The sequence below is a fragment of the Erythrolamprus reginae genome, chromosome Z (genome assembly GCF_031021105.1).
Source record: "Erythrolamprus reginae isolate rEryReg1 chromosome Z, rEryReg1.hap1, whole genome shotgun sequence".
Lineage (NCBI taxonomy): Eukaryota > Metazoa > Chordata > Lepidosauria > Squamata > Dipsadidae > Erythrolamprus > Erythrolamprus reginae.
The window spans coordinates 141163080-141235168 of record NC_091963.1 but is presented as its reverse complement, the minus strand read 5'-3'; the positions used below and the strand labels follow the sequence as shown (position 1 = coordinate 141235168).

General features: G+C 38.3%; 3 protein-coding genes across 3 annotated transcripts in view; all 3 read left to right on the top strand.

Moving 5' to 3' along the window:
• The window catches only part of LOC139153714 (vomeronasal type-2 receptor 26-like), a 10588-nt gene extending 7508 nt beyond the window's left edge, over window positions 1-3080 (top strand). Inside the window, exon 6 of the mRNA XM_070728018.1 lies at window positions 2185-3080. Coding sequence (XP_070584119.1) covers window positions 2185-3080 — 896 coding nt within the window. The remainder of the gene's footprint in view (window positions 1-2184) is intronic.
• A 10282-nt stretch (window positions 3081-13362) lies between these two features.
• On the top strand, window positions 13363-27933 carry LOC139154207 (vomeronasal type-2 receptor 26-like). The gene is made up of 6 exons (XM_070728638.1): window positions 13363-13415; window positions 14345-14636; window positions 19218-20081; window positions 21875-22102; window positions 25147-25273; window positions 27035-27933. Coding segments are annotated over exons 1-6 (2412 nt in total). The 5' UTR covers window positions 13363-13413.
• Window positions 27934-32883: 4950 nt separating this feature from the next.
• On the top strand, window positions 32884-63095 carry LOC139154206 (vomeronasal type-2 receptor 26-like). The gene is made up of 11 exons (XM_070728637.1): window positions 32884-33116; window positions 33665-34295; window positions 36775-37008; window positions 38926-39052; window positions 42238-42382; window positions 47546-47713; window positions 49062-49353; window positions 53528-54388; window positions 57664-57891; window positions 61053-61179; window positions 62194-63095. The coding sequence occupies exons 1-11, from the start codon at window positions 32884-32886 to the stop codon at window positions 63093-63095; spliced, it is 3948 nt and encodes a 1315-aa protein (XP_070584738.1).
• The last annotated feature ends 8994 nt before the right edge of the window (window positions 63096-72089 follow it).

Here is a 72089-nt window from a genome sequence, read left to right as displayed (position 1 = left end):
TCCTTAGTTCTAGGTTGAATCTCTCCTTGGTCAGCTTCCAGCCATTGTTCCTCGTCCGCCCCTCTTGTGCTCTGGAGAATAGAATGACCCCCTCCTCTCTGTGGCAACCCCTCATATACCTGTATACAGCTATCATGTCCCCTCTGGCCCTCCTTTTCTCTAGGCTATCCATGCCCAATTCCCGCAATCTCTCTTCGTAAGTGTTGGTTTCGAGTCCCCTAATCATTTTGGTTGCTCTTTTCTGCACCTTCTCCAGAGTTTCAATACCTCTTTTGAAGTGTGGTGACCAGAACTGGATGCAGTACTCCAGATGTGGTCTGGCCAGGGCGTAGTAGAGTGGTATTAATACTTCTCTGGTCTTGGAGTGTATCCCTCTGTTGATGCAACTTAGGATGGTGTTGGCTTTTTTGGCCGCTGCTGCACATTGCTGGCTCATGTTTAGTTGATTATCCACCAAGACTCCAAGATCTCTCTCGCAATCACTGCTGCCAAGTGTGGGCTTCTCCCAGGCTGTATGTGTGTCTAGTTTTTTTTTTACCAAGGTGAAGGACTTTGCTCTTGACAACATTGAACTTCATGTTGTTCGTGTGGGCCCATAGTGTTAATCTGTCTAGATCTTTCTGTATTTTGAGCCTATCCTCTAGGGTGTTGGCTACCCCTGCCAGCTTGGTGTCGTCTGTGAATTTGATTAGTTCTCCTTCTACTCCCACGTCCAGGTCATTGATGAAAATATTGAAGAGTACAGGGCCCAGGACGGAACCCTGTGCTATCCCACTGCCTACCTTCTTCCATGTGAATTTGGAACCATTGAGGACAACTCATTGCATACGGTTGGACAGCCAACTGTTTATCCATCTGCATGTGTTGTAACCAACCCCATTTTTTTCTAATTTGTGGATTAGGAGATTGTGGTCAACTTTACCAAAAGCTTTGCTGAAGTCCAAGTATATGAGGTCTACTGCGTTGTGTTGGTCCACTGATTTGGTTATGGTGTTGAAAAATGATGTGAGGTTGGTTTGGCATGATTTGTTTCTGACAAACCCATGCTGGCTTTTGGATATAATGTTGTCTGCTTCTAGGAAGTGGCAAAGTTATTTTTTAATTATTTTCTCCAGTGTTTTTCCAGGTATAGAAGTCAGGCTGATTGGTCTGTAGTTGCCTGGATCAGTCTTTTTACCTTTTTTTGTGGATGGGGACTACGTCAGCTCATTTCCAGTCTTCCGGAAGGTCTCCAGTGTCCAGGATTTTTGATAGATGAGGAGAAGTGGTTCTGCCAGTTCTTTTAGGACTCTGGGGTGAAGTCCATCGGGCCCTGGTGATTTGTACTCATTGAGCTCCCACAAGTAGTCCCTTATTGTGTTTTTGTCTATGTTGAGTTCAGTTCCGGGGCTATTTGTTGCAGACTTGCAGGTTGGTTGGTAGGTGGTCTCATTTTGTTAAGCAGATGTGCTTTGTCTCTGTTGTCTGTGATTTCCTTACCATCTTCATTTTTTAGTGTAGTGATAGTTTCCTTGATTTTCTTCTTATTGTTTATTGTTTAATCAAGGATCTTCTGGAGCAGCAGCACAACCACCATCCCTAAAATAGGATGGGAGACTGAACAAAAGTTATGAATTGTATGTGTCCATTTTTGAAAAATGATACACATTTAAATAGTAACTAGCTTGTTATTGTTCAGATTCATCTCTTGCCTTTCTCCAGCAATGCTCTAAATATCTCTTGAATCTTTTCAATTATCTCCAATTCTCCATAAGGCAAAGAGAATGCATGGTTCAATCAGATGATATTTTTAAAAATTATTATTAATTATTTATTAGATTTATATGCTGCCCCTCTCTGTAGACCTGCATGGGCCTAACCCTATTCAATTCTATTGAAACTCTCTGCTACCTCTATATTCCAGTAACAGTGAGGGCTCTGGCAGGGCCATGCAGCAGAACCAATGAAAAAATACCCCAACTTTCTTTGGAACCTCAATTAGCCCATTAATCTCAAGGTCACCAGGGCTCAATTACAAGGGAGGGAGGGAGAGAGAGGGGGGGGGGGCAGGAAGGAAGGAAGGAAGGAAGTTTGTTTTCAAATGCTCACTGTCCGGAAAGGAAATATCTCTGAAATGATGACCAATTTGGTAATGGATTGTTTTCTATAACATTAAACACACGACTGCAATAATTTATTTTCCAGATGCAGATGACTGTTTCCCATGTTCAGAAGATCAGTACCCAAACAAAGCTCATAAATTTTGCATTCCAAAACAGATCACATTTTTGTCTCATGAAGAGTCTCTGGGAATTAGCCTGACATCTATTACTTCCTTCTTTTCTTTCACCTCAGGTACAGTCCTGGCAATCTTCATTAAGCAACGGAACACCCCCATTGTAAAAGCCAACAATAGGAACCTCACCTACATTCTTCTCATTGCTCTTCTCCTCTCCTTCCTTTGCACTTTGCTCTTCATTGGACAACCTAACCAAGGAAAATGTCTCCTGCGACAAACTGCTTTTGGCATAATATTTTCTGTAGCCCTTTCTTGCATATTGGGAAAAACAACCATAGTGGTTCTTGCTTTCATGGCCACCAAGCCAGGTTCCAAAATGAGGAAATGGGTGGGGAAAAGGTTGGCCAACATTATAGTTCTTTCATGCTCTTTGACACAATTCTCCATTTGTGCAGTGTGGTTGGCAATTTCACCCCCATTCCCAGATTCAGACATGCATTCGATGGCTGAAAAAATTGTCCTAGAATGTAAAGAAGGTTCTACCACTATGTTCTATACTGTTCTTAGTTTTTTGGGATTCTTGACTGCTGTCAGCTTTTCAGTTGCCTTCTTAGCTAGGAAGTTACCTGATAGCTTTAATGAAGCCAAATTTATCACCTTCAGCATGTTGGTCTTTTGCAGTGTCTGGATATCCTTTGTTCCCACCTATCTGAGCTCTAAGGGAAAGTACATGGTAGCTGTGGAAATCTTTTCCATTTTGGCTTCTGCAGCTGGATTACTGGGTTGCATCTTTTTCCCCAAATGTTACATTATTGTTCTGAGGCCTGATTTGAACAGAAAGGAGCAGTTGATAAAGAAATGAAGCTGATTTATTTGGTGCACTGTAAGTTCTCTAAATTGTGTCAGAATCCTTATTGCCTGATTAAAGGGCTACTGACCATCTTGAAGAACATTGAAAATTAGTTCTTTAGTTTTTAAACCAAAAATATGCAGTTGTGAAACAGAGTATATTTTGAATGCAATTCTTATAGCATGTTTATAGATTGTATCTGCAATGACACAAATAATTGTTTGATTAACCATGGTTTATTGAGTCACCACGAGTCTTCAGAGAGGGATGGCATGCAAATCTAATAAATTATTATTATTATTATTATTATTATTATTATTATTATTATTATTATTATTAATTGATTCTGTTGTAAATCACCTCTAGAAGGGCGGCATATAAATCTAATAAACAAACAAACAAATAAACAAACAAACAAATAAATTCTGATTTACAAAGTATAGCCAATGAGTTCACATAACATGGTAAATTTATTTTAGTTAGTTAGTTCAATTTATAGGCCACCCTTCTCCAAGTGGACTCAGCAATACAAAAACACAATAATGAAATACAATTTAAAACCCCAATATTAAACATTCATACACCACACATTCATAGCTACTGGCCAGAGCAGCATGTAATGCTCAGTTGCCCCAGGCTTGCCAGCAAAGCCATGTTTTTAAGGCCATTATAGGACACACACAAAGAGAGAGAATCTGTCCTAATGATTGGCTGCGTAGGCGTGGCTAGGGAGTCATGTGATTGGGTGGGAGTGAGTGATATTAAGTTGGGCACACTACCCAGGTTTTGTGGCTCCCGGTATGTTTTTTCCTGTTGGAAACATGTGCAAATGGCTCTTTGAGTGTTGCCAATCTCTGGCCTACAGCATTACATTTTGAAGCATTACATTTTGAAGAGTTTTGAAGAGTACACAATTTCTTTCCTTTATTCTTCTGAATTGGCAGATACTTTGTTCTCCTGAATTGGCAGATACTCTCCAAGTAATTTGTTGACTTACACAATTAAAGTGGTCTAGATCCTCTATGTAATCATCAGTTCTAACCTAGGATCTTTTGCTTCATCAAAATATAGAGTTGCAGATTCCATGACCTTGTAAAAAAAAAAATTTCTCCCTGACTTCCATTTTTTCAAATATGGGTTTGGGAAAGAAAATATTATGAGTAGTCCTTGCTCACTGATGGTAATTGGGAAGAGGGACTGTATTGCTAAATTCTTGATGTCCTGTCACAACAGATCCAGCAGTCTCAGTTCCATTGTTAGAGAAATTCTATGCAATCACAGGAAGCTGCGGTCGTGTTGTGATCATGTGATCACCATTGCCAACCTACTCGAAATGAGAATTATCATCAGACTTCATGTACCTCTAACATGTACCATAAACAAAAAAATTAACCTCCCCATCTCAATAAGAAAATTACAAACAAGAAAAAAATCTCTCTGGAGGAAAAACAAAAAAGGACAAGTTTCCAACTTCAAAAGCCGATATACAAGCATTTGCAATCAAATAAAAGCAGAATGCCTGAACTACTACAGCAAACAAGAGGAAAACCTCCTATGCACCAAATCTAATAGAGCTTTCTACAACTTTGTCAACAATAAACTCAAAGACTCTAGACCTATCTCACCTCTCAAAGGACCCAACAACAAAGAATATCACGATGATTCATCCAAAGACAACCTCCTCAACTCTTTCTTTGGCTCTGTCTTTGTTAACAGCAATGCCTCATCCCCCAATTTCACCAATCGCACCTCAAACTCCCTCAAGGACCTAACCCAAGTAGACTTCACTGAAGTCTGAGTTGAAAAAGCATTATCCAGATTCCTAAGAGGTCAGTAAGGGGCGAGTACAAGTGTACTAGAGTGCCTTCCGTCCCCTGTCCTATTGCTCTCCTATATCTCCTATACCTTTCTTCTATTCCTATATCTCTTCTTCTTTCATTGATATGTTCTATTACTATATCTTCTTTTCTATTCTTTCTTAGATATATTTTACTATGAGTATCTCCTCTATAAACTTCATCATGTATTTTACTATGTGTGTGTGTGTGTGTGTGTGTGTGTATATATACATATATATATATATATATATATATATATATATATATATATATATATATATATATATATATATGACGGTCTTGGTATATTCGGGTTTCTTCCCGTGTAGGATTTGGAAATTTCTGGCGACGTTTCGATGAGGTCTCACTCATCATCTTCAGGCTGGTGTTTCTGTCCTTTTTCTCAGGCGAAGACTGCGAGACCTGAGCTGCATTCCTTCTATAAATACTGGTGGCTGGGTGTGGTTTGATGGCTCAGTAATTGCCTGCTGTGTAGAAACTTCCTGGTGAGTCAGAGGGGTAACAATTGGGGTCGTTGATGTAGCTGAGGTATGCTGGTTAGTTAATGGTTGTAGATTAGGCGTGATGTCCTGTGTAGTTAGAACTTGTAGGCTGCTTGATTGCTTTACAATGTGTGTCCTGAGTCTGGTTTCTGTGGCTGGGATATGTTTGAGGGCTGGTTTCCAGATGTCTGGTAAGCGAGAGGTATCATCCCGCTTGTTCATATTTTGGGGATGTTTTTCTATCTCGATCGCTTCCATGATTATTCTTTTGCTGTAGTGTTCTGTTTTGGAAATTAATTTGGTACTGTCAAAATCAATTTCATGTCCTGTGGTTTTGAAGTGTTGGAAAAGGGAGGAGGTTTTTTCTTTTTTCTTTAATGCATTCTTATGTTCTGCAACACGTGCATTAACTCTCCTGTTTGTTTGTCCAATATATGTGGCTGGGCAGATTTTACATGGTATTTGATAAACTCCCTGGTTTTCAAGTTGGATATTGTCTTTTGGGTTTCTTAGGATGTTGGCTATTTTTTTATCTGTACCAAAGGCTGTCTTTATGTTGTGTCTGCGGAGAATTTTACTGATTTTATCTGTGGTGCCCTTGATGTAAGGGAGGAGGGCGATGCCATTGTCCTGTTCTGTGTCTTGGTTCTTGGGGGGTGTCTCTTTTTGGATTAAGTTGTTGATTGCCTCTCTTTGGAATCCATTGGAAATTAATACATTTGTGAGACTGTGTAATTCAGGTTCCAGGTGGTCTTTGTCGGCTAGGCGTTGGGTTCTGGAAATGAGGGTCTTGGCTACGGAATTGATCTGTGCGGGGTGGTGGTGGGATTTTGCGTTCAAGTAGCGGTTGGTGTGTGTCTTCTTCTGGTAGACGGTGTGTCCTAGGGAGCCATTGGGTTTTTTGTAGATTAGGACATCCAGGAAGGGAAGTTTGTTGTTGGTTTCTATTTCCATGGTGAATTGTATTTTGGGGTGTAGGCTGTTGAGATGTGTGAGAAAGCTGTCCAGTTTTTCTTTCCCATGTGGCCAAATTACGAAGGTGTCATCTACATATCTAAGCCAGAGTTTGGGTTTGTATTCAGATTTGTCCAAGGCATTGGTTTCAAAATATTCCATGTATAAGTTTGCGATGACGGGGGACAGGGGTGATCCCATGGGGGCTCCTTCTATCTGTTTGTATCTTTGTCCATTGTGGATGAAGTATGTATTCATCAGGCAATGGTTGGTCAGATCTAAGATGTGCTTCGGGGGGTTGTATTTGTTTTGGATGGCTGTCAGGGCTTCTTTGATAGGCACTTGGGTGAAGAGAGATATGACATCAAAGCTTACGAGAAGGTCACTGGGTTGTAGGTTTTGTTCCTTTATGATTTCTATGAAGTGGAATGAGTTTTGTACATGAGACATGATGGATTCTGCATAGGGCTGGAGTTGTTTGGCGAGAAATTTGGCAAGATTCTGTAGGGGTGAGCCTATGGAGCTGACTATGGGTCTGAGTGGTGTTCCTTCTTTGTGTATCTTGGGGAGGCCATAGAGCTTGGGGCATCTGGATGATTTTTCTCTGGGGATGATTCTTTGCTGGATTTCTTGACTGATGGGAGAAGCTTTTATTTTGGATTTGGTGGTTTTTTCCAGGTAGGTGGTAGGATCTGTGCTTAGAGGTTTGTAGGCGGGGTCTTGGAGTAGGTTGGATAGCTTGTCTTGGTAGTCAGATGTGTTCATCACCACAGTGGCATTGCCTTTGTCTGCTGGGAGGATGATTATGTTATTGTCTTTCCTCAAGTTGGTGAGTGCTTTTTGTTCATCTTTATGTAAGTTGCTTCTGGGTGGAATGCTGGAGCAGAGGACATTGGTGACTTCGAGTCTGATTTTGTTGGCTTCATCTTGGTTGGTAAAATCTGCCCAGCCACATATATTGGACAAACAAACAGGAGAGTTAATGCACGTGTTGCAGAACATAAGAATGCATTAAAGAAAAAAGAAAAAACCTCCTCCCTTTTCCAACACTTCAAAACCACAGGACATGAAATTGATTTTGACAGTACCAAATTAATTTCCAAAACAGAACACTACAGCAAAAGAATAATCATGGAAGCGATCGAGATAGAAAAACATCCCCAAAATATGAACAAGCGGGATGATACCTCTCGCTTACCAGACATCTGGAAACCAGCCCTCAAACATATCCCAGCCACAGAAACCAGACTCAGGACACACATTGTAAAGCAATCAAGCAGCCTACAAGTTCTAACTACACAGGACATCACGCCTAATCTACAACCATTAACTAACCAGCATACCTCAGCTACATCAACGACCCCAATTGTTACCCCTCTGACTCACCAGGAAGTTTCTACACAGCAGGCAATTACTGAGCCATCAAACCACACCCAGCCACCAGTATTTATAGAAGGAATGCAGCTCAGGTCTCGCAGTCTTCGCCTGAGAAAAAGGACAGAAACACCAGCCTGAAGATGATGAGTGAGACCTCATCGAAACGTCGCCAGAAATTTCCAAATCCTACACGGGAAGAAACCCGAATATACCAAGACCGTCATACCTGTACCCGTGAAAATCTACGAAAACAAATATATATATATATATATATACCCACTAAAAACCTCATTGGACAAAATAAATAAATAAAAATAAATAAATAAACCTCCTACTGACTTCCCTATTGATTTTGCTTTTTGGAAGTGAAGGTTATGTCTGTGGAACATTACACATTTTAATTGGCATGGGGACAGGCCTAGGGCCAGGTTGCCTATGGAATCATCTTTCAGCCACTATATTAGCCTGTCTCATCAGGTGAGGCAGTGAAGGTGTATTGCAGAACTCATTAGCCAAAGAGTAGTAGCATTTAGAATTCTATACCACTTCATAGTGTATTACAGTACTCTGAGTGAATTCCTTTAAAAACAAACCTTTATTAAATTTGCCATTAAACACACACACACATATAATTAAAGAAAAGAAAAATGAGAGAACAAAAAGAACAAATAGATGCAAGCAGCAAACTAACAACATATAACATATGACTAAATAAATAAAAACTGCAACAACATATACAAACTGGTAAGCTCATTCTTCTTCAACAGCGTCTTACCACTATTATTTTATCTATATCCCATATTTTTCAGAGTATAAGACACATTGCAGTATAAGACGCACTTAGTTTTTGGAAAGGAAAATAGGGAAAACAATCTGCTTACCAGGTATTCATGTGGCTAGTGTTCTTAGTCTGGTCAGCTTCAGCACATTATTTTATCCTCTGGTTAGAGCTTTAAAAAACACTTTATTCAGAGAGAGTAACAATGAAAGAACTTGCAAGCCAGTAAGACCTGAGAATATCATTAGCACATGGAGCTAGTAGAGCAATGGAAAAAGCCTGCAAAGACTTAGGACTTGGAAAACATTATTCACAGAGAGAAACAATGAAAGAGCTTGCAAGCTGGTAAGAGGTGGGAACATTGTTAGCATCTGGTTAGGGCTGGAAAGAAATATTCAGAGCAAGTAAAGCAATAAAAAAAACCTACAAAGACAGGGTTTGGAAAATATTCTCTGCAGAGAGTAACAATGAAAGAGCTTGCAAGGCAGTAAGAGCTAGGAATGTGGTTAACACCTGGTTAGGGTTGGAAAGAAACTTATTCCACCAAGTTAGAACAATGGAAAAAACCCTGCAAAGGCTTGGGGCTTAAAAAACATTCTTCATAGAAAAAAACAATGGGGGCCCTGTCCCTCTGGAATCAGCTCCCCCTGGAGATTCACACTGCCCCCACCCTCCTTGCCTTCCGAAAGAGTTTTAAAACACATCTTTGCCGCCAGGCCTGGGGACATTAGACTGTCCCCCTGACCAACGAATGTCATTAGTGTGATTATTGAATGAATGCAAATGAATGTTTTATAGTTAGAATTTTTAAGAATATACTTTTTAGTATATTAATTGGATAAACTGTATTGTTATGTTTTGGTATATGCTGTGAGCCGCCCCGAGTCCACGGAGAAGGGTGGCATACAAGTCCAATAAATAAATAAATAAATAAATAAATAAACAAACAAACAAATAAATAAATAAATAGTCAGCAAGGTAAGAACTGGGAAGATCATTAGCCGCTAGTTAAGGCTGCAAGAAAGCTATTTAGAGTACAGGACACACCCAAATTATCAGCTTCTTTTAGGGAGGAAAAAGATGCATCTTATATTCCTAAAAATTCGGTACATTTCTAAATACAGTAGAGTCTCAGTTATCTGAGATAAATGGGTGGGCTGATAGTAGGATAGCCGAAATGTCAGATAATCCAGACTTTACTGTACCGCTTCCCTTCTCGGCTTTCTCTCCATAGCTGTAGGTTTTGCCTCCCAAGGACAATTCCATTTGTCTGTCCATTACTCTGGGTGGAGGAAATTATTGACCCCCTCAGAGAGGGTCCACAACTTGGGCATCCTTCTCTATCCATAACTTACATTAGAGAACCATCTTTCAGCTGTGGAGAGGGGGGCATTTGCCCAGGTTCGCTTGGTGCACCAGTTGTGGCCCTACCTGGACCGGGAGTCACTGCTACCTCTGAAGAGTGTTTGGAAACTTCAGATCATGCAGAATGCAGCTGCGAGAACAATCATGGGCTTCCCCAGGTATGCCCATGTTACACCAACACTCCGCAGTCTGCATTGGCTGCCAATCAGTTTCTGGTCATAATTCAAAGTGTTGGTTATGACCTATAAAGCCCTTCATGGCATCGGACCAGAATATCTCCAGGATCATCTTCTCCCACATGAATCCCAGTGACCGGTTAAGTCCAATATTCCCTCTAATTGTTTTTTTGGGTGTGGGCAGAAAAGTATAGTGTCTGAGCAGCAGTCCCTTCGGGACTGGGCAGCATAAACAAACAAACAAACAAACAAATAAATAAATAAATAAATAAATAAATGAGGGAGGGAGGGAAAAAATCCCTTCTTTTTTATTAAAAGAAATTAATAATAAAACAAAACCAAAATCTATTACTATTAAAACTAAAACAACCAGCAAAACCAAAAACACAACTATTAATAAATGCTTTAAAATCTTCATTTCTTAAATATTTATCATAGTATTATAGTAATCTAGTAATACTATGAAAATCTAGCTGAACACCAATACATCAATTAATATATTTCCATAAATTATACTTTTTTATAATTTCATTCAATATTTCGAAGCTCAATTAATTTTCAGGCACTTAGCATTTACTATTATTAACTTTCATCAACCTTCCATATTTCCAAGTGTATTTTAAATTCATAATGCAAACTCATATAATCATACAGTACATATCATAAACCCCTTATTTATCATATGTATCTTCCATTAATTTTACCTATGTAATTCTATATAGTTCTAAAATTCTAATCCAATTTTTTAAATCAATAGATCCTAATATTAAACAACACCTAAATATATATTTTACCAATATTCCATAGTCAATCCATATTTAATAATCAATCATCCCTCCTCAAATTTCTACCACTGTTCTCATTTCTGGGTCTCTCTCCTGTCTCTCTCCCTTTTCTGTCTCATTTATTTCTCATTTCTCCCTCTTCCTCCCTTGTTTGTGTGTGTGTGTGAACTCTTGAACCATTTCAAAAAACAGGTGAGGGCTGGGTTTTTTTTCTCTGTTATTATTTGGTGCTTTTTACCATATGCTTTAAATCAAGAGTCACTTCTCTCTCTGTTTCTCTCTTTCCTGTCATTCTCTGCCTCAATCATTTTCTCATTTCTCTTTTTTCCTCCCCATTTTTCTATCATTTCTCTCTCTCTTTTCCTTCCACTCTTCTCTCTCTCTTGATTTTTTTCTCTCTCACTCTCTCTCTCTTGCTTTCTTCCTCTCTCTCACTCTCTTCCTTCCTCTCTCCTCTCTCTCTTTCTGTCTTTGTTTCTTCCTCTCTTCTCTCTTTCTTTCTCTCTCTCTCTTCTTTCTCTATCCCCTCTTGCTCTCTCTCTCTTTTTCTCACTTTCTCTTTCCCTTTCTCCTTTCTATCTCGCTCTGTCTGTTGTTCTCTTTCTCTCTCTCTCTCTTGTTCTCTCTTGTTTTTTTCTCTCTCTCCCTCTTGCTTTCTTTCTCTCTCTTGTTCTCTCTCTCTTGCTATCTCTCTTTCTCTCCCCCCTTTCTCTCTCTCTGTCTTCCTCACTTTCTCTCTCCCTTTCTTTCTTTCTTTCTTTCTATCTCACTCTGATTGTTGCACTCTCTCTCTGTCTCTCTGTCTCTGTCTCTCTGTCTCTTGTTCTCTCTTTCTCTCTCTTCCTTTCTTCTCTGTGGAGGCTGGTGTGGGTTTTTCTTAGTTTGAATGTTTCGGGCAGGCTGGCAGGGAGATGGGGAGCACGTGCACCTGACATTCCAAACAACCTTCGCCGGCCTCCACTGTGAGAAGGTTTTCTCTGAGCGCTCACCGCCACTGCTGCTGCCTCCACCACTGTGGGAGGAGCTGCACCCCAATGCGGGAGGCGGCAGAGGAGAAAGCCAGAGAGAGGGGTGGATTGGGTGTGGGGAGGGCAGTGGGGAGAATCCAGGGGTGCAAGGGAGCTCGAGGCCCTGGGGGGGGCAGCCGTGGTGCCAGCCTCCACACTTTTGTTGCTCCCCACCCCCAACTCCAATGCCCTGGAAAAGGGTGCATGGGGGTTGATTTTTTGGCACACGGCTGTGTGGCCACGCAGCCGCACACCTGAGAGGTAACATTGGTTAGGTCCCACAGTGTTGGCCTTCTCCAGGTCCCATCGACAAAACAATGTCATCTGGAAGGACCCAGGGGAAGACCTTCTCTGTGGTGGCCCCAATCCTCTGGAACCAACTTTCCCTGGAGATTAGGATTGCCCCCACCTTCCTTGCCTTTCACAAACTCCTTAAAACCCACCTCTGTCATCAGGCATGGGGAAATTGATTCCCCTGTGCCATTCTGTTTTATGTATGGTTTATATGAGATGTATGATTGCTTTTTATATTAAGGTTAAATTGTTTTAATCATTGGATTTGTACTGTTTTATGTTGTGATCCGCTCTGAGGCTCCGGAGAGGGGTGGCATACAAATCTAATAAATAATAATAAATAAAATAATAATTCCATTACCATCGTAACTTCAAATGATCATTTAGAGAATAAATGAGATAAGCTATAAACAATTAAATATTGATTGATGTTCCAGCTGTTAAAATATCAAAAGATAAATGGATGCAATTGCTGCTCTGTGTTTTCATCAAATTTGCTAAATTATAGCACATGCCTCTTGATTATGAATTAATAATTATATGCAGTAAATGAATATAGAGATACAAGCCATACTTTTTATTCCGGTTTATAAAAAGTGTTGAAAAAGTAGGCCTACCTTATTAAAAAATCTTTCTTTCCTCACTTTCTAACCTGGAATCAATTTGGGATTAAATTTTAATAGTATTTACAAACTTTTCTGGGGAAATTACAGACATGACTGTCTTGCTATTTCAGGGGGGGGGGGAGTTATTTTCCTTTCAGTCTCTCTGGAAGGAGTTGTGGTTATCCCTCCTATAATTACTCTTTAATTAATAAATGTCACTTTATTAATTAAATTCCTTCTGAAATCTCTATGGAGCTTCAGGGAACACAGCATAACAATGAAATATGATTGAAGGGAGCAAATAACATTTTATGTCCATTCAAGCATGGAATTCAAAAGACAGGTATTCCAAATTCCAATCAAGCAAGTAAAAGAACATATATGGAGGCAATTACATATTAATAAGGCTTTCACTTTTCTGAAGGAAATTCAGATTTCTTGTACAATATGTTACTGTTCATGTCACTGATGATATTACTGCCAGATGTGGTATGCCATATTCCTGCTACTGCTAGTTGTGTGGTGGGCAACCCTAATCTTCTTAAACATAATTATTATCATACAGGAGATCTCATCATTGCTGGCATTATTTCTCAGTTCTACATGATTTCTGATGCAGTGAATTTTAGAAGGCATCCATCCGAAGAACTAGTTGATGAGCTCATGTATACTGCTATTAAGCGTAACATATAATACAATAGATACCTTTCTTTACTATGATGACTTGAATGTTTAACTATATTTAAAGAGGGAACATTCAAGTGATGGAAATCCTATCTTCCAATTGTTTTATAGTAATAATTACCAGATAATAATTGCATTATAGCATAGTATCATCTTTATCAACCATGCCAATTTTAGTCAATATTTCATACTGGTTGATCCAAGTTTCTTATATGTATTTAGATGCCTATAATATCAAGTGACTAAATAAAATGTGCAGTCATTCTTTTTGTTTCTAGAAATGGTATGCTATGCTATGATTCACTTTTTAATGCTACACTTTAAAATGTGTTTAATACAGTATATACTGTAGTATGAATCACCATGTGTTCCTGATCACTCTTTGTAATTAATCAGACATCAATATGTAGGATTTGAATTATTTTCATGGATATTAAGAAAAATGTAATGCATTTTGAGTTCAACTCTTAGAAGTTCCTTTAGACGGTACAGTGGATAAAGTATATGTTGAACCCTTTTGAAGTACAATTTTCTCCAGGATTGGTTATCTGCTTTCTGCAGTAGTTGAATGATCCTGCCAAAGAGCATGGTTACTTTAAAGAGTTTCAACTAATTATTACAATTATGCTCTTGCATCTTGTAGAGTTTAACTTTTAACAGAAAAAAAGTGAAGAAGATGTAGAAAGCAAGATTAGAAATAATAAGACAAGCAAAATGAATGAGTATTCCATCTGGTCATTCTTCCTTTTTCAAGTGAAAGATGTTTCTTCTTTCTCATATAAAAATATATTCCATACTTTAGGCTAGTTTTAAAATATATTTGAAAGCAGAAAACCTAATTCTCCATGCTGCCAGAAGATTACATTAGTTTTCATTCTAAAATTTCATGCATTCATAATTCTTGTTGCAGGTTTTTTCTTCAAAACTACCAACACACCCTGGCTTTGATTTTTGCTGTAAAGGAGATCAATGAAAACCCTCAACTCTTATCTAACATGACCCTGGGCATTCGTATTGCTAACAGCAATTTCATGGCAAAATGGACCTATTTTGCTTCACTGGAACTACTGTCCACACAGGGCAAATTCATCCCTAATTATAAGTGTGATATCCAGGAGAAGACAATGTCTGTTATTGCAGGACCTAATGCAAACATCTGCCCATTTATGTCGAATATTCTGTATATATACAAGATGCCACAAGTAAGAATTACTTATAAACAAATATATTTTCCACAATATCTATAAAAAAATAATTTTCCACAATATCTAATATCCATAGTTGGTTAGCTTTTTATTAAGTTTCTAATATTTTTTTTATTTGAGATTTTCATCTGAGTAAAATAAAACTGCCTAAAACGGTAGGGATTAGTTATATGACATGTGCCTAAATCTGATATTTGATCAATACAAATTCAAGTAGAGAGAAGTTCCCTGAGGCTCTGGCATGAAATGAAAGCTTGGAAATCCAAATATGTGGTCCCAGTGACTAACCCAATTTGGACCTCGATCAATATTATATATTGCTACTGCTTCACTTCCTTGGACCTCAAATAGTTTGAGCTGTGATAAAATAATGCACAATATATCTGCACTGATATTCAATGTAATCGATACAAGACCTAATTGTTGGAATTTATACTTAGAACCTTTCTTTCCATTACATAGAAGTTATTTTTGTCTTTGCCACCAATAATATTTTTTGTATTTTTTTTTTCAAAAATTGTCATCATTTATGACAGTGCATTGGATATAGCTAGCTTTGTACTTGGTTTGATTATTATTATTAAAGAGTCACTTGAAAGAGTAAAAGCCACCCTGAGTCATTTGGGATTGGGCAGCATACAAGTCAGATTAAATAAATAAATAAATAAATAAATAAATAAATAAACAAACAAACAAACAAACAAACAAACAAACAAATAAATAAATAAATAAATAAAAGAAGAAAGTCAGAGGACTTTCAGAAAGAGATGTTTCTTCTATTGTTGTGTTTTATAGAGAGGTGACAATTGGATTGATGGTTAATAGAGAAAGAAGTAAAGAAGAAAATTGCAAACTTTATGAATTTATAGTTTTATAGTAGGTGTTGGTTGATATTAGAACAACTGACTATTGAGACCAGAGTGACTTGAGGGGGTAAGAATGATGGAATTAATTGCCTAGGAACATCATGGCCAATTAGATTGGGGGTATTGTTTAATGTTTAATTCTTGTTTGTCATCGTTTGTCATTTCCCCCGCCCCTCCATCTTCCTCCATCTTCCTAATTACAATGTAAGATCATAGAAAACTTGCACCCCCTAGTGGGAAGATTGTAGAAGACAGCAGACTTTAGTACTCTTGTGATTTTATGGAAGATCTATAGAGGACATTATACCTGGATTGATTGATTGATTGACTGATTATTGACCAGTGATTAAGATCTGATTTTATATCCATCAATACTAATCATTATGAATTTTAGATTGCATATTTTATATATTTGTTACATATTTTATTAGTGCTTTAATCATTGCTAATTTAATCCTTTTTTAATTAAATTATTGGGTGGGTTAACTAATGGATAACTCTGGTGGATGTAATAATGTGTATAGGATGAATGCTTGGGATGGTTGGGATGGTTGGGGTGGGTGGGGTTATGGTATGGATGAGGTGAATGGAAATGATATGAATGATACATTTGGCCCACCTGATGCTAGAGAGGCAGGAGGGGAGGGGGCACCTATCTCTGGGGTGGCAGAGGGTCAGAAAATTCTGGTGTTGTTGGGGAGAGGCAGATATGGTGGGAGCCACGGAGCTAGCCATTCCAGAGGAAGGAGAGATTGCTGCTTAATAGCAATCCCATCTTCTGGCTCCGGAAGCTCAAACCTGGGTACTGGTGACGAGTGTAATCCTAGCCCTGGACTCAGGCTGCTGCTCCTCAATGCCAGGTCGGTGGTAAATAAAGCTCTCCTCATCCAGGATTTGATCCTGGATGAGGAGGCCAACCTGGCATGTGTGACTGAAACGTGGCTGGGCCCAGAGGTAGGAGTTCCTCTCTCTGAAATCTGCCCAGCCGGGTTTCAGATATGGCATCAGCCTTGACCCCAAGGAAGGGGGGGAGGAGTGGCCAGGGAGAGCCTTTGTCTATATAGACTTGTTGCTCCAGGGATTGCGGGTTGTGAATCCCTCCTAGTGAATTTGGACTTAGGGGTTCAGGTGGGCTTGTTGCTCACGTACCTGCCTCCCAGCTGCCTGTCAACAGCCCTGCTTGTGCTGCTCAAGGAGGTAGCTGGGCTGGCAGTAGGATTCCCCAGACTTATTGTCTTGGGGGACTTTAACCTGCCGTCGCTCAGCGAAACCTCTGGGCTAGCGCAGGAGTTCATGGCCACTATGACAGCCATGGACCTGACTCAAGTAGTACAGGATCCGACTCACAAGGGGTGGGCATGCACCCAACATGGTATTCCTCTCTGAGCAATTGAGTAATGGTCTGAGACTAAGGGGCTTAGAAGTGTTGCCTTTGCCATGGTCAGACCATTTTCTATTGCGTCTTGACTTCCTGGCTCCAATCCTTTCCCGCAGGGAGGCGGAACCGATTAGGCAGTTCCACCCCAGACGCCTGATGGACCCAGAGGGCTTTCAGAGGGCGCTTGGGGTTATTCCAAATGCACTCATCCACAGTTCGGTGGAGTCTCTTGCTGAGGCCTGGAACAAGGCTGCAGCGGAGGCTCTTGACTGGATTGCACCATTGCAACCTCTCCATGGAACTATACCCTGTAGAGCTCCATGGTTCAACGAGGAGCTCCATGAGCTGAAATGCCAGAAGAGATGTCTAGAGAAGCGATGGAGGAAGAGTAAGTCTGAATCCGATCGAACACTTGTAAGAGCTTGTATTAAGACTTACAGAGTGGCGTTCAAGGCGGCAAGATGCGCTTATCATGCCGCCTTGATTGCATCAGCGGAATCCTGCCCAGCTGCTCTGTTCAGGGTAACCCGCTCCCTTCTTAACCAGGGGGGAGTTGGGGAGCCCTTGCAGAGGTGAAAAGACTCAGAGCGGCTGTAATAAAAACAGAGTTGGGAGGAACCTTGGAGGTCTTCTTGCCCAGCCCCCTACTTGGGCAGGAGACCCTACATTACTTCAGACAAATGGTTATCCAACTTCTTTAAAACTTCCAGTATTAGAATATTCATTACTTTTGGGGGCAAGCCATTCCACTGATCAGTTGTTCTAACTATCAGGAAATTTTTTCTTAGTTCTAAGTTGCTTCTTTCCTTGATTAGTTTCCACCCATTCCTTCTTATCTTACTCTCAGCTGCTTTGAAGAATAGCCTGAGTCCCTCTTCTTTGTGGCAACCTGAGAGATATTGGAACACTGCTATCATGTCTCCCCTAGTCCTTCTTTTCATTAAACTAGACATACCCAGTTCCTGCAACCATTCTTCATATGTTTTAGCCTCCAGGCCCCTAATCATCTTTGTTGCACTTCTCTGCACTCTTTCTAGAGTCTCATCATCCTTTTTACATTGTGGTGACCAAAATTGAATGCAGTATTCCAAGTGCGGCCTTACCAAGGCATTATGTAGTGGTATTAACACTTCACATGGTCTTGATTCTATCCTTCTGTTAATGCAGCCTAGAATTGTGTTGGCTTTTTTGACAGCTGCTGCACACTGCTAGCTCATATATTCTCTTTTATTTTCACATGAGTGTAGGAGAGTGCTGTCAATCAAGCCAGTGATCATAGTGCATGTGTGACAAGTATACGTTGACAAGTATACTAGCAATCACATTCATAACTTCTCTACAAAACTTTCTTCCAAGACAGCTCTACAAAGAGCACATAGCAGTAGTCTGACTATAAAACTGTGAATCAATGTCTTGAAGTTGTCACCTGCATTCTCCACTCCTGTTCTAAAGGATGGGGCAAGGAGGCAGGACTTCCTAGTACTCCTGCCACTGTCTCTTATATGGAAAGCAATGTATCACATTATATTATTTCAAATCATATCATATGTCATGTGTCTAATCATATATCACAGCAGATCATCACATGGAAGGTGGGAAGAAGATTTTATGAATTAAAATAAATCTAGGAAGACTGTAGAGAAGAGCAACAAAAAATTTAGCCTCCAGGGGACTGGAGGTTAAAAGTTATTAAGAACAGTTGCAGAAATCGGGTATGTCTAGTTTAATGATAAGAAGGACTAGGGGTGACATAATAGCAGTGCTCCAATAACTAAGAGGATGCCATAAAGAAGGGAAGGTGTCAACCTATCTTCCAAAGCACCTGAAAGCAGAGCAACAAGCAATGGGTGAGAACTAATCAAGGAGAGAAACATTTAGAAACAACAGGGATAACTTTATTAACAGTTAGAACAATTAATCCATAGAATGATTTGCATTGAGAAGTTGTGGGTGCTCCAACACTCAAAGATTTTAAGAAGAGATTGGATATTAATTTGTCTGAACTGGAATAAGGTTTCCTGCTTGAGGAAAGGTTGGATTGGGAAACATCTAAAGTCCCCTCCAACTTCTGTTATTTTGTTACCTGTTGAAGTTCAGGAATTACTGAATCAATATATCAAAAAATAGCTGGCATTCAAATGCCATTCATTCTTTCCTTCCTTCATTCCTTCCTTCCTTCGTTCACTCACTCACTCACTCACTCACTCACTCACTCATCTGTACTTATTAAAAGAAACAAAACTAAAAACTTTTTTGGACTATATTGCTCTTGAAGTTTGTGTCCAACATAGTCATAGACCCTAAAAGCCAACTATTTTAAATTATTTTTCTTAGCTCATATATGGATCTTCTCCAATGATAGACAGCAATGAACACACAGTTTTCTTTCACCGTTTTTTCCCAAATGAAGAGCTTCAGACCAAAGGGATTCTTCAGCTATTGTTGCATTTCAAGTGGATATGGTTAGGCCTGATTTCCCAACGTGACGAGAGTGGGCAGAGATTTGCATGGAATGCCCTTACAATGTTTGCCCAGAGAGGTATTTGCTTTGACTTCATGGAAGAGTTGCCCAAAGAAACTTTTTTAAATGATATTGAGGCTGTATTTAAAGATTTCATTGCCTTATACAATGTTGTCATGAACAGTACTGCCAATGTTGTGATCCTCTACTGTGAAAACCAGGTCCTTGCTGCTTTCAGAATATTTCCCTATCTTTCAGAATATGAGGATATACTGATAAGAAGAAAAGACAAAGTTTGGATCATGCCAGCCCAAATGGAGTTCACATCACTGCCTTTTCAAAAAATACGACCTTTGGACTTTATTCATGGCGCCATATCTTTTGCAGTTTCTTCCAAAGAGGTGACTGAGTTCAAACCATTCTTGCAGATGAGAAGCCCTATTTCAGAAGAAGAGGACCATATAACAAAATTGTTCTGGGAACAGGCATTTGAATGTTCTTTCTTTAAAGATAAGTTAGATGGTAAGGACTCTGGAGTGCTATGCACTGGAAAAGAAAGCCTGGAGACGCTCCCTAATTCTATGTTTGAGATCACCATGACTGGCCAGAGTTACAGCATTTATAATGCAATTTATGCTGTGGCACATGCTTTGAAAACCATGCTTTTATCCAAGTACAAACACAGAGCAAGGGCAGACCATGGAAGCCTGATGATTCTTAAGGAAGAAGCGTGGCAGGTAATAATAGAAAAAATTACAATGCTACATTGATCAAGTTTCCCTGATGAAATCATGTGATTTTCTGACCGTAAAACTGTACATTTCAGGTTAAGTATTCACATAGTTTAGAAATTACACAAATCTTTGCGCCGGTACATGTTTTATGACAGCAGTGTGGAGGAGCCATGTAAGAAGGATCCAATTTGAAAATGCATCACCATTTCATAATTCAGTCTGAAGCTTTGTCAAGCCATTTCACATTGGTGAAAATATGTTTATTAATATTATAATTCACCTACACCGTAGTACCCCCAACTTTTAAAAAGTAGTATTGTATATTTAAGGGTAATGCAGTGGCTCAGTGGCTCAGACACTGGGCTTGTTTATCAGAAGGGTTGACAGTTCAATGGTTCGAATCCCTAGCATGGCATAATGGAGTGAGATCCCTTTACTTGTCCCTGATTCTGTCAACATAGTAGTTCAAAGGCATGTAAAGAATGCAAGTAGAAAAATAGGGACCACCTTTGGTGGAAAGGTAACAGCGTTCTGTTTATTTATTATTTATTTTTATTTATTAATTGGATTTCTATGCTGCCCCTCTCTGAGGACTCGGGGCGGCTCACAACATATAATACACAGTATACAAAATCTTGAATCCAATTAATTAATTAAGAATCTACCCCCCCACCCCCCCAAAAAAAGCATAAAAAAACAATCATTCCATTCACTCAACATTCTCTCAACACATCCATTGGCCAGGGGGCAAAGATCTAATGTCCCCAGGCCTGGTGGCATAAATGAGCCTTCAGACTCTTATGGAAGCGAGGAGGGTGGTGGCAGTATGAATCTCTGAGGGGAGTGGATTCCAGAGGGCTGGGCCGCCCACAGAGAAGGCTCTCCCTTTTGGCCCCATCAAAGGACATTGTCTAATTGACAGAACCTGGAGAAGGCCGACTCTGTGGGACCTAACCGGTCGCTGGGATTCATGTGGCAGAAAGCAGTCTTGCAGGTATTCTGGTCCCATGCAACGTAGGGCTTTTTAGGTTATAACCAACACTTTGAATTGAGTCCAGAAACCAATTGGCAGTCAATGCAGACTGTGGAGTGTTGGAGAGATATGCATGTGTCTTGGCAAGCCCAGGACTGCTCGCATGGCTGCATTTTGCACAATTTATAGTTTCTGAACGCTTTTCAAAGGTAGCCCCATGTAGAGAGTATTGCAGTAGTCAAACCTCAAGGTGATAAGGGCATGAGTGACCGTGAGCAAAGAACTCCCTTTCAAAGTAGGGCCGCAACTGGTGCACCTGGCGAACCTAGGCAAATGCCCCCCTTGCCACAGCCGAAAGATGATGTTCTAAAGTCAGCTGTGGATTGAAGAGGACGCCCTTGGGAAGCAGTACCCGCAGCCACTCCGTCTTGTCAGGATTAAGTTTGAGCCTGTTCGCACCCATCCGGACTCTATAACTGGGTGTCATCAGCATACTGATGACAACTCACCCTGTGTCCTCATATGATCTCACCCATGTATGAGGGCAACCTTTACCTTTAGCTTGTACATTTAGTGTAGGGATATTTATTTTTCCAGATCAATTGTAGTTAGTTAGTTAGTTAGTTAGTTAGTTAGTTAGTTAGTTAGTTGGTTGGTTGGTTGGTTGGTTGGTTGGTTGGTTGGTTGGTTGGTTAGTTAGTTAGTTAGTATAGTGACCTAATTCAACATATTACCCTGGACAGTATAGACAATTAAAACACAAAGCTGAAGAATCAATATAATTCAGACACAAAACATTTGTGTTTGATTTGTTTCCATTTAGCTCCATCCTTATCTGAGAACAGTCTTATTTAACAACAGTGTTGGGGAAAAAGTTTTATTTAATGAAAAGGGGGAATTAAGAACTGGATTTGATATCATCAACTGGATCACATTCCCAAACCAAACTTTCCTTAAAATCAAAGTTGGAAAGATAGATCCACTGGCTTCCCCTGAAGAGCCTTTCATGATTTCTGAAGAAAACATCATCTGGCCGATCACATTCAACCAGGTATTTCCTCTTGACATTTCAGGTTATCTAGAATCCTCCTCCATTCTACTTTCAAAAGTCACTTTTAATATTTAAGTAACTTCATGTTAGTAATAAAATTAAGGCGATTATATTTGTTGAGAAATGAACAAAGCCTAGATTATATAGAGCTTCCATTATTAAACTTGTACTGTCTTTTCTGAAATCTATGTGTATTTCTGAATGTATGCAATTACCAGCTTCATTTTTCAGGTTGTCCTACATCCCGAAACCATCTTTGAGTTATAAAAGCTGGACATTATTTAATAATAAACAAGCTAAATGTTCAGACACTGTGCTGGTTGAAATATTATATTCCTGATCATTGTTCCAAGTTTATTTTTCTTCCTCCATTAAGGGTAGTAAATCATGATGTTATAATTTTTTTATATTCTAACTGTAAATTATTCAAGACATATTTTGAAATCCCATCCATTTTCTAAGTTTAACTTGCAGCTTTGACACCATTAAAACATGGTTTATTCCATAATTTCATTTCTCATCCAAGAACTGAATGTTTTCAAATGTTTTCAAGTTAAAAAATCAAGGAAGTCTAGTTGCCTTTTGAAAAGCACTTTTGGGACAGCCATGAACTGGATGATTGAAAATATCCACATAGTTTTAGCATTCCAAATAATGTAGCCATAGAAATTAGAACTCCGAGGCAGGCAAATATCTCAAAGAACAGCTTTATTGGGTATGCTATATTGGCACAACTGATGAAAGCTGACTTTCCTGTGGTTTTCCCCTGCTCTCCCTCCAAGTCACTGGTCATGCTATCCAATCTAGGTATTGGAAGGTTGCTTGGTTACTTCACTCATCCTCTGGTCAGCCACCTATGTGAATGTCCTTTGGTTCCTACAGGAGAATTGTATTGTTTGACTACAAACCTTATTTATTTATTTATTTATTTATTTACTTACTTACTTACTTACTTACTTACTTATTTGTCTGTTTGTTTGTCTGCTTGTCTGTCTGTTTGTTTGTTTGTTTATTGATTGATGATTTGATTTGATTTGATTATTTTATTTATTTATTATTTAGATTTGTATACCGCCCCTCTCTGCAGACTCGGGGCGGCTCTCAACAAAGTGAAACAATTTACAACAAATCTAAATTACAGTTTAAAAATATTTTAAAAACCCAATTTTCTAAACAAACATACATACAGATATACCATTCATAAATTGTATATGCCCGGGGGAGATGTCTCAGTTCCCCCATGCCTGATGACAAAGGTGGGTCTTAAGGAGCTTACGAAAGGCAAGGAGAGTAGGGGCAGTTCTAATCTCCGGGGGGAGTTGGTTCCAGAGGGTCAGGGCCGCCACAGAGATTTGATTTGATTTGATTTGATTTGATTTGAATGCCGCCCCTCTCCGAGGACTCGGAGCAGCTTCCAACAAACAATATAGACTACAAATCCAATATTAAAACACATTAAGAAAACCTTAATAAAACAACCACACAACTCAGCAAACCATGCATAAAACGGGACAGCCAGGGGAATCAATTTCCCCATGCCTGGTGACATAGGTGGGTTTTTAAGAGTTTGCAGAAGGCAAGGAGGGTGGGGGCAGTCCTAATCTCTGGGGGGAGCTGATTCCAGAGGGCCATGGCTGCCACAGAGAAGGCTCTTCCCTTGGATCCCACCAAATGACATTATTTTGTCAACAGAACCCAGAGAAGGGCGACTCCCTGGGACCTAACTGGTCGCTGGGATTCGTTTAGCAGAAGGTGGTCTTGAAGGTATTCTGGTTCGATGCCATGTAGGGCTTTATAGGTCATAACCAACACTTTGAATTGTGACCGGAAACTGATCGGCAACCAATGCAGATAACGGAGTGATCTAGTTGTGGAGTGACATGGGCATACCTGGGGAAGCCCATGACTGCTCTCGTAGCCATGTTCTGTACGATCTGAAGTTTCTGAACATTTTTCAAAGGTAGCCCCATGTAGAGAGCATTACAGTACTCAAGCCTCAAGGTGATGAGGGCATGAGTGACTGTGAGCAGTGACTTCTGGTCCAAATAGGGCCACAACTGGTGCACCAGGCAAACCTGGGCAAACGCCCCCCTCGCCACAGCTGAAAGATGGTGTTCTAATGTCAGCTGTGGATTGAGGAGGATGCTCAAGTTGCAGACCCTCTCCAAGGGGGTCAATAATTCACCCCCAGGGTAATGGACGGACAGATGGAATTGTCCTTGGGAGGCAAAACCCACAGCCACTCTGTCTTGCCGGGATTGAGTTTGAGCCTGTTGACACCCATCCAGACCCTAACAGCCTCCAGGCACCAACACATCACTTCCACTGCTTCACTGACTGGACATGGGGTGGAGATGTACAACTCGGATTCATCGGCATACTGATGATACCTCAGCCAATGCCCTTGGATGATCTCGCCCAGCAGTTTCATGTAGATATTGAATAGCCAGAGATCATCCATCAGCGCGACCAAACCCTAACAGCCTCCAGGCACCGGCACATCACTTCCACTGCTTCACTGACTGGACATGGGGTGGAGATGTACAACTCGGTTTCATCGGCATACTGATGATACCTCAGCCAATGCCCTTGGATGATCTCGTCTAGCGGTTTCATGTAGATATTGAATAGCCAGAGATCATCCATCAGCGCAACCAAAGCAGTTTAACTATTTCATCCCTCCCTATAGTGAGTGATAAACCTGAAGCTGCCAAAATGGCCTCAGCCATATTTATAATCTGATATTTACTGATCAGATTGATCAAAATGGAATTTGAGGGAAGTCCAGTTTGAAAAAATTTAAGCCTTCAGAAAACCTGATCATATCATATACCGTATTTTATAGGAAGTGCATAGTTCCAATGTGGAGAATTGTATTATGGTGACATTAATTAAATGTTCCTATCTAATAATATATTGAATTTGTATCCCATATCTAGAATTTCTCAAAAAGTAATGCAGACTTATCAGAATATGATATACACTGAAATACAAATGTATAAAATGCAATTATTGAACTCCCTCCTGGTTTTATTTCTGAATAGGCACTACCAGTTTCTGTATGCAATGAAAATTGTTATCCAGGCTATCTCAAGAAAAAAATAGATGAGAAGCCATTTTGCTGCTATGATTGTCTTCCTTGTGCAGAAGGGAAAATTTCAAACAGATTAGGTAAGATGTGTCATGTATGTAATTGAGAAGTCTTATTGATTCTCACCAGCAGTATTGTGGACCTATCTGTGTTTAATCTGCAGTGTTGAACTGTATTGTTCTCAAATGTAATCCATTTTTCAAAATTCAGAATATTGGCTTCATTGAAGCAAGGCAACCTCTGTATTAGATTTTCCCCAAAAAACATTTTTCCTTTCATCTAAATCTGAATTGCGTAATTGTTTACGTTCTTCTAAGACATCAACCTCTGAGGTCACTAGAGCTGAATCCCTACAGCTGAAAGCAATGCAATATCCATCCATAGTATTATATTGCAAGCTGGTTTCTGAGGAAACTGAACAGAAGTAGCTATTCAAATGGTCAGCGATCTCCTTATTCCCCTCAATGTATATATTATCCCCCATACTAAGCTTTGTGATGCTGCAGTTTTTCTTCTTCCTATAACTAATATATCTGAAGAAGGTTTTATCCTCCTTTTTTATAGATTTGGCAAATTTCTTCCTCTTTTGAGGCTTTAGCAGCATATATTATCTGTTCTGCCTCCTTCTGTCTCATTTTATACATCCCTCTGTCAGCTATACTTCTAGACTCTTTATACCTCCTGTAGGCAGAGTTTTTTTCATTGACTATAGCCCTTACATCATTATTAAACCATAGCGATTTCTTCTTCTTTTTACCTTTAGTTATTTCCTTACATACAGTCTAGTGGCTTTTATGATGGCCTTTTTTAATACAGTCCACTGGGTGCTGACTCCTGCTGCTTTATACCTCCCCTTTAATTCATATTTCAATATTCCCCCATTTCATTGAAATTTGTTTTTCTGTAATCCAATACTTTGGTTGTAGTATAGGATTGCTCACAATCAGTTTTTACATCAAACCACAAACCTTGGTGGTCACTGCAATCTAGGTTTTCTCTCACCTTAACCTCTGAAACCCAATTCCCATTCGTAAAAACTAAATCTAGAATACTCTCCCCTCTAGTCAGTGTCTTAACCAGCCGTGCCAGAACTGTTCCTGTAAAGACCTCTACTATATTCTTACTTTTGCATGCAAGGGCACTAGTGTTATTCCAGTCAATGTTGGGCATGTTGAAATCACCCATGACCACTGCCATTTGGGTAATTTCATCCATCTTGTTGTCATAATCCTCAGATTGCCCTGGAAGCCTATAGATCACCCCAATTCTAATGACAGAGCCCTCTTTAGTTTGCATGCAAACCCAGAGAGTCTCCAGCTCATTACATGTATTTTGAATTAGTTGCTTTTAGACTTTCCTTAACATAAATGGCTACTCCACCTCTCCTTTCTATTCTATCTTTCCTATACTATGTATATCCTGGTATGGATATTTCCCATTCACTGGAGTCCTAAAACCATGTCTCAGTTATGACAACCAGATCCAAAGTATCTCTAGATATTATGGCCATTAACTCACAAAGCTTGTTGCTCAAGCTTCAAGCATTCGTGCACATTACTCACAGAACATTATTATCATTATTTGTTTGCCCCTTATCTTCAACAACTACATCTATTTCATTTACAGCTGACTTTTTATAAACTTCAACAAACTGATTTATCCTCATTGGTTGGGGACAGAAATCATCCACATCGATTACATCTATGTCCCATTTACCTAGTTTAAATGCCTGTCCAAAAAAATTCTGAACTCCTCTTCATTTCATAACTCCTATGAAATATTAATGTTTATGAAATATTATAAAATATTAATGTCATAAATATTAATGTTTTCTTTTGCAGATTCAGATGATTGTTTCCAATGTCCAGAAGATCAATACCCAAATGAAGCTCACAATCTTTGTATTGAAAAACAGATAACTTTCTTGTCTTATGAAGAACCCTTGGGAATCACTCTGGCCACTGCAGCTGTCTTATTTTTTCTAACTTCGACGTTGGTGCTGAGGATCTTCATTAAACAGTGGGCAACCCCCATAGTCAAAGCCAACAACAGGAACCTCACCTATATTCTTCTAATTGCTCTTCAGCTATCTTTCCTCTGCACTTTTCTTTTCATTGGACAGCCTAATCCAGTGAAATGTCTCATGCGACAAACTGCTTTTGGCATCATCTTCTCTGTGGCCATTTCTTGCATTTTGGGTAAAACAACCGTAGTGGTTCTTGCTTTCATGGTCACCAAACCAGGATCCCAAATAAAGAAATGGGTGGGGAAAAGACTAGCCAATTCCATTGTCCTTTCTTGCTCCCTGGTACAAGTCATAATTTGTGTTGTGTGGTTGGCAATTTCTCCCCCATTTCCAGATTCTAATATTCACTCAATAGCTGAAGAAATTGTACTAGAATGTAATGAAGGATCAGCCGTCATGTTTTATACTATCCTTGGCTTTATGGGGTTCTTAACTGGCATAAGTTTCTCAGTAGCCTTCCTAGCTAGAAACTTACCTGACAGCTTTAATGAAGCCAAATTCATCACCTTCAGCATGTTAGTGTTTTGCAGTGTTTGGATAACATTTTTCCCCGCCTATTTGAGCACCAAGGGGAAGTACCTGGTAGTGGTGGAGATCTTTTCTATTTTGGCTTCAGCAATGGGATTGCTTGGCTGTATCTTTTTCCCAAAGTGCTATATTATTCTTCTGAGACCTGATTTAAATAGAAAGGACAGACTTATTAAAAAAACCTGACTTATGTTTCTGAATCTTATATATTCTCCTCACTATTTCATTTCATTTTTCTACTAGACTTTGCAGTCTGGGAAAACTGAGCCAGATTTTTTTTCAAGTTTGGGAATATTGAGCCAGATTATACACAAATTGAGTATTTGTCTAATGTTGGACTGTGCCTAGGTTTATACGCATATCAACCAATAAAGTACAATTTCTTCCCACAACAATTTTGCCCAATTTTGCTTGCCAGTTGTACCAAAATCCAATTCAGAGGTCTTAAGAAGCTAAGATAGTTTCCAATTTTCTTTTGGAGAAATATTGAGTCAATTGTCGGTTAACTATCCACGTCTACAAGAATGTAGAATGCCCCTGTAGATATGATACGGTCAAACATGCCTGGTTAAGGCAACCCACGCCTTTGATTAGTTTAAGGAAATAATAATTTGTTCAAGTTTCTGTTTACATAAGGTAATTAAAACCTATGCTTGTCTAAGGTAAAAACTAACTAGATACTCTACTGTTTATTTAGCAATCATACCTTGACAGAATTTTGTCTATGTATCACATATGAACCATTTACATTGTAACTAGGTTAAATGAAAAAATAATACTTTATATTTGTATACACAAGAAACTTGTTATAAGTAATAAACTTGAAAGTCCAGAGACAAAGCTTCTGAATTTGAGAAAGCTTCTGAATATGAGGCAGCTCTGCTCATTCCAGAGAGATATTTCTAACCTGGACAAAGTATTGTTCAAGAAATCATGTCTTTGTGTCTATGATTTCTACAGTAAACAGTATAGATTCACTGTCAGATCACTCTAGGTGGGGTTTTTCCATCAGAATATATGTACAGGTGGTAAAGACTAGGAGTGTAAAACCCGAGGCCCAGGGGGACTGAATCTCATCCACAGATGCTTAGATCTGGCCATAGGGCCACTCTGGGAATAACGAAGTACTGGTCTCATTTTCATTAGTATTTCTACCCATAAAAATGGAGCACAGAAAAGCTCCTAAGCTCCATTTTCATTAGCAGAGGATGTCAGGACATTTAATTTTCATCTCAGCTGAAAATTAAGCTCAGGCGGGCCTGAGCTCCATTTATGCTGGCAGAGGATTGCAGGAAGCTGTTGCATCGAAAAATAGAACTTGGGAGACTGTTTTCATGGCAGAGTGCTCAGGCCACCACTTGAATGACATTAAGTTGCCCACACCCTGTCTGCCCACACAAAGCCCAGTCCCCCAAGGTCAGACACAACCCTGATGCAGCCTTCAATGAAATCAGGTTTGACACTGCTAGTAAAGACCAAGCTCATCCATTGATCATGCTAATGGATGAACTTAAGTTTCATTGAAGTAATCCTCTCCATCTAGTCTTTCTAGATCCTCAGTAATACTTAATACAACTAATAGAATATATATTTCAGAGACATTAAGCATAAGACAATGAAATTTCATGTATTTTTATCCCTGCTGTTCTTCTCAAAAACACATCCTAAAGTTCTGTCCCCGGGTCTATTTGACCCAGACCAAAAATTGTCCATTTTAAGTACTTATATTTGGTCTTTTTGAAAGCTTTTTTCACTTGGAAACTAGTTTGAACATTTCTGCACACAATGAAATGAAAATTGAACTGAAAAAATGGATGCTTATTGGTTTATTTTTGCTCATAAAAGGCGGCCCCCATGCTTATACTCAAATAGGCTTATACTCAAGTAGGCTATGGTGTTATATTCAAAAATAAACCGATAAGAATCAATTTTTTCAGTTAATTTATATTTTTCTTATGATCAGGAATGTTCAATTTTGTATATCAAACCTTTTGGGGGGAAATCCCTTGGAGATTTGTAGCCTAAAAAAATATAAACTGACACGAAATGCTCAAAAATGGGGGCGGGGGCATTTTGATCAAAATAAATCAATAAGCACCATTTTTTTCAGTTCATTTATATTTTTTTCTTATGTTCAGAAATATTCAAACTACCAATCACACACCAACTTTAGTAAAATTAAACACATTTTGCAGGCTAAACTATCTATAAATTGAAAAAAATATCGCAAAAAAATGAGCAAAATAAACCAATAAGCATAAGTTTTTTCAGTTCATTGTGTGCAGAAATTTTCAGACTACCTTTCAAATGATAACATTTTCAAATTGACCAAATAAAGAATTTTCTGACCGAGGAACAGAACTTTAGGGACTTTTTTTTCAGCAAGAAAGAAGCCCCCCACCCAAAAAAATTCTTATAGAGAGAACCCCTGAAATGATGCAAAGTCATGAAATTTCAAGTTCCAGATATGCAGGGAAATTTTTTTACAGGGGCTCAAACTTTAATTTCGGGTCTCACAGACCCGAACATAACAGCAGGGTTATATTACTGTCCTTTGATTTGTTTACTTTTTTTCCTGGACCTAAAAACAGTAAGCTGGATAAAGGATAAGCTATTGTCATCTCTAATATTCAGAATTTATTAGATTTAACAACAAATGGTCTATTTTCACTATGACATTTCCTGAATCAAGAGTTTTGAATTTATTCCTTGTGTCCTGCCTCCTTACCAGGGGGTGGGCTGCTGCCCAGATTGGTGGGGGGGATGCAGTGGGGTAGCAAAAATGGAGCTCCACCCCAGAGCACTCAATTTGCACTGAAAGATGTTGAAGGAAAATGCAGGACGTTTTCTCTGGGAAGCATTTAAAAACCTCAAAGCCAGCAATTCTGCTACAATCAAAAGTGTTTTGGAAAAGTATAAAGAGATAAGATCCGGAATTCATTCTATGTGATCTGGGTTTCTGCCTACTCCTCTTTTCCGAATGGCTATAGTATTTTCTAGAACAGAGGTCTTCATAGCTGACTGAAGAATTTTGGGAGTTGAAATTCACAAGTCTTAAAGTTGCCAAATTTGGGGACCCCTACTCTTGAAAATAAAATGAATAATGTTTGAAACCTAATGTTTCACTAGACACTTTGATTTTGCTTGGTAGTCTGATGAAAGGAGGGTTAAGACGGTTATGTGGAATGGAGCATTTTGGGATGTTCACTTAGGCTGTGAAAGTATTGCCTTTGAGTAAGTGATTATTTTGTGAGCGGCCATTTTAATCATGAAGGCACCTTTATGACAATTTTCAGAATGTGCTTTCAAAATTCTAAGTGCTCTTCTGCCGGCCATGGGCGAGGGGCGGGGAAGCCTCCTGCGGCGGAGACATTTGGGGTTTTGGCTGGGGGGGCAGGAGGTCCGGCGCTTCACCTCCCCTCCCAGCCAAAAAGGCAAAGCGGGGTAGCTCCCGAGCCACCGAAGGAGGCTTAACCCAGCCCCTCTCTCCCACCCATCGCCCGTATTCAGCAGAACTGCCTCCTGCCTCTCCCCGCTCTTCTGCTGGCCACGGGTGATGGGTGGGACAGAGGGGTGGGGTTAAGCCTCCTTTGGTGGCTGGGGAGCTGCCCAGCTTCACCTTTTTGGCTGGGAGGGGAGGTGAAGCACCGGACCTCCTGCCTCCCCCCCAGCCAAACACCCAAATGTCTCCACCCCAGGAGGCTCCCCCGCCCCTCGGCCGTGGCTGGCAGAAGAGCGCTCTTGCCTGGCAGGAGGCAAAGCACTGGGGTGGGAGTTGTCTGGACACCCCCCACCCCAGCGCTTCTCTTTCCATCAGGCAAAAGTGCTCAGGAGGCCATGGGTGAGGGGCAGGGAGGATCAGGAGGCTATGTTTCCTGCAGTGGATGATGTGGTGGGGACCTTTGGATTTGTGGCTGGGGGGAAGGTGAAGCGCTGGGGTGGGGTGGCCGGACCTCCTGCCTCCCCTCCCCAGCCAAAAACCCAAATGTCTCCGCTGTAGCAGCTGCTGCAACAGGCTCCCCCGCCCCTCGCCCGTGGCTGGCAGAAGAGTGCTCTTCCCCCCCCAGGCAAAGCACTGGGGTGAGGGGTGTCAGGATACCCCCCATCCCAGCGCTTCACTACCCATCAGGCAAAAGCGCTCAGGAGGTTACGGGTGAGGGGCAGGGAGGATCGGGAGGCTAAGTCTCCTGCAGCGGCTGGCTGCTGTGGTGGGGACCTTTGCGTTTTTGGCTGGGGGGGAAGGTGAAGTGCTGGGGTGGGGGGGAAGGTGAAGTGCTGCAGTGGGGTGGCCAGACCTCCTGCCTCCCCCCCAGCTCTTCACCTCCCATCGGGCAAGAGCGCTCGGGAGGCAGTTCTGCCAGCCACACGCGAGGGGCGGGGAGGATCGGGAGGCTAAAGCCTCCGCCGGCGGTGGCGGTAGCAAGGCTTTGGGTTTTTGGCTGTGGGTGGAGGCAGGAGGGCCGGCCTGACCCCCCCTCCAGCGCTTCACCTCCCACCATGCAGATGGATGAGGAAGGGATGGATGAGGACCAGGTGCTTTGGCTGGAGTCGCGAGGCGGGGAATCCCGGTGGGTGGGGAAACGAATGGAAAATCCAATTGGGGCAGTCAGAAGGCAGGGAAATCCCTCTGTCAGTAAGAGCGCATGCGCAGTAAGAGAGCCCGCGAACCCAGGCTCAGGTTCGTAAGACAGAAAGTGTTTTTAAGACAAGGCAAAGAAATCTTAATCCCCGGGTTCGTATCTTGAAAAGTTCGTATCACGAGGGGTTCGTATCATGAGGTACCACTGTACTTAACTCAAAGAGGAAATCAACTATAATGTTCTTTTTTCATTTAATTCAATGGAAATTAAATTCAAAAACAAGAGCAGGAATTAACACAGTGTTTTTACCTGCCTATCTGTAATTACCAAAATAATCATTATTATCTCTGCTTCTTGTCTGGCTGATATTCATGGCAGTACTAGCACAATTTTGTACCGAGACTAAGATATGTTGTTAATATCCATACATCATTCAGACAAGGTTTCTTCATGGCTGATGTAGCAAGAGCCCTTGCAATACCATTTCTGCTGAATAAATTGCCATTGAAGCCAAGACTCACATTTTCTTGAATTTTGTTGTATGCTTCAGTGAAAGATGTTCGAAAACAGAATGCTAATGTTAATGAAGCTATTATTGGTGGTGTTACCTTCTGTTGTATGCCAGTGTCCTGTCAGCGATGGGGCTACTCAGATACTTCTGCCAGTCCTTCATAGATATTATAATGCTGGAGATCTCAATATTGCTGGCATTACTTCTCAGAATTATGTGCTTTCACGCTCAGTAACATTTCACAAAGCTCCCTCACCTGAACTCTTTGATGATATCATGTAAGGATTTATTAGTTTATTTACTTAAATAAAACAATACAAAATGCACTATATATTCTTCAATTGGTTATTTTTATGTTGTTGTCATTTTGGTGGATTTATACATTGAAACAAGACTGACACAGACTTCAGAAAATAATCAGAACTGCAGAAAAAACAATTTATTTATTTGTTTTATTTTATTTATTGGATTTGTATGCCGCCCCTCTCCGTAGACTCGGGGCGGCTAACAACAGTGGTAAAAACAACATGTGACAATCCAATGCTAAAACAGCTAAAAACCCTTATTTTAAAAACCAATCATACATACAAACATACCATACATAAATTGTAGAAGCCTAGGGGGAAAGAATATCTCAGTTCCCCCATGCCTGATGGCAGAGGTGGGTTTTAAGGAGCTTGCTGCCAATCTGCCTTCCATTGAGGACCTGTATACTGCACAAGTCAAAAAGAGGGCAGGAAAAATATTGACTGACCCCTTGCAGATTTGTACAGAATGTACTTTCATCATTTTCCCAGAGTGGCATCTGCTTTGATTTTATTCAAAGACTACCCAAACAAGGGTTTTCTAATGCTATTGAAACCCTTGTGGAAGATGGGATTAAAACATACAAGATCATCAGCAGGAACACTTCCAATGTCTTAGTCATACATGGAGAACTACAAACCATGTCAGTTCTTATCCTACTGCTAGGAATGCCAGAATATCTTGGCATGGACAAACCCAAAGGAAAAGTCTGGATTATGACCGCTCAGATGGATTTTGTGTCTTATTCTTTTAAAAAACCTCATGACATAGACTTTATCCATGGTGCTATATCTTTTGCAGTTCACTCAAAGGATGTGTTAGCATTCCAGACCTTTATTCAGACCAGAAATCCCATCTCAGAAAAAGAGGATGGTTTTCTCCAGATCTTTTGGGAACATGCATTTGATTGTTCTCTACGCAAATCCAATTTAGACAACATGTCTGGGAGACCTTGCACTGGGAAGGAGAAACTGGAAAGTCTCCCTGGGACTCTTTTTGAAATGAAGATGACTGCTCACAGCTACAACATCTACAATGCAGTTCATGCTATAGCTCATGCTGTGCACTTCATGTATTTATCACAGTCCAAGAAGAGACAAATAGAAAAAAATGAGCATCAAAAGAGTCTCTTCAGTCAAGTCTCCTGGCAGGTAAAAACAAAATGGGAGAATGGTGCTATGACACAAAATAATTTACTAAAACTATAAATGACAAAGTGTAAGTTTTGAACCTAAAGTCAAAGTCTCTCTTGACTTTATATAAGAAGAAAAAATAAGCACATTTTTGAATTTTAAATGAAGGCGTTCAGATTGTGCAGCTAGCTGTCTTACAGGGATTTCACTATGATTTGCCCATGTTGTTGGGCTACAAAATATAGTCTGGCAATTAGAATCTAAGCCTATTCATTTGCTTTATTAATCTGAGTATATTAAGTACAGCTAAGCACAGAATTAGTCATTTTGCATTGTGATTTTGAAAGGGAAAATACTTTACACAGCTTAATATAACATCACAAATTCATTCTAAGATTAATAAAAGCAATTATCTCTGTATAAGATTACAAAGATAATAATGATAAAAGAGGAAGTTATCACATTCAAATGCCCCCTTTTCAGATAGGAAAGACACTCGAGATGCTCAATAAATAACTTAGTTATCCATGTCTCCTAATCCACTTGCATGTTCACATTATAATCAGTCGAAGACCTATCTACATACCTACTCAACTCAATAAATGAAGGACTCATGGCACACTAGAGATAAAAAATATTGTTTTTAAGAGTAGTGTAAAGTGTTTAGAGTTTAGAGTAGTATAGATTCATAATATGAGCAAACCGATTAGTCCAAGCCACCAAATTTAAACAAATTATATTTAATCTACCTTTTTTTGAGCAAGAAATTGTTGTTATTCTGTTATGTTATGTTATGTTATGGTATGTTATGGTATGGTATGGTATGGTATGGTATGGTATGGTATGGTATGGTATTGTATGTTATCTTATCTTATCTTATCTTATCATTTATAAATTTTAATCCACTTATTGAGTCCCTTACAAGAACGTAGGATAGACACGTGCAGATGTTTCATGGTGTTAAAGATATCATCATAGGGAGAGGGGTGGGGTCAATGGTCGCAGTGCCACGGGGCTCCCTCACTCTCATGAGGGAAGCCCCAAATCCCCACTGTCCGGGGATCGCGGTTCTTTTGAACAGGGCCCAATCCTCCTTGCAGGGGATGCTACTGGAGGCTTGGTTTGGGGCCAGCATGCCACACCAGGCAAACTGGCTTTGTCTCGCACCGGCAGTGGTGCGAGGTCCACCAGGCTACCATGCCTGGCAGACATTAGCCGCAAACGACTTCGCAACACAGGGATTGGAAACACCTGGAAAGAGAATGGATTTCAGCGATGGCGAGGTGAAAAACGCTTAAGCAGAGTGCTGTTGAGTGCGGAGGGTTGGCAAGAACTTAAAACGGACTGTTTCTTACTTTTTTTTATTTGTGAAGTGGAAATGCCTGTAATTTGTGTGGAAGCAGCTGATTGGCTATGGGGCAATTAGTGGAAAGCTTTAAAGTCATAGCAATTGCCCAGTTATTATTCTTTTTTGGGGGGGATGAATTCTAAGTAATTTAAAGATTTGGAGCTTGAATCGGGATTTTTTTCTTTTAATTTATTGAGGCAAAACTACTGTGGCACTTCCGACTTCAGACTGACCGAATTCTGAAGCACAACACACCAGACATCCTGATTGTGGAGAAAAAGAAAGTATGGATCATCGACATCGCAATCCCAGGGGATAGAAGAATTGAGGAGAAGCAGCTAGAGAAATTAGTGAAATACGAAGATCTAAAAATCGAGCTGCAACGACTCTGGCATAAGCCAGTGAAAGTGGTCCCACTGGTCCTTGGCACTCTGGGTGCACTGCCAAAGGATCTCAGCGGACATTTGAAAACCATCAGAATTGAAAAGATCTCCATCTGTCATTTGAAAGGCCGCTTTACTGGGATCGACACACATAGTTCGCTGCTACATCACGCAGTCCTAGGCGCTTGGGAAGCACCCGACTGGTGATGAAATACAAAATCCAGCATAGTGATCTCATTTGCTGTATTGTGTTGACATAATAATAATAATAATAATAATAATAATAATAATAATAATAATAACAACAACAATAATGATGATAATAATAATAATAATGATGATGATGATGATGATGATGATAATAATAATAATAATAATAATATTCATCAGTTGAATATAATTCCCACATGATTTCCTATTTAATCTTGATTATTTATTGATTGTTGTTTCTATTTCCCCATTATAAATATTATTTTTATCCAATATACTAAAGTTCCTCATTATTTTTAATTTATAGAATGTTATTTATTTATTTATTTATTTATTTATTTATTTATTTATTTATTTATTTATTTATTTATTTATTTATTTGGATTTGGATTTGGATTTGGATTTGGATTTGGATTTGGATTTGGATTTGGATGCTGCCCCTCTCTGAGAACTCGGGGTGGCTCACAACATATTAATGTTGTATATGAAATTATGTGTGTGCGTCTGACTGTCCATCCTCTCTCCATCCATCTTCTTTTTTGCATTTTTGTTTCAGTTTCAGCTCTACCCCTTTTTGAGAAAAGTTTCATTCAACAATAGCGTTGGTGACATTATTTCTTTTAATCAAAATGGTGAACAGATAGTTGGATTTGATATTATAAACTGGGTAACTTTCCCAAACCAGTCTTTTTGTAGAGTCAAAGTTGGAATGATAGACCCACATGCTTCATCCAAAAGTGCATTTCTCATTGATGACATTCAGATTGTGTGGCCTGCCAGGTTTACCCAGGTAAGTATGCATCTGTTTAGATGTTTTCAGACATTACTGAAAAGTTAGAACATTTATTTATTTCTGAACTGCTTATCTCTGTTAAGACTGCCTACATAACCTTGGGTTCTGTCGGGGTGGTGCAGCAGGTAGAGTGCTGTACTGCAGGCCACTAAAGCTGACTGTAGATCTGTAGATCAGCGGTTTAAATCTCAACACCGGCTCCAGGTTGACTCAGCCTTCCATCCTTCTGAGTTGGGTAAAATGCGGACTCGGATTGTGGGGGCAATATGCTGGCTCTGTTAAAAAGTGCTATTGCTAAAATGTTGTAAGCTGTCCTGCGTCTAAGGAGAAGGGTGGCATAAAAATTGAATGAATGAATGAATGAATGAATGAATGAATGAATGTTAAAATATAAAAAATATGATATGTAAAAAGATAGCAATATACAAGGAAGCAAGAGTAATTAAACATATTCAAATTAAATAAGAAGGGAAAGGAGGGGCAAGGGACTAATCAGCAACATGATTCTGTGCTCCCTGCACGATGCCACAGAGTTACTCATATTTGTAAGGCTTGTTTTAACTCATGTTCGGAAGTCTCCCTTGGGGCTGGGGGGATGATATTCCACAGGGCAGGATAATAGAAAAGAAGACTCTTATTCTAGATCCAGTCCCTGAGAGTTCTTTAACTGAGTGACTGACTGATGTAAAGGGATGAACATGATCCTATAGGTAGCCTGGTCATAAAGCTATAAGGCTTTATAGCTCACAAATATCAACTTTTAAATTTATTTTTTATTTATTTGGTCAAACACATATAAGATAACAGATATACTGTAGGTATAAACAGATTGTGAATACAGGATAAGGATACACATACATAGGAACATTAGGACAAGTATAATCGGCTCATTGATGAACTTATGCATGCCCCTTAAAGACCTCTTAGGAATGGTGTGAGGTAGATAATATAAGATTAAATAGATAATCTAAGTAGAAGTAGATAATCTAAGGTTAAAGTTTTGGGGATTTAGAGAAGAAACCATAGAGTGAGGTAGTATATTCCAGGCATTGACTACTCTGTTGTTGAAGTCGTCTTTTCTGCAATTGAGGTTGTAGCAGTTTACCTTAAGTTTGTATCTATTGTGTCCTCGAGTACCATTGCAGCTGAAGCTGAAGTAGTCATTGATAGGAAGGATGTTGTAGCAGAAACCTTTGTGCACTACGCTTAGGTCATATCGAAGATGGCATAATTCTAAATTGTTTAATCCCAAAACATCTATCTTTGTCGCACAAGATATTTTGTGGGAAGCAGAGAAATAACAAACAAACATTCCAAAACCAACCAAACCAAACCAAGCAGGGAAACTTACTGTCACCTATAAACATAATGTATTGGTGCTTGCCCTAATATTAGGCAGAACAAGACTTTGATTCACATTGAAACACATCTACCTAAATTTCTATCCCCAGTTCTCTTCTCTTGATGAACACAAATCATCAACAATTGTATGTTCAACAATTTAGACTCTGGCCTCTTGAGTGACTGCAGTAAGGTAGGAGGATGGTAAACAGAGTCATGCTATTATCATAATAAAACTAGGAAGATAGTACTGCATTTATAACTCTCACTGTTTTTCTGGATAGATTTCAAAGATCTGTCTTTGCAAATATACAAAGCATTTGTCAAACTCACCACAGAACATGATTATCATAATCATATTTTCAGAAGATGAAATATGGCAAAATGTATTTGATTTTCTTGGGGTTTTATTTAGAGACAAGTTGTAATAAGAATTGATGTTAAAGGACAAAACAATGGAAGAGTTATTTAAGCATTATGATTTCCAAATAATATACGAAACTATATTTAATACTGATTCCAAAGTTGCTAAAAAAAAATTCTGTTACATTTTACTTTTACTTTTATGTCTAGAGATATCCACTTTCATTGTGTAATGACAATTTCCAAGAGGGTTATAGTAAAAGGAAAAAAGAAGGGAAGCCATTTTGCTGTTATGATTGTTTTCCCTGTCCGGAAGGAAAGATATCAGATCATAAGGGTAAGATATATAAGAAGATTCTTCTATAGAACATCTAGCTGATATTTGCCTGGGATGGCTGAAATTATCTGTCATAACACCAATCCTTGGAATCAAACTTTTTGCAGAATTATATAGATGCTGCTCTGCCACATTGTCCCTGAAAAAGATGGGTGTTGCTTTAATGAATGTACAGGTTATTTTTTATTCTAACAAGGTGCAAAGCAGTTCCTCTGAATCAAATTTACCCTAACCAAAAATTGTAATGCACCAAATTGTGATAAAATTTTGTATTAGTTCTTGCATTAGTTCTAAGTAACACATTATAACCTGTAGCAATTCTGAAGGGTTATTCAGGAAAGCTGAGTTTGCTTTTCCATAGCAAGAAAAAACATTCTAAACTTCTGGGAGAACTTTTAGTTTGCTAGACAATATTTACAAAAATCATGTGACTATTCTGATGAGAGAAAATATGCATAATTCATGGGCTGTTGTGCATGGATTCAAATATATAATCACACTCTTTGCTCTATTAGAAAATTGGTGAGCTGAATGATTTATGGTGGATGTAACAGAGATATGAAACTCACTCCAACTGCTAAATTATGTTCCACCCCCCACCCACCAAATCTTGCACTGAAGAATAATAGAATAACATAGTTATAAGGCACCTTGGAAGTCTTCTGCGCATACACCTTACCCAGGCAGGAAGTCTTATACCATTTCAGACAAATGGTTTTCAATCTCTTCTTAAAAACTTCCAGTGTTGGAAGCATCTGAAGACTCCACTGAGTACTTTAAAGATGTAAAATATATTAGAATTAACAAAATCACTTGTTCAGCCATACAGGAAGGTCACGATGCATGACCCCAGGCGAACCCAATATTTCTGTTGCTAAGCAAGACATGTGGTTAACTGAATATTTTATTTATTTATTTATTCATTCATTCATTCATTCATTCATTCATCCAATACACAAATACATAGGAAGAAAAATAGACATGTAGTAACATATATAAGGGTAAAGTGAACTTAGAGGAGAGGATATATGAAAGAAAGAAAATATATATGATAAGTGAGAGAAAAGAAAGACAATTGGACAGGGGACGAAAGGCACACCAGTGCACTTATGTACGCCCCTTACTGGCCTCTTAGGAACCTGGAGAGTCAATCGTGGAGAGTCTAAGGGAGAAATGTTGGGGCTTAGGGGTTGACACAATTGAGTCTGGCAATGAGTTCCATGCTTCAATAACTTGGTTGTTGAAATCATATTTTTTACAGTCAAGTTTGTAGCGGTTCGTATTAAGTTTGAATCTGTTGCGTGCTCTTGTGTTGTTGCGGTTGAAGCTGAAGTAGTCACTGCAATTGTAAAAGTAGAATTTGGTATGAATTTGATTTCCTTGCTTCTCAGAAGATCACAAAAGGTGATAACATGACCCCAAGATACTGCAAATGTTATAAATATGAGTAAGTTACCAAGCATCTGAGTTTTGATCAGTGACCATGAGGATACTACAAGAATCCCAAGTGAAAAAATGCTTCTAGGTCACTTTTTTCATTGTTGTAACTCTTAATGGTCATTAAACAAACTGTTGTGAATTGTGAACTACATGGTGATAGTCATACCAATGAAGTACATACATACACTTTACTATTACCTCAATTTTTGAAAAAAATCTGAGAAATATTTTAATATAAAACAGATTTGGGTAGATTCCACCATGTAGTAGTGGGTTTCAATTTGCTATTGGGAGTATGCGTGCATGCGGGGTGCTTCTGTGCATGCGCAGATTGTCCAGGTGGGTGGGTGGAACCTCCTGCTGCCACCACTACCATTTCACCTGATCCAAGCCACCCAGAACTAATTCCATGATATCTTTATTAAGCAACCAACTTTAACTGAACCTGTCTCAATTTCTCGTTCAAATTTGTACCAACTCAAGAGTACAATGATAATGCAATTCTGTAAGTTCTGTTGAGTTTCTCTGACAACCTGATCCATCTCTATATGATTGAGTGCATACGTTTCTTTTTCAGATGCAGACACATGTTACCCATGTTTGACAAATCAGTATCCAAATCCTCAACGACGTTTATGCATTCCAAAATCTTTCAATTTCTTATCTCTTAAAGAACATTTAGGGATGTCTTTGGCTGTTGTGGCTGTTTTCTTTTCTTTCCTGACTACCCTGGTGCTTTGGCTCTTTATTAAGCATCGAGACCTCGCAATAGTCAAGGCCAACAACCGGAGCCTCACTTACCTTCTTCTGATCTCTCTCCTGCTCTCCTTCATCTGTGCTTTATTGTTCATTGGGCCACCAGGGAAGATTACCTGTCTTCTTCGCCAAACTGTTTTTGGCATCATTTTTTCGCTAGCAGTTTCTTGTATATTGGCCAAAACCATAATTGTGGTTCTGGCCTTCGTGGCCACCAAACCTGGATCCAAGATAAGGAAATGGTTGGGGAAAAGGTTGACTTATTCCATTGTCCTTTCCTGTTTGCTTATTCAAATTATTATTTGTACTACATGGTTGACAACATTTCCTCCATATCCAGATGCTGATGTTTATACATTGAATACAGAGGTTATATTAGAATGTAATGAAGGCTCCTCTACCATGTTCTACTGTGTTCTGGGTTTCATGGGATTTCTAGCCATTGTCAGTTTTACTGTGGCTTTTTTAGCCAGAAAACTCCCAGACAGTTTTAACGAAGCTAAATTTATTACCTTTAGCATGCTGGTCTTTTGTAGTGTTTGGCTCTCATTCATTCCATCCTACCTGACTACCAAAGGAAAATACATGGTAGCCGTGGAGGTTTTTTCCATCTTGACCTCCAGTTTTGGGTTATTAGGATGATTTTTTTTCCCAAAATGTTTTATCATTTTGATGAAGCCTGATATAAAAATTGGAACATCTTTAACACAAAGCCACAGACCTGTGGTCATAGTGAAGGTAACAGTTTTCTAAAATGTTTGGAATACCCCTATTTTTGGAAATGGACCATTCCTGTTGTTTTCCCACCAATAGGACTGTATGGAGCATCACATTTGTGTGAGTGATAGGGTGGGGGTTTTTTTTAGCGGCATTTGAATTTGAGTTGCGGTTATTTTGGCTGCAGATGTTTCTTAACATATACATTTTTATAATGTTGGGACCAAGCTTTTCACGAAAAAGAGTGTGATTTGGTGATCCCAAATTCAAAGAAATTGTTCTAACATGGCATGTAGAAATAGAGAGTAATCTGAGTGAATCAAATTGTGATGAAAATTTTGTAACGGATGATGAGGAACTAGCCACTGCTGATTCTGACATTAGAGATGATAAGCATCCAATGAAATTGCTGACCAGGTACAATCTACATCATGCAATAATTTTTATGGCAAGAGGAAATTCAAATGGTTCTCTGAACCCTTGAGAAGCAATAGATCCAGAACTACTAATCACAATATTGTAGTGCAATAACCTGGACTATGGCCAACTGCTGGAGGGATCATTATGACATCATGTCTGTAATAGTGTAGCTGAAATAGTAGATCTGTGGCTAAGGGTTAACTAGAAGGAATCAATAAAAGGAAAAATTTCAAATCCCTCAATTTGGAGATGGGTAAGGGAACTTCAGGATACACCCTACATATGATGCTGTTCTATAAATCTGAAAACCTATATTTTGTATTGAGTTATTTTGAGTGGGAATAGACAAGGTATAATAGTTTTCATTCCATTTATTATTTTCCAAATGTTGCTTAAGATGATTATCTGAAGGGTAGGGTGCATGTATGATGTTCTCCACTACAATTCATAATACTTCATAGACAAGTGAAAACCTACCATGAAGGCTGAGGAACCAAAATGGTTTTGGAAGGATGGAGCCTTTCACAATCCTATTTTATACAACCTACCAGGAATGTAATAATGTACCTATAGTGACAAGAGAAGATAGACAACAGTTTTGTTTTATATCCTTCCATAGACTAAATTCTACATTCTGCACATTAATGTTTCTAGAGGGCTGGGAAAATATTTACTGACCCCTCGCATCCTGGATATAAACTGTTTCCATCCCCTACCTTCAAAATGTCACTACAGAGCACTGCACATGAAGACAACTAGACACAAGAGCAGTTTTTTTCTCGAGTGGCATCACTCTGCTAAACAAATAATTCCCTTAACACTGTCAAACTATTTACTAAGTCTGTACTACTATTACTAATAGTTTTTTCTCATCATTCCTACTACCCATTTTCTCTCACTTATGACTGTTATGACTGTAACTTGTTGCTTGTATCCTTAAGATTTTTATTAATATTGATTGTTTCCTCATTGCTTATTTTACCCCTATGTCAATGGTTAAGTGTTGTACCTCATGATTCTTGTCAAATGTATATATTATTTTATGTACACTGAGAACGTATGCACCAAGGGCAAATTCCTTGTGTGTCTAATCACACTTGGCCAATAAAGAATTCTATTCTGTTCTGTTCTGTTCTATTCTATTCTATTCTATTCTATTCTATTCTTTTCTACTCTACTCTACTCTACTCTACTCTACTCTATTCTATTCTATACATACTGTAGGTTGCAGAGAAGGAGGCAATATCAAATGTTAATTCAGTTTTAGAAGGAACATAAGGGCAGTGTGGAAAATAAATAATACTCTATCAACCTTAAATATAATAAATAAAATCTATGAAATTGCTGAAATGGATAAATTGACAATGGAAATTCAACAAAAAGATAATACAGAATTCTACCAGACGTGGAAAAGATGACCGAAAAAATATTTAAAACTTTAAACAATTACATTACAGTCAAATATCTAGCAATCTTGTTATCCTTTGTTATTCTTTTATCATAAAATACTGGATATAAGAGTGAAATATACATGACCAAGTTTCTTTTAAATATATGAATATAGTAAACAATAGTGAAAGCTGTAGCAGCAACAATGCTAACTTGCAGGCTGGCAAATATATGTTTATATATATGTATGTATGTATGTATGCATGTATGTATGTATGTATGTATGTATGTATGTATGTATGTATGTATATATTTGTATCACATGTTTTTGCTGAATTTTTAAAATTAAGGGAGACTAGGATAGTGCTATAAATTAACTGCCTTGAAATGGCCCTGGGTTGGGCCTAGAGGCAAAAAGGAGCTGTGACGTTCCTTCAATATATCAGGGTAATCCAACAGAAAAAACACATATATGTTTATATATATATAAATTTATATATAAATTTTATTTTTCTTTTTGTGTGTATTGTTGTATTGTTTTTTTCTCTGCATTGTATTTGTCCTGTCTTTGTTTTAGTGTAAATAATTAATAAAAACTATTTTAAAAAAACATTAAAAAAAGAATTCAATTAACAGCAATTCTATTCTGAAAACTCCACCCAGTCTTCTCATGTAACAACAGGACTCTGGGATACTCCACAATTCTATTCGTATTTCATATAATCAGTACAGCATATTTTCACACAAGGGATATTTGAGTGGGATATCTTTCAATGCTGGCACTGCACCACAAGTATCCTGACATTCAGCGAAACAGTGGACGTAATATGCTAGTGGCTAGAGCCTGCAAAGATCTGATTAGGTGTTAAGAGGTTCAGGCTCAACCCCAAAAAGACAGAATGGCTATGGATCTTCCCTCCCAATGGATAGATTCCATCTGTCCATCCTTGACTCTGGAGGGGGGGAATATTAACCCCTTGGAGCAGGTTCACAAATTGAGGGTCCTCCTAGACTCACAGCTGATATTAGAACAACATCCCTCACCTGAATCTTTGGAGGGGAGCCTTTGCACAGGTCTGCCTAGTTCACCAATTCGGGCCCTATTTTGATCAGGATGCTCTTCTCATAGTCACTCATGCCCTTATCAACTCGCGGCTCTACGTGGCACTATCCTTAAAAAGTGTTTGGAGACTACAACTATCCAGAACGCAGCCATGCAAGCTACTGTGGGTGTGCCTAAGTATACCCACATAACTCCAATACTCCACGAGCTGCACTGGTTACCGATTGGTCTCTAGAAGCAATTTAAGGTACTGGTTATTACCTATAAAGCCCTAGATGGCATTGGACCAGACTATTTATGGGACCGTGTCCTTCTCCCCAATCCTTCACCTTGCTTTGACCACCCGCCACCTTGCGTTATCCTTCTCCCCTCTCTTTCGCCTTGCTTCATCTGCCTGCCACCTCAGTCTGTTGCTACTTCCACTTCTTCATTTTGCTTTGTCCACCTGCCACCCCATGCTGTCCTTCTCTCCACTCCTTTGTCTTGCTTCATCCACTCGCCACCTCACACTGTCTTTCTCCCCACTCTTTCTCCTTACTTCGCCTGCCTGCCACCTCATACTGTCCTTCTTCTCACTCCTTTTCCTTGCTTTATCCACCCGCCATCTCGCACTGTCAATTCCCCCACTCCTTTGCCTTGCTTTGCCCACCTGCCATCTCACGCTGTCCTTCTCCCCACTCCTTTGCCTTACTCCATCCACCCACCATCTTGCGCTGTCCTTCTCCCCACTTCTTCGCCTTGCTTCGTCTGCCCACCACCTCACGCTGTTACTTCCCCCACTCCATTCAACTTGTTTTGTCTACCCTTGGCTTTTTTTTAAGCCTTAAAGTTTTGGATTTTCCTAATGGGTTTGCCTGCATTATTCACCTTTACATTGATTCCTATGAGAAAAATTACTTCTTCTTACGAACTACTTAAGAACCTGGTCACAGAACAAATTAAGTTCATAAGTAGAGGTACCACTATATTACTGTTTCATTATGTTGTTTATTATTGCTCATTATGTATTGTACAGTGGTACCTCATGATACGAACCCCTCGTCTTATGAACAACCCGAGATACAAACCCGGGGTTCAGAAATTTTTTGCCTCTTCTTATGAACTTTTTTCTTCTTACCAACCCGCCGCCACCGAGAAGCCCCACCGCCCGGCTGTCACCTTTTAAAACAGTCGGGGGGCTTCTCAGCATCTTCCTGAACCCAAACGCCAAACCCGAACTTCCAGGTTCGGCATTCGGGAGGCCTCCGAGAACCCCCCATCTGTTTTAAAAGATGACAGCTGGGTGGCGAGGCTTCTCAGCGACCTCCCGAATGCCGAACCCGGAAGATGAGGTATTACTGTACTATAGTATTATGACTGGATGCCCCCCAGAGTCCGGAAGGTGTTGGGTGGCTTAAAAGTAAAATTAATAATTAAATTAAATCATAGAGGCATGTGTGGGTTTTAACTTACCTCACTGCCAGTTTGCTTGTCCCATGCCACATAGGCATTTTGTGGGTGCACACATGTTCAGTGCCAAAAAAATTAAAAAGTTTTTTTTTTAAGCCAAAAACAAGATGTTGATGCATGTGTAGTGCCAAAAATTTGACTCTTGTGCATGCTCAGAAGAAAGAAAAACCTTGGAAAAATTTTTCCCCAAAATCCCCCCCTCCCTAAGAAAAGAAATTCCAAAAAAGAGATGTTGGTGCTTACAGACTGGCACCAACCAAACTGGTTTCATGACATCATTGTGATGTTACCAAGAGGTTGCCACTGGTTCGGTCTGCTCCGCCTGCTTTGCAATCTTGCTAGTTCTTCAAGAAAATTCAAGGATTTAATTGTACATTTAAAAAGGAGTGAAAGTTGACTTTGTTTCAGATAGAATACTTTCATGATTAATAAAAGTGGAACCCTACTGTTTGATTATAGTCAACAATTAAAAGGATAATCCTGTAACTCTAAATTGCCATTTATCATTTCAAATGGGAATTGGAACATTTTTTCCACCTGTCATGATTCAAGTTTATGTCAATGATTGATCAAGCCCATTTCTCCACTCTTCATAGGATGAGTCTTAGATGAATTATAAATTACTGTTTTCCTCCCATGGCAAATATGATCAAACAAGAATAAAGATCTTATCAACCTGTTTTGGCTTTCATTATGGAAGAAAATCAAATGATTGATAATTTTCTATCATTTTCAAAGTCAATGTTATTTGTTCCTAGAGAATATTTGTGGCTACATTTACAAAGTTACTTAAACAAATAAAATGAATCAGGTTATATATAAAACTTCCTAGAGTAGGATGAGTTAAAGGTTAGGTTATATAACACGTTAAATTTATTTTTTTATTTAACTTGATAGGAGACACTGATGACAACTTATCCATGGACTTATATATCACAAAAAGTTAACTGACATGATGTGCAAGCAACAATAGCTTTGAGTAAATAATTATTATCAAAATAACCATAATTAAATTGACACCTTTCTGTTGCCCAGCAGTAGCAAAACTACGTATCATGTTTAATAGCTTTTCCATCCCAACAATTGATCTATACACCCATGGCTTTATTTTTCAGGACAGCTTTCTGTGATAGTAGTTAGTTAAATCAAGATGTGACCATAAGATCTTCTCCATTATCATTTTCTTTTTTAAAAAAAACAGCGAAGAGGATGGTGATTATAATAATGTTGTCATTAGCCTTGCTACCCCATATGGCTAGTAAAGGTCCTGTTGATAAACATACCCCTCGAGTGCTTCTTCCAATTCTTCACAAATATTATCATTTTGGAGACTTTAACATTGCTAGCATTACATCTCAGAGTAATGTGTTTTCACGTGCCTTATCCTATGAAAAAATACCATCTCCAGAATACTTTGATGATATTCCGTAAGAACCTAGGATATGATTGAATCACAATGTGCATCTCTCCTGACCATCTACCTGAGCAAGTTGCTTTGTAGATGAACTTTTATTCTGATTCATATCATTTCTAATATGATCTCATTCTAGTTTTAGCACAGAAGCATAATGATGCTCCTTTATTAATAAAAGCCACATATTATGTTCTTCCAAATATTTGTGTCTTTTTCTGTGGCTTCCCAGTCTGTATAGCTCAAGCTATATTTTGTAACATCTGTAGTGTGGAGATTGTAGTGTAATGTGCTAGCAAGGTTTTGGCTCCCCAACAAAAGCAGCAAATATTTGCTGATTATATTATTTGGGGTGTATTTGCAAACAGGAATTGCAGCCCTAATGAAGATATATGCTACTCTTTTTTAATGATATATTATTTTCAACAGCAAGATTATTTTGCAATCATTTGCTTCAGCTCCCAAAATTACACTTACTGAATTTAATGTATAGCTGGTATAAGATTTTTCACCACATTATGAAAAAAGTTGGCGAACTATATTTTCAATTGTGAGCAAATTGATGGGAACAGAATTTGGAACTGGAGATGAGCAATTCTTGGAACTTTTTTGTTACTTGAGTCATAAACAGATATGAATTATTCCCAATCCTTGATTTATTAAAAGGATATTTTTCTTCTTCTTCTCAAAATATCTTCTTAGTACATTTATGTGTTTGTGTGTCTGAATGTCTATGTGTGGATGGGTAAGTGGATGGGTGTTATATTTATGAAATAACACAAATATGAATTCTTCTCATGTGCTGAATCAAACATTCTGTGTCCTTGAGAATATGTGCCCTCATAAAGCTGATGGCCCTAAATTGTTAGGCTAGGCTTTATTCCTGTTGCTGTCCAAGTATATTATTCTCCTTTTTAAAAAGAATATGTTGTATGAATCTAACTATAACTATGCTCTGGAGCTCAGGCTAAGATATTCTACAAGTGAATGAACTAGAAGACTGGGTTTTAGCATTATAAATCATGCACATTTCCCTAGTCAGCCCTGTGAATGAACTAAGGAGTATCATTTATAATCGTAACACAAATGTTTGAATGCTTTGCCTTTACTGAATACAGGCAGATACAGATTTTCCAAAATATGTAACAAAATTATTGTGTGCATGCTGACTAGAAGTTCCAAATTAAATTCACATATACATTTCACGAAGTGTATTTTCTCTTCCAAATTACACTTCCTATCATAAAACCTATACAATCTATCTCTGATACCGCATCATTTGTTTGATATATATTTAATACATGCACTGCTACATTGAGCAAATATAACATTCTGAAGCATAGGGTTATGTGTACTTTTTGTAGGGTATTGACTCACCATTACCAGCATATCTTGGCACTGGTATTTGCTGTAAAAGAAATCAATGAAAATTCACATATTTTGCCCAACGTCACTCTGGGCTTCCAGATCTATAACAGCCATTTCAGTGCAATCTGGACTTATCTTGCCTCAATGGAACTTCTTTCCACACAGAAGAGGTTCATTCCAAACTACAAGTGTGATAGTAGAAACAATGCAGTTGCAGTCATTGGGGGACCTAATTCAAATGTCTGTCTTCATATGGCCATCATCCTTGGTCTATACAAGATCCCACAGGTAAGGAATAGCTATACCTTTGATGATTCCTTTCATTGGCATGCTTAAAATAAGGGTGAAACTCTGTGGCTTTTAAAGAGTTAGACTACATGTTGATTTTCATCCTTCATATTTGAACATCAGAATTTTTCTAATTTTAGAGACTAATTTTTTTCCTGTGATCAAAATTTGAATTGTGTCCACATTTTTTTTTTTTGCAGAATCTATGTCCAAAATATATAAAAATTGAGAATAATAGATTTTTATCCTTGACTTTTCGTAGTTTGATATAGAAGCCTATTAGTTTGTAGAAGGTAAACAATACTGACAATGTTTGCAGGAGAGACAGAGTAACGACGTGGACACAAGAGCTGGATTTAAACTGGGTCATTTTTATTAAAATAATTTTGCATAATTTATTCAACTAAATTAGCATAATTAAACTAACTATGACCCAAGCAATGGACCTGCAGGGTCAAACAATTGCTTCCGGGGCGGAAAAGATGACGTAACATAAACTTCCTGGGCAACATATGGGCGTAGCTCCATGCTATTCCAGGTGAGGGACCCCTCCCTCACCTGAGACCCTGCCATGCACTTGAATGAGGGGGGTCCCACCGGCTAACCCCTAACAGGGGACTTAAAGGTGCGGGACCCAAAGACAGGTTCCCTCCAACTGCTCAGGTCGCCAAAACCACAAGCTTGGAGAGAACCTGTCAATCATCCCCAAAGATGCCCAACGGAGAACACGCAGTTGCTAAACCACCACCCAGTTCTCCACCCCTAACCTGCCTACCCAAATGACCAAAGGTAAGCCAAGTTATACTAACAGGTGCAAGCACCCCCTAACTGCTTATCCTTCTCCACAGTGTGGAATAGGCGAAAAAATGGTTTGGCTAACAGGCCAGACCACAAAAAATTCCTATTCGGCCCCCTAGGGCGACCCATAGTAGCACACTGAAAATAGGGAGGGAGGGCGGGTGTCTGCTCTGGCAACGTCCGGGCGAAAAGGCTGATCTCAGGCCTGCATGCCCTTTTATAGGGCTAACAAGCCCCGCCTGGACACATCACCAATCAGGCCACCCTGGCCTGATTTTCGGGTGAAGTCTTGCGAGCTCGAGAGACTTCGTCCGAGATCCAAGATGGTGGCTTCGCCAGGTGGCCGCAGTCTTGCCAATACCTCCTGCAAATGGCGCCGGTAGGTGAGGTCTACCGGCGCTATTTCTGTTGAATAGAATAGCATATTCATATAAGATTAAAACTATCTGGAATAAATCTAAATACCTCAAACTTTGAGCTTTAATTCCAAATGGTGGCAGTATATATTGATATAAGATGTTTATGTGTTATTTTATGTGATGTATTTTGAATTTATGCCTGTTTTAAGTGTGATATGTTTACATGTATGTTTATTTTCTCTTTGTCTTTTCTTTCTCTTTCTTATTCTCCTTTTTTCCTGTCATTTTAATGTATATATTTAATAAAGATCACTTAAAAAAAAAGTTTTCTGTGACCCAAAACTTGCACTAATATACTAATTTACATATACAGAGTTGTTTTGGGGAAATTGCTTCTTCCTGTTGCTATTGTTTTCCTACTGTTATCTCATAGAAAACTTAAGATCTTAGTTGCTATCATATTACAGTTATATTAACCTTCCATTCCATAATTCCTTCCCATTTGTCTTCTCTCTCACTTCTCTACTCCAGTTTAACCCTGCTGTTCTGTTCAAAAACACATCCTAAAGTTCTATTCCTGGATCTATTTGACCCGGACCACAAATTGTTTATTTTAGGTACTTATATTTGGTGTTTTTGAAAGCATTTTGAACATTTCTGCACACAATAAAATGAAAATTGAACTGAAAAATTAATGCTTATTGGTTTATTTTGCAAATAAAAGCCCCCCCCCCCCCCATTTTTGTGAATTGTTTTCAATTTATAGATAGTTTTGCCTGCAAAATGTGTTCTATTTTACTAATGTTGGTGTGGGATTGGTAGCTTGAAAATTTCTGAACATAATGATATGGAGATTGAACTGAAAAAATTGATGCTTATTTATTTATTTTGCACATAAATGTCCCCCCACTGTGTTCAATTATTTCAATTTATATAAATATTATGCTGTTAATTTCAAAATTACAAACTTGTTTTTAGTAAAATGGATTTCTCTCATAAAATTAGTTGTCTAGCTATCATGTACTTGCTTTTCAAAAGGATATTCACAATATTTCTATATAAAAAATGAAAAAAATGGTACACAGCAAGGTCGAGGGGGCGGGTGGCACTTTTGTGAGCAAACTAAAGAAATAAGCATAATTTTTTTCAATTCATTTATATTTTTCTTATGATCAGGAATGTTCAATTTTGTATATCAAACCTTTTGGGGGGAAATCCCTTGGAGATTTGTAGCCTAAATAAAATATAAACTGACACAAAATGCTCAAAAATTGGGAAGGGGGATTTTTGATCAAAATAAACCAATAAATATTATTTTTTTCAGTTCAAGTTTCATATAATTTTGATAAGAAATGTTCAAACTAGTTTCCCAGTGAAAAATGTTTTCAAAAAGACCAAATTTAAGTACCTAAAATATTTTTTTTGTTTCCGGTCAAATAGACCCGGGAAGAGTACAAGTGTAGGTAAAATTTTGCCCAGAAAAAAGTTAGCCCCCACCCCAAAAATATTTTTATGATGATCAGAAGTGTTAAATTTAGTAAATCAATGCCTAAGATATTAAAAATATTTCTGATTTGGAGCCTAAAAATTTTTTAAAGTGAAAATGGTTGCAAGCATTTTTTGGGGGGATGAGGCCTTATTTCTGATAATAAAAAACAATAAGCATCATTTTTTTTTCAGTTCATTTATATTTTCCATATGTTCAGAAATATTCAAATTACCAATCCCACACCACCTTTAGTAAAATTGAACACATTTTGCAGGCTAAACTATCTATAAATTGAAAAATTGGCTTTTTTGAGCAAAATAATCCAATAAGCATTATTTTTTTTCAGTTCAATTTTCATATCATTGTGTGCAGACTACTTTCCAAGTGAAAAACGTTTTCAAATTGACCAAACATAAGCACCTCAAATGAAGAATTTTCAGTCTGGGTCAGGGTGACCCAGGAAGAGAACTTTAGGGACTTTTTTTCAGCAAGAAAGAAGCTCCCCACCCCTCAAAAAAATTATCATAGAGAGAACCCCTGAAATTATGCAAAGTCATAAAATTTCAAGTTTCGGATATGCAGGGAAATTTTTTTACAGGGTCTCAAAGTTTGATTTTGGGTTTCACAGACCCAAACAGAACAGCAACATAATTATAATCTCATGCAAGTGTTGATAATTTAATTTTGAAGGTATTTAAGACTGACTCAGGTATTGCTTTGGAAGCAAATTGTTTTCCTTCTGTATTACTATCTTGTTTACATAAAGTCATTAAGTAAAACAATCCTCTTTATCTCTCACCTCTAAAAGAATTCTCCCTCTTTTCTGGTTCCCTCCTTAAATAATAATTCTAGATAATTTTTCTACATCATCTCCCACCTCCACCCTCCAAAATCTCTGTTCTATCTATCTGAAGAAATGAGTTATAGACTGGAAATATATATGGGATAATAGTGTGTTTAAATATTATGTTGTCATACATCACCATAAGGATTATTTTTCACAACTGAAGACCAGTTTGATTGGGTTTCCTAACAAACAGAAAATAATAAAAAAGTTGGAAGGGATCTTGGAGATCTTCTAATTCACCTCCTTCTCAAGTAGGAAACCCTATACAATTTCAGAAAAAAAATATTGTCTAATCTCTTTTTTTAAAAATCTAGTGATAGCACACCCACAACTTCTAAAGACAAACTGTTCCACTGATTTATTTCTCCTTAGTTATAGATTGCTTCTCTCCTTGATCAGTTTCCACCTGTTGCTTCTTGTCCTGCCTTCAGATACTTTGGAGAATAGCTTGACTCTCTCTGCTATCATGTCTCCCCTAGTCCTTTTTTCATTATACTTAACATACCCAATGCTACCTGCAACCTTTCTCCATATGTTTTACCTTACAACCCCTTATCATCTTTGCTGCTCTTCGCTGCACTCTTTCTAGAGTCTCAACATCTTTTTTTAATATTATGATCAAAGATATTCACCCATAGGTATTATGACATAATTATTTTTTTTCTCATTTTTTTAAAAAAGGTTACATATGGCTCTGCTCCAGTACTGCATTACAGAAGCCAAGCTGACTTTGTCCAACATATGTTCCCAAAAGGGATTCATCAATATAATGGGATTCTTCATTTACTTCTGCATTTCAGATGGACATGGATTGGGGTGCTTTATCTTGATGATGACAATGGCGAAAGATTTGTGCAGAATATCCTTCCCTTTTTCTCTGTGAAGGGCATTTGTTTTGATTTCATACAAAGACTTCCCAAACAAGGATTTACTGGGGAAATGCAGAAACTTATAGAAGAAGGTCTTGCAACTTACAAGATCATTATGAGAAATACTTCCAATGTTTTGCTCATACATGGAGAAATACAGACAATGCCAATTTTAAGATTTCTAATAGCAGGTTCTGTATATTTGGATATATCTTCGAAGCCAGGCGACAAAGTCTGGATTATGATGGCCCAAATGGATTTCACTTCCTTTGCTTTCCAAGGAAGCTGGAACATAGACTTCCTTCATGGTGCTATATCCTTAGCAGTCCACTCAAAGAAAGTGTCAGGATTTCAAGAGTTTCTTCAGACCAGAAACCCTATCTCAGAAAAAGAAGATGGTTTTATCCAGAGCTTCTGGGAAAGTGTATTTGAATGTTTTTTCTCAAGCCCCACCTCAGAAAACCTGTCAGGCAAGACCTGCACTGGGTTTGAAAAACTGGAGTCTCTTCCTTGTTCTCTCTTCGAAGTAAAGATGACTGCTCATAGCTACAGCATGTACAATGCAGTCTACGCTACAGCACATGCTCTGCACCACATACATTCCTTGAAATTCAAGGAAAAAATAATAGTAAAGGGGAATACAAAAAAAAATCTCAATCGATACTCTTGGCAGGTACAATAAATTTTTTTTTGCCTGTTTATTTATTTATTTACTTTTGTCAAGAACATATTGGTAGTATAGAAAGGTATAACAATGTTTATATACATGATACTAGTAAGGGGACAATAAGCATACTGCTGCAATTATGCCTACCTCTTACTGACCTCTAAGGAATCAGGTGATGTCAACAGTGGATAATCTAAGGGTAAAGTTTTGGGGGTTAGGTGATGATACTATAGAATCAGGTAGTGAGTTCCATGCATTAACTAAAATCGTATTGCAGCAGAGGCAGAGTAGCGACACGGATGCAAAGAGCTGGATTTAAAATGGGTCATTTTTATTAATTAAATTTGCATAATTTATTCAAATAAATTAGCACAAATTAACTATAACCCTAAACAAGGACCCGCAGGGTCAAACAATTGCATCCAGGGCGGAAAATGACGTCAGAAAAACCTCCGGGGCAACTTATGGGTGTAGCTCCATGCTGATCCAGGTGAGGGGCCATGCCCTCACCTGAATCTCTGTCATGCACCTGCATGTGCAAGGTCCCGCCGTCTAACCCCTACAAGGGGAAAGAAATGGGCGGGACCCAAAGACAGGTTCCCCCCAATTGCTCAGGTCGTTTCCACCATGAGCCTTTGGAGAAAACCTGTCAATCATCCCCAGAGATGCCCAACGGAGAACACACAGTTGCTAAACCCCACCCAGTTTTCCGCCCCTAACCTGCCTACCCAAATGACCAAAGGTAAGCCAATTAACCTAACAGGGGGGGCAAAGCACCCCCTAACCACATATCCGTCACCGCAGTGTGGAATAGGTGAAAAAACGGTTGCAGGAAATCCCGAGACCGCCAAAAATTCCTATTCGGCCCTCCTAAGGGTGACCCCCCCATGGCACACTGAAAGATAGGGATGGCGGGTGGGTGTTCGCTTCGTCGTCCAGGGCGAAAAGGAGGCCCTGAAGCCTGTCCAGGACTTTTATAGGGCTGGCAGGCTCCGCCCCTGGATGACATCATCGGCTAGGCCAAAGCCTGCCGAAGCTGGCCGAGATCTCGGCCTTTCCAAGATGGCGGCGATGCCGAGGGCTGTGTCTCCCTGGCCCTGCAGCAAAACAGGCCAGGGAGTAAAGCATCGGCCGGGTATTTCTGCAGTCAGGTTTGGAGCAGTTTACTTTAAATTTATATCTGTTGTGTACTTGTGTGTTGTTGTGGTAGAAGCTGATATATATATGCAATATAAATTTATATTTATACTTTATATTATAAAGTATATATTATATATATTTATATAAAGTATATATATTCTAGTAAAATATACCCTTGTGTGTACGTATATTCACTTCAGCATGATAGCAATGTTTCTATATTTGAGGGGTTGCCATGAAGAAGAGAAACTATTTTTCAAAGCCCTTGAAGACAAGACAAAAAGCAATGGATGGAAACTAATCAATGAGAGAAGCAACCTAGATCTAGGTAGAAATGTCCTAACAGTGAGAACCATTAACCAACAGAACATCCAATGGAACAACTATGTGCAGTCTTGCATTCAGAGGTTGTGGCAGCTCCATCACTTGAGGCTTTTAAGAGACTGGACAGTTATTTGTCTGAAATTGTATAGTATCTCCTACTTCAGTAGCAGGTTGAATTATAAAATTGCCAAGGTCCCTTTCAACACTGTTATTGTGGGGTCCCCCCCCCCTATTTTATATCACAAATGGAAAATGGCTTATCATAATTTTGTATGCAAAAGTATAAATTATAGCAGTTACAAATAACTTAGAACACAGGCCCTTAACCTTTCAGGTGCCAGGAACCAGTTCTATGGAGAGACACCTTTTTCCACAGATTGGAGGAATGGGTGGTTTAGTGATCTGCCTGCACACCACACATGTAGCAATGCTCACTTCCACAGCAAAGTTTCTATCACATCATAGATTGGTGGTGGTCCACAGCCCAGAGGTTGGGCACCAATGACTTAGAAGAAAAATATATTTATAGGAAAAATTCCCACATTAGCTCTGCTTACCCTTAGTTGATGAGCATTACCTTGCATTGGATATCAAAGGAAAACTAGGGAATAAATACTGTTAGGCTTCCTTTCCCTTCAGAAGGGGGATGTAGCAATCAGTGTGATTCCTCCTACTAATCTGTTTGTGTTGTGAGCCGCCCTGAGTCTACAGAGAGGGGCGGCATACAAATCTAATAAATAAATGAATGAATGAATGAATGAATGAATGAATGAATGAACGAACAAACAAACAAACAAACAAACAAACAAATACAGTGAGCAAGGCTTTGTCTGAGTAAATTGCCATAGATACAACATGATATTGAAATGGAGAATTGTATTTGAATGTTATCCTTGCATTTCAAAATGATGATAGAGAAAGTACACCATTTTGGAAATGAATAACAGATCACAAAGTTTAATGTAATTCTGGGCTTTGCAATGATTGAATTATACTGTATGTCCTATCAGGCAAGATTGAGAACAATATAACTTGACTATACTTGTTGACTTTGGACAGGCAATTCCATTCTGTTCCAAACTTTGTATCAGTTTCAGAATCCATATTTCTGATATTTAGTCACTCACTCAAGAAAACAAGATGGAGATCAATGCTAGTTTAATCATAAAGATCACTTTGATCTCAAGAGATACTACCATGGATGTTCCTATAATTAATTAAATGTTGGCATTATAAATAAACATCTGTTTCAAGTCTATTGTATTGTTTCATACTGTTGCAATTTAATTTTCTATGTTTTATAATTAAAATTTTTCCCATTGGGAAAAAATGTTATTTTTGTCAGTTCTGTACCTCTAGTCCCATATTTTTCAATCACATCAATTTTAAGATGTGTAGGCTTCAAGTCACAGAATTCTCCAGTTAGTTGAAGTCCACACATTTAAGTTGCTGAGGTTGAGAAACATTGCTCCAATACAATAGGATATTGTTCAAAATGACCAAACTGAATCTAAAGCAAGAGTCAAGCACATCACCAGCTTGGAATCCCTTCTTGTCCATAAGGGATCTAAGTCCAGTCTTCCTTGAATCCCATTGACTCTTATCTAACACCATTTTGCCCTGACCTTAGTACTTCAGATTCTTGTAGAAAGATAACATGGAATAATATTGTACTCATTTGAACAACTTTAGTTCTTAATTTCTTGTTCCTGACAAATAAATTAGCAATTCTATGTTCCTTTTTCAAAATTATGATGCTAAAATGTTATTCTTTCCCTTTGTGTTGCTTTAAAATGTTTCTCCCCATTTGATCTTAGCTTCATCACTTTCTACGAAAAATATCATTCAATAACAGTGCTGGAGAGAAAATTTTCTTTGATCAAAATGGAGAAAGAATAGCTGGATTTGATATTATCAATTGGATAACGTTCCCAAACCAGTCTTTCTTGAAAGCAAAAGTTGGAAAGATTGACCCATATGCTTCTTCAAAGAGTATATTCTCCATTAATGATGAGAGCATTGTATGGTCTAATAGGTTCAATCATGTAAGGATATATCCATTTCCTGAAGTATTTTCAGATGTTATGGCATTTGGGAATGACCTTGGGAGATAATGTGAAGAAATAACAGCAAATAAATAGTCAGATAAGAGGTAGAGGAACTCTTTCTTTTTTGGCAAGTAAAGGGAGAAATATATTGCACACTTGTAAGATTTTGTTAATATAACTTTATAATAAAGTAGACTTGGTTCATTCAGCAAAATTTCACATATATGTATCAGACACCTGCTGTCCCTATGCATCAAAATGATAGGTTGTTTTCTTAACTTTCAATTTTGGGAGAACAAAAGTATTTAATTTCACTTTCTCTCAGGTTTGTTAAGTAAGTTTTATCCAAATCAAGGTTTAAGATAATATTGAAAGAAATATAAATTTATGGAAAAGTTAAGCAACTGCTTATTTCACAATAGAATTATTCCTTATGGAGGATATGAGAGTTGACTAAAACAATAATCATAAAATGCTGAAAGAAAAATCTACACCAATTTTGCAGTAAAGGAGTACTGCTGTTTATATGTTAACATTTAATTTAGTTTGGACTTTTATAAAGGGAAAAGGATGAAGGCTTTGGAACACCAGTGGGAAATAAGGGAATTGTTGTGTCTGAAAAACAATTTACCAGCCCTCTTTTCTTTTCTTTTTAACATTAAGGGCATTATGACTGTTATATTCTAAATTCTATTATTTCATTGACACTGTTCTATGCATGTCTATTTCTTTCTTTAGTTAATTAGTTCACTCCAATAAAATGTATGCCAACTAAGTAAAAAAAAAACCACATCCATGATCCATAACAAAAGCTAAATGTAAGTGGAGATAGATCAATTACACATAAACTATCTATAAAGACAACACTAAAAAAACCTGTTAAAGTACAAAAGTGCTTTTGTACTTTAGGGTAATCATAGAAATATCAAGAAAATCTCTGAAATAGATGCACATTTTTCAATAGTTATCTCAATTAACACTGCTGTTCTGTTCGTGAAATTGTCACACTTGTTCTGTTCCTGGGTCAATTTGACCCAGAATGAAAAAGGTTTATTTTAGCTACTTAAATTTGGGTTTTTTGAAAGCTTTTTTCACTGGGATATTATTTGAACATTTCTAAACACAATGAAAGGAAAATTGAAATGAAAAAATTAATGCTTTTTTTTTACTTTGCTCATAAAAGCCCGACCCCGCCCACCTTTTTGTGCAATTTTGTTCATTTTTATCTTGATTAGGCTGCCAGTTCCAACTTTTTAATAACCTTTTGCATTGGATTACTAGTTTGAACATTTCTGAACATAATGAAATGAAAAATGAACTAAAAAAATTGATGCTTATTTGTTTATTTTGATCATAAAAGGGCCACCCCCCTGGCTGTGTGCAATTATTTCACTTTATATTATTTTTAAGCTCCTAATTCTAAATATTTTTAATAACTTTGGCATTGATATACTAAATAAACATTCTTGATCATTTAAAAAAATGAACTGAAGAAATTAATGCTTATTTGTTTATTTTGCTCAGAAAAGCCACCACCACCAGGCTGTGTGCAATTCTTTCACTTTATATATAGATTATGCTGTAAATTCAAAATTACCATATTTTTCGGTGTATAAGACGCACCCTTTTTCTTCAAAAAAGTGCGCCAAAACCTGGGTGCATCTTATACACTGAATGCTGTTGGGTGGCAGTCAGTGGTGGCAGCAGTACCTTTCCCCTAGTCCCAGCAGCGGCTTTTCATGTGGTTTGGCAGCTGCTGCCAGCTGCCGCTACCAAACTGCATGAGAAGCCAGCATCACCAGATTACAGGAAGGCTGCCGCCGCTGCTACTGACCATCCCTGCCAGATTACGGGACTATGCCTCAAGTTTAATGGCATGGGGGGAAACCTGAGCTTCTGTCCTCCATCGCATGGGCACCTCTCTCCCTTGGTATGTTCATCACACTTCCTCCTCTATAAACCAACTCGGCTCTTCCTCCTCTGTAAACATTTCATTCACACAAGGGGAGGCCAGGAGGCTGCTGCTTCTGCTGCCACCACTGCTTCTAATGGAGACTGAGGCAAACGGGCAGTGCTGCATTCTTGTCAGATCCACTCCATCCTTCTTCCTCAGCCGCCTAGGCTTTGGTTCCATCCCATTTGCCTCAGCCTCAATTTTTTTCAGTTCATTTTTCATTTCATTATGTTCAGAAATGATCAAACTAGTAATCCAATGCCAACATTTTTAATAATGTTTTGAATTTGGAGCCTATAAATTGAAAAAGGTGCACACAGCCAGGGGAGGCCCTTTTTCTGAGCAAAATAAACAAATAAGCATCAATATTTTCATTTTATTCTATTTTTCTTATGATAAGGAATGTTCAATTTAGTACATCAATGCCAAAGGTATTAAAAATATTTGGGATTTGGAGCCTTAAAAAATATAAAGTGAAAATAATTGCAAACAGCCGGGGGGAGGCCCTTTTTCTAAGCAAAATAAACAAATAAGCATCAATATTTTCATTTTATTTCTATTTTTCTTATGATCAGGGATGTTCAAACTAGTAATCCAATGCAAAAAATTATTTAAAAAGTTAGAACTGGCAGCCTAATCTAGATAAAAATGAACAAAATTGCACAAAATGTGGGGGGGTTGTTGTTATGAGCAAAATAAAGAAAGCATTATTTTTTTTCATTTCAATTTTCCTTTCATTGTGTTCAGAAACGTTCAAATTAGTATCCCAGTAAAAAAGGTTTTCAAAAAAACCAAATTTAAGTAGCTAAAATAAACCTTTTTTAGTCCGGGTCAAATTAACCCGGGAATAGTACAAATGTGACTTTTTTGTCCAGAAAAATCTAAGCCCCAGCCCCCACTCACCCCCAAAAATATTCATAGAAAGAACTTCTCAAATGATGCAAAGTCATGAAATTTTAAGTTTCAGTTATGCAGGGAAATTTTTTTACAGGGTCTCAAACTTCGCTTCAGGTTACATACGATCTGACCAGTACAGCAGGGTTAAATGTTGTTATTTCAGTAACTCTAAAAACACAACGTATAAAGAACATATAAAGTTAACAGTTTTGCCAAGCAGATCAAATTGTTCTTAATAAATTTTGTTTCAATCTCCCTAGACATATTTATTAATATAATAACTTGATATTCTTTCTTTTACATTAAGACTCAACCTATTTCAGTTTGTAATGATAACTGCCATCAAGGATTCTATAAGAAGAAGAAGGAGGGGGAGCCTTTTTGCTGTTATGATTGCATTCCATGTCCAGAAGGAAAGATTTCAATCCAGAAGGGTGAGGGGGGACCCTAGAATTGTCAGATTTTTAAAAATATTTGACATAGGTATTTTCTTTGCATTTATCATCTTCTTTAAATGACCCCATAATCCTTTATGGAGTGGAGTCTGGGAAACTGAATGGAGCTGAGTGTTTACTGGTCAGATGCCCTTCCTGTCGCTAACATTGAGTTTTGTTCTCATTGTGCCCAGAGAGAAATATATCTGCCTCTACCTAGGATCAAACTCATAGATTCCTGATTGTGAGGCAAGAGCTCTACCTCTAGGCCACCACACCATTCTTCTTTTGTATTTACAATGATGTATGTAATTCTCTATCATCATATTTAGAAGTTTAGTTTGTGTTTTCTAGTATGAGTTTAAGATGATTTCAGGTTTGTGAAAGAGCAAGAACAGAAAGGGAAGGAGAAGAAAACATTTAATCCTTAAACATTATGTTTGGATTATTTATCTCTTTCTGAAGGCATGACTCTGCAAGACCACTTTTTCCACCCAGAACCAAACTATTTGGCTCACCCAGGATGTACGTTATAGTATTCCCTTTATTCTGTGAGATAACATGGACTGAGGTCCCCTTTCAGCAATGTTTATAGCAATATTTTTATTGCCAGAGCAATAAAGAATTGAACCAGAGCCTAAGAGACCTTTCCAGACCATACTGGATGGAAGTAACTCTTGGTAATAATGGAATCAAGAATTTCTAAAGATTGTCTCCATTCAATTAATGAGCCAATAGTTGGTCCTTCACAAAATGGAAGGACATGTTGCATGTACGTAGATAATCCCAACATGAATTGTTGAAGAAGGTATAACATTCAATATAAATTTATTCACCATTTTTCATGGATAGTGTAAGATCTGAATTATTAGATAATATTTGTACTGAAGTTGACCAATGAAGATCCTATGTGTTCCTTTAAAATTGTAATCTAATCAACCCTCTTCGTCATTGTATCATTACAGAATGATGTTGAAAAGGAATTACATTATTGATGCATATTTTCTGTTCCAGACATGGATGACTGTATTCAGTGCCCAGAAGGACAATTTCCAAATGATGCTAAAGATGGATGTCTTTTGAAAAAAATCACTTATCTCTCTTATAGAGAACCTTTAGGATTTGGTTTGACTATTCTTACACTCTGTCTTTTTTTAATTACAACATTGATGCTTGTGATATTCATTAAACATCAAGGCACTCCCATTGTCAAAGCCAATAATAGGAATCTCACTTATGCTCTCCTTATTTCCCTCAAGCTTTCTTTCCTTTGTGCTTTATTATTCATTGGCCAGCCCAGAAAGTTGACATGTCTTTTACGACAAAGTGCTTTTGGCCTCATCTTTACATTTGCTGTATCTTGCATTTTAGCCAAAACCATCATAGTAGTTCTAGCATTTAAGGCCACTAAGCCTGATTCCCAAATGAGGAAGTATATGAGAAAACCCCTGACTATTTCCATTGTTTTTTTATGCTCCTTTGTTCAATTCATTATTTGTACCATGTGGTTGATAACTACTCCTCCATTCCCAGATTTTGATAAGCATTCTTTAGCTGAAGAAATTCTACTAGAATGCAATGAAGGCTCAATGGTTATGTTTTACTGTGTCCTCAGCTTTATGAGTTTCTTGGCACTCCTTAGCTTCACTGTAGCTTTCTTTGCCAGAAATTTGCCAGATACATTTAATGAAGCCAAGTTTATCACCTTCAGTATGCTGGTGTTTTGCTCTGTTTGGCTAACTTTTGTCCCCGCATACTTGAGTGCAAAGGGAAAATACATATTGGCCGTGGAAATCTTCTCCATTTTGGCTTCCAGTACTGGTTTACTAATTTGTATGTTTCTTCCCAAAAGCTATATTATATTGATAAAACCAGAATTGAATAATAGAGATCAGCTGATAAGAATAAAGAATTAAAGAATGTACAGTATATACTTTAAGCAGGCCTTTAAGGTATAAACAACTTTACAAGTTTCCTTCTTTGTGTGATACTAAAACTAGAACTAGTTGTTCTACGGATTACTTGTATATGTAATATGTATATGCTCACCAATGGAGTGGCTTGCCTTTAGAGCTTACAAAAAAAGACTGGACAAGCATCTATCTGAAATTAAGCAGGGGATTAGACTAGAAGACCTCCAAGGTCTTTCAAACTCTATTATTCTATGCTCCAACTAATCTAGTTCTAAGTTCTAAGGCAGGACACACATTACTATATTTGTCTACCTCTGCACACCACTGTATCTATTGAACATTGATCTCTGAGACTTATTTAATAAATTCTCTGTTGTAATTTATCTGTAGGTGTCAGATACCCATCACATAAGCAAACAGTTTTTTTATTTTATTTTAATATGTAAAATGTATTTGCTGTCTATCTCACCATGGGGATACTATAGATAGAATTTTCCCGATTTATTAGATGTGTTCTAGTTAAGTGTGTGTATTGCCTACTGTCTATCTTTGTTAGTTTGTATATGGCTTGCTGTTATGCCCTTTGTTAAAAGGGCATTAAAAATAAATAAATTATTATTATTATTATTATAAGAATTGAGAACAATTTCACCATTGCTTTCTTTCAACTTTTGTTTTGCTTAATTAAATACACATTGAGATTGATTGATGGTCTGCCATCAAAATATTAAGCAAATCCAATCATATACTGGAATCACAGAAAAAAGTTGATGATCTAGAGAACACAAGGAGAGCCAAGAAGGTATCTCCATACCACTAACATTCTGGATACAACATGTTTCAACTCCTCACCATGGGACAGCATTATAGGCAGGGGTGGGCTGCTGTCCAGATGGGGGATGGGGGAAATGCAGTGAAAATGGAGCTCTACCCCAAAGCACCCAATTTGCACTGAAAGATGTTTAAAGAAAATGCAGGGCATCTTGCATAAGCCACGCCCATAGTGTGGTAGTAAAAGTTTTGGTAGCCCTTCACTAGTTACCTTTAGACTTTCCACAGTTGACTTCTCCAGATTCCTTAGAGGTCAGTAAGGGGCGAGTATAAGTGCACTAGTGTGCCTTCCGTCCCCTGTCCAATTGTCTCTCCTATATTTTATATATCTTTTCTCCCATCCATATATCCTTCCTCTACTCGTCATTGATGTATTCTATTCTCATATCTCTTCTTCTATCCCTTCCCTGATATTCACTACTACACATTTTTATTCTCTTTAACTTTCAATTTGTATTGGACAAAATAAATAAATAAAATAAATAAAATAAAGTGTTGTATGAGAAGAGAACTAGACACAAGGACATTTTTTTCTTTGTACTGTTATTCTGTTGAATACATAATTCTTACAGTTTACAAACATGGTGACTAAACTGTTACTATTGTATTATTTACTCTTTTATTTATTTATAGAAACATAGAAACATAGAAGTCTGACGGCAGAAAAAGACCTCATGGTCCATCTAGTCTGCCCTTATACTATTTTCTGTATTTTATCTTAGGATGGATATATGTTTATCCCAGGCATGTTTAAATTCAGTTACTTATATTTTTTAATTTTATTTATCTTCCACTTGGTGCAGAGTTTTTCTCCCAGTTGATGCCAGGTTAGTTAAAATTCCCCATTACTATTGTGCTATACTGTACTTCCTACATACCTTATTTAGCTGACTAGCAAAAAGTTCATCTGCTTCCTCTGTTTAGTTGGGTAGCCTATAGTATAGATCTATGGCAATGTCATTTTGCCCCCCTTTAACATTGACCCAAATGCATTCAAGACGGTTTTCATTATTCTTATGCTCTATTTCTGTAGAGATGTAGGTATTTCTTATATATATTGCAATTCCATCTCCCGTTTATTTATTCTATTTCTTTTAAATAATTTAAATCCCTCTAGCTGTATATTCCATTTGTAAGTTTCATCCCACCAAATTTCCGTAATAGCAACAATATCATATCTTCCCTAGTTTACTTGAATTTCTAATTTCTAAGCAGTGGAAGTAATGTGCCGGTGCCTGGAGGCTTTTGGGGCCTGGATGGGTGTCAACGAACTCAAACTCAACCCAGACAAGACGGAGGGGCTGTGGGTCTTGCCTCCCGAGGACAATGCCATCTGTCCATCCATTACCCTGGTGGGGGGGGGGGGAAACTACTAACCCCCTCAGAGAGGGTTCGCAACTTGGGCGTCCTCCTCGATCCACAGCTGACATTGGAACATCATCTTTCGGCTGTGGCGAGGAGGGCATTTGCCCAGGTTCGCCTGGTGCACCAGTTGCAGCCCTATTTGGACAGGGAGTCATTGCTCACAATCACTCATGCCCTCATCACCTCGAGGTTCAATTACTGCAACACTCTCTACATGGGGCTATCTCTGAAAAGTGTTTGGAAACTTCAGATCGTGCAGAACGCAGCTGCGAGAGCCATCGTGGGGCTTCCAAGATTCGCCCACGTTTCTTCAACACTCCGTGGCTTGCATTGGCTGCCGATCAGTTTCCGGTATGGCATTGGACTAGATTACCTTTGGAACCACCTGCTACCGCACAAATCCCAGCAACCGATAAGGTCCCACAGAGTTGGCCTTCTCCGGGTCCCGTCGACTAAACAATGTCGTTTGGCGGGCCCCAGGGGAAGAGCCTTCTCTGTGGCGGCCCCGGCCCTCTGGACCCAACTCCCCCCGGAGATCAGAACTGCCCCCACCCTCCCTGTCTTTCGTAAACTACTCGACACATTTATACCACCAGGCATGGGGGAGTTGACATAGCCTTTCCCCCTAGGCCTTTACAAGTTACGCATGGTATGTTTGTGTGTATGTTTGGTTTTATAATAGGGGTTTCTAGTTGTTTTTATTATTGGATTGTACATGTTGTTTTTATTATTGTTGTTAGCCACCCCGAGTCTACGGAGAGGGGCGGCATACAAATCCAATAAATTATTATTATTATTATTATTATTATTATTATTATTATTATTATTAATTCGCCCTGTTTATCCTCATACTCTGTGCATTGGTGTAGAGACATTTCAATCTATTTTGATTGACCCTGTGTTTACTGTCTACATAACCTGTGTTGTGCCTGATAATTATCAATTTATCAATTACAGGACAGATTGTGCATGACAATCTGTCCTGTAATTATCAAGATTATCATGATCTTTTTTTTTCTTACACTCTTTCATTAAAGAGTGTCCTTATGCTGAAGCAAAGCTATTAAGACACTAATAGTCCAACCTCTGCCGCTTAGAGGTGGAAGAGCAAGCATGATAAACATGTTCTTGACATTTGCCGCACCCAACTTTTGCATCACCCTTTTTAGTAAGAGAGTAATTATCCAGTTTTTATGATACTGAAATCTCTTTGACTACCCAACAAAGCTGACTGAAAGACTTTCCAGAAAGCAGATTTTAATGCAGCATGATAGTTGTGTTTATATCTGTACTAATGTTGCTGGGAATACAAATTCTTCTTCCTATTCTTCATAAATATTACCATCCAGGGGAACTCAACATTGCTGGTATTATGTCTCAGAGTTATGTCTTTTTACATCCAATAACCTTTAAAACAGTCCCTTCACTGGATCTCGTAGATGATATCATGTAAGGAAGTTCTCAAAAGAGAATTTAAAAAGTATTTCATTAATATAATTGTGTTCCGAGGATGTAATTATGAATAGTTTATAGTATGGCATCTTTTTTTTCTAGACTAGGTTAATAATGCTTAATCTGAACTGTATCAATTTTATGTATTTATTTTGTCAAAGTTAGTGAGGAAAAAAAGTCCAAACCCCATCTTACTCTCAGAATGAAAATGAAGATAGTAACTGTTCAAAGCATAAAAGCATAACTATATATATATAATGAATAGAATAGAATTCTTTATTGGCCAAGTGTGATTGGACACACAAGGAATTTGTCTTTGGTGCATATGCTATCAGTGTACATAAAAGAAAAAGACACATTTGTCAAGAATCATGAGGTACAATACTTAATGATTGTCATAGGGGTCAAAAAAGCAATGAGGAAGCAATCAATATTAATAAAAATCTTAAGAATACAAGCTACAAGTTACAGTCATAGAGTCATAAGTTGGAGGAAATGGGTGATAGGAATGACGAGAAAGAACTAGTAGTAATAGTAGTGTGGACTTAATAAATAGTTTGACAGTGTTGGGGGAATTATTTGTTTAGTAGAGTGATGGTGTTTGAGAAAAAAACTGTTCTTGTGTCTAATTGTCTGGGCCGCCATCAGGAATTTTGGGGCCCCATACAGACTAAGTGTCTGCCCACCCCCGCCATTTTAAAACTACTTCATTTTGTGACATACCAATTATGTATTAAATTTACCTTTCACAAAAAAAATTTAAACCCTGCCACTACAAGGTACATTTGTTTGACAGATTAATAATATGAGTCATTTTGTTAAATCTTTTGGTCAAGTATGTTTATTACTATAGTGCAAATATGACATCATAAAGGAAAGCACAGTGAACTGTATACATATACAAATATTTACTAGACAACACAACATATAACAAATATAACATTATAAAGTGCAGCTGCTAGGGCCACCAGGTCTGTCATATATTCAGCTTTAGTAAAGCCTCGCTGATTCCACATGTCTCTTCAGTGTCTTCTCAGTTTTTGACCAATGTGTTAATAACGCAGAAATATATTCAAGTCACATCAACATATTACATACATATAAATAAATAACCAGAACAGTGCAAATACACCAAATTAATTTTGCCATCAACAATATTAAAAGCAGCAATAAAATGGCACAAAGGCACACTAGAAAAATATTTGTTTTCACAATAATACCAATAAATAACAGGTAACCAGAAGATAAATTATACGCAATAATGTTTAAAACTATACGAAAATTCCACCATAGGTGTAAAAAAAAGTCAACCAACTCAAATCACGTAGAACCTCTATTGCAACAAACAGCTGGCTCCAAAACAAAGGTGCAGTTCGTGCAACAGAGTCTGTGTGCTGACCGCATCACAAGGACTGCACTTGTGTATGTGAATGGGGCTCCCTACTTCATAACTGCACTGCCACTCCAATCGCTGAGGAGCTCCATGCTTCATAGCCATCCACATTCACATGCATAAGTGCAGTCCTTGTGATGAGGTGAACACATGGACAGTGTTGCACGAACTGCACTCTGGCTTGAACATCAGCTAGATCAGGGTAACTAGAGTAAATTTGGACCTGTATTTAGCTGTGAAGTCCATAGCTGAATGAAAAACAAAGTCCCAAATGATAACATTTTCCTACATGTCTATGTGGGTAAAGTAAAGCTGTCATTTAATTCAAGTAAATGTTCACAGTATCTGGAAAACCTAGTGGATAGCAAAAATGAACCTTCTATCCAATGCACTGTGAGCACTGAATTGTGCCCTTCTTGGCTCATAGTTAAAATAAACAACAAATTCAGGTTTATGGAGCAAGTCTTCTGACTTTCTGATTTGCAAAGTCTTTAATTAAATCTTTGTAACTGAGTTGTCTTGCTAGCTCATGTTCAATGGAAAGTATTGCTAGGCTGTTTAGACGTTGTTCACTCATTGTAGAACGCAGGTAGTTCTTGATTAATGAAAGTTTGCTAAATGCCCTCTCTCCTTCTGCCACTGAAACTGGGAGTGTGGTAAAAATCCGAAGAGCAATACACATCTCTCCAAATATTCCTTGAAGCTCTAGTTCATAGATTGCGTTTAGCAAATCTAAGGGACCCAAGTTTTCTGGAAATGTAGCTTTGTACACTTTCCGAAGATGTTGTAGCTCACCGAGTAAAGATGATGTGAAATCATCAGGGTATGCTGAGATTAATTCTTCAGTCGATGCCACCAGGTCTTCCTCACTTATTGTTGTCACTTTCAAGATTGGAGAAAATAGCTTGCAGACTTCCTCCATAGACTGGAAGCGCTGATGAAGGTCAGAAATGATTGTGTCCATTGCCACAAGGAAGACATTAGCTTTAAAATGCTCTTCAGGATCTATTGCATCATGATGCTTTAACTTCCTTTGCCGCAATTGTTGAGGATTAAGTAGTTCCTTGGGAATCTCCATGCAATCTGCTACTGCTCCAGCTTCAAAAAGTAAAACAGGCCACTTTTCTCGAAGCAGTTGCATTTCTTCAGCGAGAGCTTTAATGTTGGCCACTCCAATTTCCATGGAAATAGATCTTGATTGGAGAATTTTGTTTCTATCCTCAAAGCTGGTAAGCACTTTGAACCAGAATGTGGCTAAAACCACTGCCTGAAAGGATGGGAAGTAGTCATAGAGACCTTGGGCATCTGAGTGTGCATCATTTGTAAGTTTTCTGGAAGCAAGAACTTTTTCCAGAGCCTTTAAAATGCTTGGTAGATTCTGTGCAATTGGACATACAGCCTCTATTCTTGAACTCCACTGAATGTCACTCAAACCATGCAAAGACCTTCCCACTTCTATATCAATTTTCATGTATAGTCAATAACCTTTACAGATAATTAGCGCCTATTAAAAAATACCCCTAAAAAAAATTGAAAACATCTTGCGGTAGCATAATCAAAGGGGAAAAAACAAAACAAATAGGATCACCAAATATTGCCCAATTAATCCAATTACAAACCCAATTACTAATTCCTTTATATAAAAAATTAAATATAAGAAAGTTAAAAAAATAGAATTAAATCTATAAAAAAATAAGAACACAAAGAGATATAAACAGAAAATAGAAAATTACACTAAGTAGATAAGGTAACTATGAATGTAAAGACACAACAGGATGAAAAGAAAAAACAAGAAAAGGAAAAAGAAAAGCACAGTGCAAGAAAAAAGAAGAGAAAGAAGAGGGAAGAGCAAAAAAACCTTCCATCTTCTTCTCATTAACCTCTCCACCTATCTCCTTATAGCATTTTCCAAAGTTTGTAAAATTTTAAAATTGCTTTATAAAAAAGAACATACCCTCATGTATCATCAAATCCATATTATGAAGCAAATGTGCAAAAAAGCCAAGATTTTTTCTCATAGATGTACCTACTATTAAGTTCGATAACTTAATATATTTAAGCTTTTAAATATGTAATGTATAATGTCTCTTAACAAATAGCATGTCCGTGGTTCTAAGAACAACACCTTTTCTCTCTCTTTTCTTCTTTCTTCTTCTTTTCCTAGGATGTTATCATATCTATTAAACATACTGTGAGATGTTACTGTATGCATTTAACATAATGTAGAATGTAAAATGTAAAATAACAAACTCGCGCTTCAGATCTTCTCCGCACAAGTCTCAAAATAAGATGCAGTTGTTTGTTCTGTTGAAAAGTCCTTAGATAGTAGCTCTACACAGCTTCTCCTTTGCATATTCAAATATTCCCACTTCCCACAATGCTTGCTTCTCGAATCCAGGATGGTGTTTGCTTCTCAAATCTAAAATGGCGAGATGGCTCCAAAAAGCATGTCAACTCCAAAGCAACGCATCTTTTCCTCACACTTAGAAGGGAACAATTTCGAAAAACCTAACACCATAATCAAAATGTATACCAAATTAGCTCTGATCAAAACTTCATCTTTAACAGCTATGAAGCTCTTCAGGCAGAAGAGATCATTTTTGCTGATCTGTGCTCTTGCTTTATGCCACCATGAATCCAATTAGCTTCCTTAGCACTCCAGCACACTGCTTAAGGTTTCTTAACCTCGCCAATGCTTATATTTATCCCTTCCCAGATGTTACCGGTCTTCTTCAATCGCCGCCCCCCCATTTTTCAATTTGGCTGGGCCTCTGATGCCAGTAGCAGTAATACTGGCCTATCAGCGGCCCTGCTAATTGTCTTGGTTTGCAATGCTCTGAATTGACATTTTGAGGGTAGAGGTTGAAACAGTTTATGTCCAGGATGCGAGGAGTCAGTAAATATGTTCACCGCCCTCTTTTTGACTCATGCAGGGTACAGGTCCACAATGGAAGGCTGGCTGGCAGCAATTATTTTTTCTGCAGTTCTGATTATCTTTTGAAGTCTGTGTCAGTCTTGTTGGGTTGCAGAACCAAACCGGATAGTTATAGAGGTGAAGATGTCAGAATCAATGATTCCTCTGTAGAACTGTATCAGCAGCTCCTTGGGCAGTTTGAGCTTCCTGAGTTGGTGCAGAAAGAATATCATTTGCTGTGCTTCTTTTATGATGTTTTTGATGTTAGGTGACTATTTTAGGTCATGAGATATGTTAGAACCTAGAAATGTGAAGATCTCTTCTATTGATACTGTGTTGTCTAGTATTGTGAGAGGTGGTAGAATGGGAGGGTTTCTCCTAAAGACATGCACCATTTCTATGGTTTTGAGTGTGTTCAGTTCTAGATTGTTCTGGTCACACTACGAGGCTAGTTGTTCAACCTCCCATTTGTATGTGATTTCATCATTTTATCAAATGAGACCAATCACTGTTGTATCGTCTGCAAACTTCAGTAGTTCAACAGATGGATCATTTGAGATGCAGTCATCTCTCTATACACCAGAGAGAAGAGAAGCGGTGAGAGTACACAACCTTGGGGGAGGGAGGTTCTAATTGTACAGGTATCTGATGTGATTTTGCCTAGCTTCACCTGTTGCTTCCTGTCTGTTAGGAAGCTTGTGATTCACTTACAAGTGTGTTCAGTTACTGCTAGCTGATTTAATTTAGTTAAAAGAATGTCCAGCATGATGGGTTATTTATTTATTTATTTATTTATTCATTCATTCATTCATTCATTCATTCATTCATTCATTCATTTTATTTATTTAGTCCAATACACAATAATACACAATGAAAGTTATAGAGAATATAGTAGAGAAGAAATATGAGATATAGGAAAGACTATAGGACAGGGGACAGAAGGCACTTTAGTGAGCTTATTTACGCCCCTAACTGACCTCTTAGTAATCTGGAGAGGTCAACCGTGGATAGTCTAAGGGTAAAATGTTGGGGGTTAGGGGAT

Coding starts and splice junctions, on each gene's coding strand:
- LOC139154206 (XM_070728637.1), top strand. CDS start 32,884: ATGTTCGAAAACAGAATGCTAATGTTAATGAAGCTATTATTGGTGGTG. Junction 42,383..47,545: donor CCAATGAAATTGCTGACCAG/GTACAATCTACA, acceptor CCATATGGCTAG/TAAAGGTCCTGTTGATAAAC. Junction 54,389..57,663: donor TCAATCGATACTCTTGGCAG/GTACAATAAATT, acceptor ATTTGATCTTAG/CTTCATCACTTTCTACGAAA.
- LOC139154207 (XM_070728638.1), top strand. Junction 20,082..21,874: donor TTAAGGAAGAAGCGTGGCAG/GTAATAATAGAA, acceptor GTTTCCATTTAG/CTCCATCCTTATCTGAGAAC. Junction 22,103..25,146: donor GGCCGATCACATTCAACCAG/GTATTTCCTCTT, acceptor ATTTCTGAATAG/GCACTACCAGTTTCTGTATG.